The following is a 72,089-nucleotide window of genomic DNA, read 5'->3' on the forward strand; positions in this document are numbered from 1 at the left end:
ATATCTCCTTGGTGAAACCTAGGGCTGAAGTTGGTCTTTTCGATTAGTGTGTGGAATTTAGAGCAGAGCAATTGTCGCCGGAGCAAATGACATGGAACCTTTCGTTAATATCAGTGAGTTTTTTTAAGGACTGGGTCGAACTTGACAATTTGACATGTCCTTTGTAATGAGTGCAGTATTCATGGTATTGGAATAAGTACAAATTAGCCTACATCTGAATTCTGTTGATCTTTACCAAGTCTGTTGTGTTTTGACGTTCTTCCCCTCTTTCCCACATTCTTTCATATCTGAGGTTATTTTTCATTAAATTGTTAAAATACTAGGAACACTTTTTCAATAACTCGCACGTCAGCACAATAACATCCACCCACATCATCACAAGAACGAACATATAAGCACACCCACGCGCGCGCGCGCACACACACTCACGTGCACCCACACATACACATATGTGTATGTCTACCTGCAGCACCAAAGAAATACAATTTATGTTACCGTTCTGTGGTCAGCACATACGCACACCTGCACCCACACTTCCTACAGACGTCAGCAGCTGGTGTTGGGCCTGTCATGAATTTCATTTTCCAAACAATTTCTCGATGACCAGTACAAAACAATAAACTACTCATATCATTACTTCATGTACAAATACAGAAATATTTTAATCACTTTTTCAACTTTTTTTTAAACGTCGACAACGTCGTGTCTTGGACACAAGACATTTCAAGAAGACAAGACTACGCACTAGATTAACACTCAGGCTACAATTTAAATGGCAGATAACTAGCTGATACTAGCACAGCCAAAAAGCGTGATCACGGACTATGGTGTCTGTGAAGAAGCTAGGTGAATGGGGAAGAATCAGATTGGAATCTAATAATTCAGGTTGGACCAAAAAAAAAGACAAGTTGGCAAATAGTACAGAAAATGATATCATATCGACAGTTTCATGTAAAACAATATATTTATCTCAACAGTACGCTATCAATATTATTTGGAACCACAGGAAACAATAACCATCTGTGACACCGAGCATCGAACATGACTGTCTTAGGACGTAATTAATATCAAAACTGTGTTGAATGACTAAAACTAAGTGCGAATCATTCCAGCTCCCTAAATGTAGTTGGCACATTAATTGGTCGCAACGTCGTATTTCCAGAATATCTTGAAGCTTTTGACGGATGTCCTGAAAGTCAGTTCTAAAGGATGTTTTGGACACCAATGAAAAGTGTATTAATAATATAAAACATGGGGAAAAGTAATTAAGTACAAATACCATAAATTTGTGAATTTATGAATAGAACGCAATACAATAGCTTTCTGCTTGTAAAAACAGATTTGCAAGAAATGGCATGAATGCTATGAGATTACCAGCTGCAGGCTAAGAAAAAAAAAGTAGATGAAAAAAGAAGAAATAGAATTAAAATATACATGTATGGCCATATGTGATCAAATCTTTAAAAACCGGGCACTCTTCCGAAATAACAAATTTTGGGAAAAGTTGTGTTTTACTATTCCCAGCTTTTTAAGTGATAAAACCCTAAATATGATTATGTAGTCTAAAACAATGCGAAACGACAATAACAGCCATTTTACGCAAATTATATGAAGTACCATTCGGATTCTGCTAGATTGTTTAGAAATATCTTTCAACGACAATTTACTTCATTCTAAAAAAAAACAAGTATAAAAAAATGCCATATCCTGCCACGATTAAAATGAAAAAAAAAATCAAATATGAAACTTATTTGCTTAAAATGAAAAAGGAGCGACCTCAAAACTAACTAATTTTCGATTTGACTTTGAAGATAAATCACGCTAGGATTTTTTAATGTCTCCACAGTGCCTGTATGATGAATTCTGAAAAAAAAAAATTGCGATAACATTTCTCAGGAATTAATGAATACCATGAATTTATTCAATACATTGCAGTTCTTATGCAGGTGGATAGATGAACAGAGATTCGTAAGTAAGGAATTTTTATTTCAAGAATTGTAGTACAAAATGAAGCTACACATTTAAGTTTATAACAAAGAGGTGGCACTTCAATTTTATTAGGCATTTGCGATTTTGGCAAGTACTGAGCGAAATTAGCCGCAGGTGGAATAGGAAATGTGATTTCTAATTTCTAATTACACATGTCGATAACCACAAACGTGCACAACTGATACAACAAATTCAAAGACTTTATCTCTATATCTGTAATCATAAAATTATAATTGATTTTTGTACTTGTATTATTGTTCGTGAAAGTCCCTCATACTGCACATTTTATATTCTAAACATTGTAATTCGATTGTTATGGAGATGAAATTTTGTTTTCATTATTTTCCCGTTTATTACCTTTGATTACTAAGTCACATGAGGATCTGACATGATTACGTAACAGAGCTATTTAAGAAACTTAAACATAAAATCGTCCATCAAAACCTGAGCTATATTTCAAATTTATAAGGTAATCCAGTTTAAATGACCCGGTTCAAAGCTGATTTTTTTTTGTTCTATTTTATTTTATTCCAAAATTCTAGCAACCTTTATCCAGTTAGAATTGGGTTTGTGCTATCATTTAAATTCTGGACAAGGAATGTAGAGTGAAAAAAAATCAGAATTTAACTGAGAGAAAAGACTTTTATACTTTTTCAAAGAACCCGGCACTGCTCTTGGTTTTAGATAATTTTTTAGGGCAATGAAAAAACTTTTTACGGAATTTAAATTCTAAAACCATAGCAACAGACACAATCATATAGAACATAATGTTTGCATGAAAACACAAAAACATTGCCTCACCATGCTCAGAGCACAAGGCAAAGTGTGAAAAAAGAAGCAGCCACAGGTTTTCACTTTATATCGACATTTCAATGTGACACTTTGACTCTTTGGCAGTCACAAATATTTAGAAACGGGATCCTAATGGTTTCTTTTGGCAAATTCACACTGAAAAAAATCGTTTCAGATTTATTTATTAGGCGGAATAATTGGCAGCGAAATTTTGCGGATGTTTTAACAATTCTGTAATAATTGCATGATGTACATTTTATATATAGATAGATAGTACTTCAAACAAACTTTGAGTATCTTAAGTATTTCATTTGTCTAATATATTTCAGTACACACAAAAATGACAATAACTGTCTATTTACAAGTAACAAATATGTAACTCAAATTCGAGTTACATTTTTAATGTGAATAATTATATAGCAAATGTATACGATTATCTATTTATATAAAATGACACTAGATATACTGAAAAGCAACTTCTTTTGCATCACGCATACTGGAGTTTCAAGCTTAAGATACAAAAAACACACTGCAGCATTGTGGTTTACACGCTCTCTTACAAAAACGTAGCGCCCTCTTCCATACAAACTACGATTCGATCATATTGGGACCCAAGACAACATTGGTTACTTGTCTTCATACGAAGTTGGTGCTAAATAGTACACTCACTTCTTGTTTTCATGTGTCGATTTACTCTCTTCTATTATCGGAAGTTTAAAAATGAACAAAAAGCTGAAAAAGACAAGGAAAACGTAATAAAACCCAAACTATATTGAAGACAAACATTATTTTGTATATACCTCATTTTTTTTTTAAGAAATAAGTGCATTACCGACTATTTAAGCAGAATGTTAATCATTTTCATTCAGTCAAGAAGTGTAGTATAGGGAGAATGATTTAGAGGTGATGGCTAACAAACCGTCAACTTAATTAATTTGTTGACACTGGGAAAGTCTAGAAATACTTATCATAAATGAAAAAAGGTGGAGCTGTACACAAAATTGGAAATGAAATGTATGGGGGGTTAAAATAAGAACAAAACATGCATATACAAAATAAACAAACAATATATTCAAGGGATTAAAAAATATTGGAAACAGAACGGTGAAATGAAACTTGAAAGAACAAGAATCAATGTAGATTTGTTATTATTCATGTGATTGCTATCACATGGGCTCCACCAATAAAGAGAATCAACTGGGCTAAAATCGATACCTTACTCCAATGTTCTTAAAATCAAAGCAGGTTGGTGAATGTTCAAAATTATACCACACAAATCTAAAATTACAGTTTATGACTTACATCATTGATTCCCTTTTCAAACGCGAGCATCAAATGAACACGTGTAAGTTTTAATTCAATATCAGGATTAGGCAAACATTAAGAACATAGCAATAATAGCTCTAGAAACTATCGACTCTTACGAATACTTGCGGTGAGATGTTTCGTCTACTTTAGACTCTAAAACAACACCAGTTTGGAACCAGTAAACATAAAAATGATAGAATATAATCAAACGTATCACTAGTTATACAAACAATTCAAACACGAAGTACGTACTTAAATACACAATGTAAATTGCCCTAAAACCAAGAATACTGGTTGCACATTCTATGGGAACCACAGCATAGTTCAGTAATACATGATGTGTGTCCTATTTAATGGAATGCTGTCAACTTTGAAGTTCATTCAGAAAACGATTCGTCATTCCGAGCATCTTATCACCACAACCATCCCCTTGAAATAATAACCATTGCCATATTGCTTTACCAACATTCGAGGCATGGGATAGCCCCCACTTTTGTTGCTAAATTAAGAATATTGCAGTGGAGTGGGTCTTTATTTCTCCAATATAAAAATGATATTGAATTTACTCGAAACACGTTTAAAAATAAGACATCTAACGAGTAAAGAGCAATGGTCTTTGACTATTTGGATAGAGAAAATCATGTATGACCCCTCTATTCAAGTTTATAATGACTTCTAAAGCTAATCAAATACACTGAGGTTTAAACAGACTAGGTCAGAAATATTCCATAAAGTGGACTATCAAAGAGTAGAGGCTCTTATGAAACGTGTGCAGAAGAAACAAAAGGTTGATGAGACAGGTCACAAGTAAAAAGATAAATATTGAGCATACTAGAAATGGTGAAGATAATTGTCCTTAAAATGGGAGTTCTCTACCATATGGAATGCACCTTTATCAGAGTGTAGTTTCACCCCTCCCCCAAAATATACGTTGTTCTTTTATTCAAACAAATATTGTTCACACAGGACGTTCATGTTGGTGACATTGATAGCTGATTAGCTGAAGATATTCCCATCCGGTTCTTGAAAATGGGACTGTCCTCTAGATCCTGGGCCCTGGGTCATCTGTTCCGGAACCCAAGAATTGCAGTTCTCTAGGACATCCGTATCTGGACGGACTTGCAAGGTGAGACAGTAAGTGTAGTCATCCCCCCAAAATTCACAATTGCTCCTGATTAGAAGCTTCCAAAGTTGAGGGTAATTATGTAGCACCACAACTGCAACATCTCTCAATTCTAAATTCATTTCTAGACAATCCTTTCCATCTCTCTGTAATCTTTGTTCAGTACTGTCTTCTTATCAAGAGAAGAATGAAATTTGTACTGGAAAGTATATCGCCCTGGACAGCGATTACAATACCGGTTTATGCACATTGCATATCTTACTCCAGTTCTGTCCACTGATTCTCGTCTCTCTGTAAGTCAGTTATATTTGTAGTTTACCTATTTTTGGCATTGATAGACATATTTATCTCTATAACATAAAACTTCATTTTTTTGCCGGCCCCCGGCCCTCGACATCACTGTCATTGCATTGTCATGTAGGGCCAACTAAAAGAACTTCCAGAGAGCAGCATATCGCGAATGAGAGTCTCAATGGGAGTCTTGCCCACTAGCCGAACGAAGAATAATTGTTCGATAACATGAGACGAGACCGTTCGGAGTGACGGAAGCCGGAGGAGGAGTTTACCGAATCGGTTGGGTTGGTTAGGATACTGACTGCGGACATACTCCTCGAGGGCGCACTGGGATTTCTCTTGGAGAGCCTCGATGTGCGCGGCATCGGACAAACCACAAGCATCTATAAGAGAAAAAAACAAGAAAATTTGTTACAGATTAAAATACAACTAAAATCACCTCTCTAAATATCGAATTTTTTGCGTCAAATGAAAAGCAAAAAAAAAAAAATGGCTAGGGTGAAACCCCCTCCCCCGATGAACTTGTATAGCGAAAGTCCAATGTTTTGATTTTGCAAATTGTGTGTTTTTATGAGCATAATGCATAGGAATGTGCATAAAATAACGAGTTAAAAATTCTCGAGTTACAGGCACTCGATGAGCAGGGTAAATCAATCAGCAAATAATTTCAATTGAAATAAAGTTCATAACTTATTACAGTGACAATACAAATGACGTGGGTATGTGCGCTTAACCATTTCCCCAAATGCATGGAACATTGTTTACAGGAGTATCCGTTAAACGTGGGATTAAGGAAGTCATCAAACAAAACGCTCGACCCGCACGGCATCAATAGTGGCACGGATAATGGAATTATTTATCATTCCGCACTTGACATTCAATAGTGTTATTCTATTGAATAAGGACTATGTATCAGATTGATGTAAAGACGCCAGTAGGAAAGTTGGAAATATAAGGAAATAGACCTGCAGTGCAAAGATAATACGGGATAATACGTGGGTAAATCGATGTATAGAAGCCAGTAGTATAGGAAATATAAGGAAATAGACCTGCGCTGCGAAGATAATACATGGGTAAATATGGAATGAGGAGGAAAGGGTGGAGAAAGGGAGGGGGATGGTGGAGAAGGGGAGGAGAATGGAATGAGGTAATGGGAAATGGAACGTCGATCTGAGAGGAATATATGAACGGAGAGTAATTATTGACGTAGAGTCACATACGTCATACTATGAACTACACATGAAATCAATTGAGAGATAAATAGTTCCGTAGTTCCAAAGTTCACCAGATCTGCCCTACCCTTTCATATATTACATTTAATCAAGCTTGAAAATGTGTCTCAGCCGGGAATCGAACCTGGAACTTTGGCTTTGAACGCCAACGTGTTACCCACAAAACCGTGTAGGCCTACATGTACAGCATGAGATATGAAAAATACTAATGCCAGGACAGAAGATACGTGTAACAGAGCCTGGAAAAAAAAGGTGACAGAAAAAAAATGATTGAGTTGGGTAGGGTATCAGTATATGAGAGGTTGTGGGTGTGCGTTTACCAGACAGGGAATTTTGTGTGTATTTCAAAGTGTAAAAGAAAAATGAAACTTGAATTGGTTATAGAAAATATAAATCAATTATATACAGTCGAAATGAATTGCAGACAAATGTACGAGTTAACCACAGGGAGATGGGGGGGGGGGGGCATGAGGCGGAGGATGAAAATTGACGCATTACATACAACCATACAAATTTATATCCACCTCTAATATACCATCGCTGAGTACACAATAGGAGTCGAGTGATATCACGGGTGATCCTACCTATCTGATGGAATTAAAAGGTTACGAGGGGCGTGCTGGCGGGTGGAAAAGTGCAGCAAAGGGTACTGATCTGGTCTTTGACCCTCCTCATATAATACACGCTCAAGTGTTTGCATTTCAGAAAATTACGATTCATATATTTTTTTTCTCTTCTCTCTAATATTAGAATGTCGATGCAGAACAAACAGGACTTGGTTAAATACGTCTCGTCGTTGTTGTGTATATAAGAGCAATTTGTTTGCACACATTAAAGAGAGAAGAGAAGGGGGAATGGAGACTAATATGTTGTACAAAACGAGTGTCAATAATGTCTTGCATACAACATAGGGTACGTGTGTTATAAATATTATTCTCAATAGGCCCATTTTCAAGAAACATCTTTTTTATCTGATTATCAGAGCATCGTCCTCTTGTTTGTTAAGAAGAGAATGGATAGTAATGCAGGAAGGGAAAAAAACACAAAAACTGCGAGATAAAATGCTTAATAATCTAACATCGCTTTTTATTTATGACAAACATCTATGTCTTTCATTGTCATTTTGTGTCAATAATCTAGTATCGGAAAGCTAATAAATAATAGAACTATACAAATTTTGATTTCAAAATTAATATGGATACTGTAGTAAGTTTGAAAGACTTCCCTTTTCTTTCCACATGATGCGTTCACGTTCCTATTTGCTTGCTTAAGTGCTTTGAATTTTATACAAAAGAGCAGGTAGAAACTCATTCGTTTTGATATATTCTCCTGTCCTTACTTTGAACAAATGTATTCGTCAATGTTTGTAACATTAAGCTCTCGAGTCGTGCCCAAACCTTGAACACGTCTGACCTTGGGGTTCTCTCAAGAACTTCGTCAACACGTTGTTATCATGGGACCTCTTTTGTTTAAAGATAAAATTGAATTTAAAGGAATTGTAGACTGAAGCCAAAGTGGAAAGGTATTGTGGTAATTTGTAGATGACTTTATAAAGTGATATATCGTTAGTATTGATAACGAGATAAGACTTCTCGCCTCGCGCAAAATAACGTCACGCTGACGCATGCACATCATATGGTAGCACATGCATATGCATGTAATGTGACCTTTATATGTACACATTAGGACATGATACTGATAGTTCAATACCTATTATCTATCTATTTCCGAGATATTTCTTTCACAATGGTCTTTGAAATTAAACTTCAGAAGGAAAACCACAGCGCATGATAAACTGTCTTCATTTGCCATTATCCGGACCTTCAATCTAAAGGCAAAGGAGAGTAGTTATAGCAATCATTTCATGAGAAAGTCCATTAAATCACCATATAATGATAGACCGAGATCTGGTACATTGAAATAAACTCATCTTTGTGAAATCATGAAATCTTGGCCGAAAAACGCTAATTCTGGTGATCACTAGCTAACACAACAATTCATATGTGGGACAGGGTATTAATATTGTTTGAAAAATACCCGACATTTTGTGGAATCCCATGCTTATTTTGCTCATTTCTCAGCTATTACACTTTTTTTTTCTAGAGTCATTTGGCATATATATATATATATATATATATATACACACACACATATATATATATTTTATTTATATAAATATACAAACACTTTGGTGGTCATTTCATTAGATTCTGTTCGAACCCATTTTGAGATCGTTACCAGAACTGGTATTTATCTTTAACCCTTGAAAAATCCCTGTTCGCCTGTCCCCAATTCATCCTCGTCATTCGTGAGGCGTTGTTATATATTCATGTCGTCACAAGAGTGGGATGGTCATTCGTCAAGGGAGAGAAAAAATGGTATACTTCACGATGTAATGAGAATTCCGTTAAGCACGTATTCATTTTGCTATCCTTCAATTTGAAGAAACATTAGTTGCAAGTTAATGTTGATGTTCTACAAATACCAGAAATGAATTGTTGGTGTTGCATGATTTTACAAATAAAGCTCATGTAGACAAAAAGTCAAATAAAAAATATACATTTGAATTCAGGTTGGGTGAAAGCCTTAAACAGCCAAGTGCATTTCCCTTCTTCCTTTTGGTAACTTAAAATGGAAAATAATGAGGTTTAAGGGATTATTCCAATATCGAGTTTCTAAGTGATGTTTTGACTAAAATCGCAATAAAAGGTTACCAGGAATTAAACTCTAAATAAACTCTTTGGGTGGAATGCAATTGCTCCTGATTTTGGCTTGATCAAATACGATAAAGAAAATCATAAAAAGCTTTCTCCTCATGTATGCTATCTTTGTAAAAATATGTCAGCGGTAATGTATATGAAAATGTAGGAATGTTCCTGTGTTTTTGTTATTTTTGTTCATTCCTTACAGGGAAATGAAACCTTTGGAACAAGTAGGCTTGCGTCGAAACAGACATATCAAAGAATAAGAACAAAGAAAGTTAGAGAAAAATTGGACAAATAATGAGAAAGTTATGAGCAGTTGAATATTGCAATCACTTATATTATGGAGATCCTCCCATTGGCAATGCGACAAGGATGTGTGATGTCACATGTGAACAACTTTTCCTTTGATGTACTATAAAATACCCTCAAAATGTCTCTTTTTGCTTTTTCTAATAGTGATTCAAACTTTATCCATGATGTATTCTTTAAAAATCTGTATTACATGCCCTCCTATACAAAGAACATATGATCTACTGATAGATGTGATAGAAGAGGCAATTTAAGTAAAAATTATTACCAATGTGGCATCACACATCTTTGTCGCATTGCCAATTTGAGGATCTCTATATCATTAGTGATCGCAATACTCAAACTCATAACTCAAAACTTTCTCATTATTTGTCCGATTTTTCTCAAACTTTCGTTGATCCGTTCCTTTGATTTTTCTGTTTTGACACAAGCTATCTTGTTCCAAATGTTTCATTCTCCTTTAACTTTCAAGGATGAGGCTATGAAGTGTTTTTGTTGTACATCTTTGACTCTTAACATAAATACTCTTGATGTTTCGTAAAGGTCTTAAAGAATGCACCCCTCTCTACAAGTATCTGGGACATGGCGTAATATTGTATATATTTTTCATTTTACAACATTTCCTGAGAGTTTCAGCTTGGGCTCAAATTGTACACTGTACAAGATATTACAACAGTACTGATTGAAGGAGTGGCTTGGTCAGATGATGGCAATATTTCCAGCAACTGTTTGAACACGGTGAAATATGTAGGTTGATGTGGAATTATAATTTCATCCTTCTTGTCGGCGAGCTCTAAAACTGAAAGAGCCGCCCCTGTCCGTTCCCCCTTCTCTCTCGAGTTTCTGTTTACCGATTCTCAGTCAGCGCTCCGTAGCGGGCAAGAAGTGCAGTCACATCCTACCCTTGCACGATAAGAAAGCCGATCCTGGTCGCCCGTGTTTACCGACCGTGGCCCTGGCTGAGGTCTTGAGAAGCGCAGAGTCACGTCGAACACCACAAATTCGACTTCTAAATCTCGCGCTCATTTAGCCCCCTTAAACCTTTCTGCTTGCAAGCATGGGGCAATGATCAAAACAAGGTTGATCGGGCATTTTCCTCTACAAAAAACAGGCAGACTCTTTAGTAAGACTAGGTAAATGAGTTTTGGCTGCACTTTTCTTTCTCCCGGTCGAGTTCGTGTCCGTTGAATTGGCAGTCTCGCATTGAACGAACGGACGGCAAGGTGGACGTAAAATAGGAATGAGTACAGAGCAAATTTCAAGGTTTGGATTTCTGTTAGGTATCTAGGTTCTACACACTTCAATCTAAGAGCCCGCTTCCGTGGTCTGATTGATCGTAATTAAGCACGGAATGGGACCTGCAGGGACATCGTCTGTACTTCGGTTTGTGTCCACCTCTTTGGTGGGAACCAAAGGCTGAATTCGTGTCTCTTTCTTTCCTGAGCACATTACACTCATTTCTTGTCATCTTTAGGTAATGATGGTTCATGTCCTATATTGCAAACTCAAACTCGGTGAAGAAGTAAATCAACGGCCATGCAATAATGTCAGGTTCACTTGGTTGCAGTAAAGCGTTCCTCTTGGGGATCAACCGACTGACATATAGACTACTTACTTGAAATAACTTCGAATGAATGTTAAGCTAGCATAGGTGTGAATGCATGAAGAGAATATTTCCTAAGACAGCATTTGTTTTCGTTACAATATATTGCAATATACACAGAGAGCATATTAATAAACTTCATTATAAGTATGTGTACACTGAGGTACTTCATCAAATGTAATCTAGGGTGTATCTGAATAAATTTTTAGAATGCTGGTAATTCAAGAAGACATCATTATAATTTACCATATTATTCATCCTTTGCAAGAACGCTAGGTATATCAACATGTCATTAATGATGGTTTAACAAATCTCATTTACCCAGGTATTATAGCTACTAACTGATCTTCCAATGGGGCAGTATCTTGCTGCGTTCTCAAATGCAGCAAGACAAAAAAGGACCATTTCAAATCTTTGGTGAGACACTGTAGGGCATCTATGCCAGGTGGTAATGCCAACTGATGGGGCAGGTATCAATGCATGCATATAGGCAATGATAATTTTAAGAAAGCAAGTTATATATTCTTGGCGTGACGCCCAACAACTGCAACCGGTACCTGCTTCCCATTGAGACGCTGTGCGTCCGGCGTAAGACGCCACTTTCGGGCATATTAATAATAAGGGGGTAGACCTACATATCTTCGGTCTAACGCAAAGGGTCATCATCTCATTCCAATGCTACCCCGCATTTTTACCACTATTTGATAACCAATTACAACAGTGATCTTCAAGTCTCGGCCTCTCGAAAAGTTTAAAAGATGTTGTTTCATATCAGTCTTCATTCGTCCTGATTCCGAATACCACCAACTTGGCTCTAATATAACACAATAGTAATAATTGACATTGTGCAGGAGAGTTGGTGTTTCCCACATCATTTAATATTCGATTTCATAACTTGAAAGCCATCCCTTATACAGAAACTGTAACGGGGTTTATCATTGGGTTGCAGCCTTGGTTTAGATGTTTTTATCACCATGGGGTCTGCAGTAGATATTGAGATTGCACAGTTGAGATTAAATTTTTTTCTTAGAATATGCCAACCACAAAAAGCGCACTGGAGGAGCGCGGGAGTAAACATTGTAATTATCTTTAACAAATGTTTTCGTAGCGTTTATGAATTAGTACCAAACAATATATAAATTTATGGTTCGTGAAGATGCTTATAAGTTATCATCCATATTTCGCACATGGTTTCTCGTGACCTGCACAAATCGTCAACTATAATATCTACGGCTTAATGTACTACACTTTGCGGTTCAATGTACTCGGTCGCATGCATAATTGCTCATGCTTAAACTAGCAACCGACCGTCGTCACCGAAGCCATTATCTCTATCATTTTTCTTAGCCTAAGTGACCTCGCTCATTCATTTAAATTGATTAGAAAGGTCTTGTTTGTCTCCTGTTATTAATCGGGGCGTAATAACATCGCTACATCGTCAAACTCTCTCATTACAAACAACCCTAGATATGCGTATATCGGGTTTGATCAATGTCATGGCAGGATTGACACCAAAAAGCCTCTACCCCTTAAGAACAATTAACACAGCTATAGGATATGGGACATTTGATGGCGTTAAGATACAACTATGGACCAACTAGACCCAATCTACAACGCAGAAAGTGGTAGGCATAGCTAGCTATACAAATTTTAAATTCAAATACGAGATGGTTCTAATACAAGATTCAATGTTTCAGGGAAACCCAAATACCATTAAAGCAAATTTCGCCAATCGTTTCTGCTATAAAAAAGAAATAATAATGGTTTAAAATCGTTTTCACTTTCGAAAAATAAGGCCCACTGATTAAAAAAGGAACAATACATAATGAAAAATTACAAGTTGAGAAGAGCTTTTAATTCACAATATAATTTTTTAAAATGGTAAAAGAAAAACGTAGTATCTGAGTCCGAAAAATAATGATGTTTTATTACCTCATGATATTGTAAGGATGGGGATATCAAAATTTACATTTCATTTCCATTCATATTCCAAATTCAAATATGACTTTAATACATTATAAGCCTTTGACATAAGACTTGTATGCTAATCACCACGACAAAACGAAAAGGAGATATTAATAAAAAGCACTATTCCAAATACCGGCTTATTGTTAAGGAAGCAAGCGTTAGCTGAACATTCTTTGTCATTCACAAACGCTAAACGCGGAGACATATCGACCCTTTAGGAGAAAATGCAAATCGAATCCATGCATTAATACTAGATTACACTCAACCAGGGTTCATTAACGGTCATCAGCCAAGGCCAAGGTTCCTTGAACGATGAACCAATAAAATGAAGAAAGGGGAGGGGCAAGGGGAAGATGTGAGGGACCGGTAAGGAGGCAATAAGGGGAGAGGATGGGAGAACGTTCGTTGGGTTTTCTTTCAGATAATTATTTGCAGGGAGGTACGAATGCACGAAAAAAACAAACCTGCTTGGAGATGTGAGAAAAGGGTGTTGCTAAAGAGAAAAAAATGGGAGAAAGGAAAGGCCATCGAAAAGGGGGAAAATATGAGAGCAGAGAGGGGGAAGGAGGGAAGAATGAGTGAATGTAATCAGTGAGTATCCAAAAACTAATTCTCATCTCCACCACATCTCCCGACATCCGATGCCCCGAGCGACCGGCGCGGCCCTTTCTCTTCTTTCATTACCGCTTTCCCCCATCTCTCTCCCTCTTCTGATTGAAGAAAAAAGAGGGATAAGTCGCCGGGCCATTTTATCCTCATATTTGAAACAAACAGAAAAACCCTTCCTAAATCATTCACCTTCCGCCTTTGCAAATTTGAGGTTCCATGAACTTGTTCATGAAAAGTGTCCTTTTTTAAAAACGATACATAAGCACACATTATTATGGCACTCTTTTTATTAATAAAAGTCTATCACAAAAGGGGCTTATGGAAATGAAATGTTGGTAATGTTGATGTGTATGATATAAAGGCTGTATTGTATAATGGAATCAGTAAAGAAATTCGCTGTTGCAGAGTACTCAATAATAGATCTCTTTTCACAAAGTGGCTGCGATTGGTTAATAAAACCTTTGAATTGTATCACTATCCAGACATGCTCAACATTTCTAACAGCAGAATTCGGTCTAGAAAATGATTGTGCCCTCTTTTTCAGGTCTGATTATTTATAGCCATTATTTCGTTGACATATTCTGCAAAGGATTGTTTCGGAATCCAAAGGTTATCAGAAATGGTACAGTGTAAAGCCTGATATGAACTAAAACCTACAATAGTCAATATAATTGGATCAGCATACCTAGACATATCTGGATTATACTCAAAATGAAAAAAAAGCATATTTTTACGATATTACCCAGGAAACTTTAATCACTCTGAGGGCTTCATCTTCAACACTGATTCAATTATAAAGATGCTGGCTTTTAAGTTGGCCTAAGTAAATTTAAATTCCATGCAAACATAAAAAAGTCTCGGAATTCACATTTTTATAGTATGGTGGCAACGGGTTACTCAAATTATATTCTTCAGTACTAGCTGCTAACCTTAAAGTAAGATCAAAGTATGGATCTACTCTAATCCTAACATGTCCTGGGGTCCGTTGCAGAAAGAGTTGCGTTTAAACGCAAGTAAAAAAAACAATCGCAAGTCCGAAATGCACGATGTTGATTGGTCGAAAATCAATTTACGCATGATTTTTAGAGTTGCGATTGATCGCAACTCTTTCTGCAATGGGCCCCAGGTCAACCAACGCTTGCTGTTTCGAATTTAAATTCATTCTTGCACCTATAGAGAAGACTGTCAAGAGAAAAACAAAAACTGCGTAACAAGGTGGGGAAACTCAAATGTCTCCTACCCTTCAAATATGTAAAATAAAATTGGGAAAGGAAGACCAATCACTTCAAGAAATTAGGTCTGAAGTCAAAGGAGGACCCATTTCACCAAAACCCGGTTTTTCTCTTTCAATATTGACTTCAAACCCATAAATTGCACGCCTCACCCCCCCTTTCCCACAAGCAATTCACTTTTCTTTCTTTAAATACTATTCAGACGGCCTTTATTTGCTCTCAAACAAGCGGCCAGAAATTCCCACTGGAATTCTTAGAGAAGACATGAGGTGAAAACACAAGAAGACGGACTAAAGTTGACAGTCGAAATTGTTTCTTTCCTTTTCCTTCTCAAACGAGACTAACATTTGTGATTACCCCGCCCAACTCCTTTCAAAGGAAGATAAATAGTTCTAACCCACATTTTGAGAGGTATGGTTTCGAAGATGACAATTGCAAGCGATGGAATTTCAGTTATTACGACCTCCTTTTCCCTAAGATCTTGATTTACACAAGCCAATTTGGAAGATTGGATCCACAGTTTATTCCATGGCGATTACACACGCACGCGTATGAGAAAGAAATAAAGAAGGTAACGGTTACATCCATGATCCATGGTTACATGAAATCAAGTGTGACAATCACACACTGTTCAATTGTCTCCCTGCAAAGCAGGAAATAAGAACGGAAATACTAAAATCATGATACCAAAATTTCGAATTTTAATTGCAGATTCTGATTGCAACAAGAAAGGATGGATGAGCAGGTAGACTTGACGAGAAAAAAAATGATATTGAATGTTGACTATGCCTTACGATAATTTCATTTTTCTCTTGTAATGTGCATGATATCATATCAGACCCCAGTGGTTTCCACGTTCGATCAGTCTTTTCGAAACAGCGCCACCTGGCGCGGAATCACGGTATAATTTTGGATTTCTCTTTTCCACTCTTTCCACCCTTGAGGAATGCTCGACCAAAACCCATGAGTAAGAACTTTTCTAGAGTGGGTAGCTATTATACAAAAGTTCACTTTATTTAATTCCTTGAGGGCAGGAATATCTTATTTAAAGTGATCGAAAACATAAGAAAGCTACGGAGTGAAGCGGCCGAGCATATCAAAAAGGACTTTGAGGGCATTTTTGTTGAAAAAAATACTACACACATATTTGTGCAAAAGCTTCACATGAAAATGTTAAAAAAATATTGGTTGGATTGTATATTACATACCTTTTGCTGTGTATCACCCAGTACACATTCATTATGTCAAGTACATTATTTGCGAAGAGAGAATGGGGAAGGAAATCATGCTTTCATGATCTCTTCCTGCAGACGGCTTTTTATAAAGAACAATTCAATTTGTTATGATTCATGCCATATAACATAACCTACAATAGTACATTTACATACATAGAGCTTATTACGTCTGCCTTTGCTAATACAATTTTACAGTTGTTTTTTATCAAATATCTTATAGTTTCTAACAAAGTACCATCCATTTGGTGTAACAGTACTTTAATAAGTTATAACAGAAATAACATCTCCCTATTAATAGGCTGTTTGACAATTGCTGCACTATGGTGAAAATATCAATCCCACCTGCCCTAAATGACATTGTGATGAATCGTATGAATTTATCCCATTTGCTCTCGAAATGACATTACTGCTACTCCTTTTAAATGTAATTAATCATCAGCCATTTTATATCATTGTCTCTAAGTTTTTTTTTGTAAATTTGGTTTAGTTTCTTCTTTACCAAATTTCACGCTTCTTTACCAAATTTCACGTGTTTTATGCATTCTTGTCTCCGTTCTGTTTCATCTGCTCGCTCTTTCAACATTTATGCAAATGTTTTTTTTTCAAAAGCTGCAGGAATCATCATTTTTTTCAATGGACTGGCGAAATATTAATTTTCCTATGAGTAGGAATGTTGTGGTTACAATACGGGTTAGATTCATGAAATCAGCATGAAGGAGGAAATAAATGCAAACCGTGTTTTGTTAAACCATCCCGTAGGAAGAGAACATTATACCAGATAAACACGAAGCGGGATTGCGAGAAATGGATAATTCAAGGGTAATTTTCTTATGCATGCTTTCTTTTTAACCTTCCCCTTTTTCGCCGTTACTTTTCGCACATGATATAATCTATGTTGGGAGTCATCACGTCTACTCAACAAGCAACCAATTCACTGACTCATGGCGAACCCGAACAGTACTTTCTGTCCATAGCAGCCAGTGCGTCGCGGTGCAGTCGCTAAGAAAAATGTTGTTCACTCATCAACCATCCGTCCGCCCGCATCAGGTCATTAACTTCATTCATGACATCTTTTCGAGGCGACTTCATCTCCAATGTGATGAACTTTCACAGGCGGGAAAGGCCCATGCACTCCTCCGACACGGCGCGACTCGGTGATGCTGATGATGCTGCTGCGTTGCGGAGGAGCAGGATGAGAGTACTTGCCGGGCTCGGGAATGAGTCTCGGTCATAATTATTCCAGCCCAATGCTTGTTTCGGGCAATCACCGCATATCCTGCGATTACATTCGCTTCGTAGGACCTATATGAATGACTGAGCGCTTTACATTCAGCACGTTTCCTTGAAAAGAAAAAAAATCATCATCAAAATGTTCTCTTAAAAAAATACCCAGCATGATAAGTTTTATTCATATACACTAGGGAGTGCGTTGATTGTACATTGGCAACAATACATACTGTTCTCCCATGGACCTACAGTTGTCGCCTCTTTTCCATTGAATCAATTTGATCGCATGCTCCACCGATTAGTAGTAGTAGCTCGGCATTAATGGTCTATGTATATGGATTCTCCTAAAAGAAGGAACACTTTAAAAACCACCGATTTTTTTCTCCCTTAAAGTTCACTCTTCACGCTGATCTAACCTTGTATCTGCGAACCAGTCGTAAAAATCACTTGGTGTGAAGCACTGGACTTAATAATAACAATAAAAGAACACCAAATCGATGAATGTTTTTTGCATTCTCTACGGATATCTGCAATATTCCAATGTGCGGGAGATGGAAAGGTAAAGAGTGCAAGTGCACTATTCGTCCCTTTCATGCTGGCTTGCTGAGCAGGCATGACACTCAATCGTAAAACATCTGAGAGAAGTGTTCGAAACCAATGACACTATACATATTAGAGACATTCATACAAAACACTGAGACAGAACAACCCTTCGAATGAATATTACGATTAAGTTCAGTTAGAAGAAATAGTGCAAAAGTACAAAGTCTAATGACCCTTGAAGACATTCAGTCTGTCAAAAACTATGTTCATGAGGTGTCCGACTATATTTTCACGTAAATTTACATTAAAGGAAAAGTCCAACCGAACAAAAACTTAATTTGAATAAAAAGAGAAAAATCCAACAAGCATATATATTCACTGAAAAATTTCATCAAAATCGGATGTAAAGTAAGAAAGTTATGACATTTTATATTTTCGCTTACTTTCACAAAACATAAGCACACCCTGATCAGTATGCAAATGAGAAGACTGATGACGTCATCCACTCACTATTCTTTTTTCTTTTGTATTTTATTATATGAAATATTCATGTTTTCTCCTCATTGTCAAGTGAATCAACGATTAATTCCTCCCTGAGCCTGTGGAATTAGCGTTGTTTAATACTATATGGTTCGGTCAAGTTGGTCCTTATTGTCAAATCTGTAAAAACTGAAACATTGTATAATGCAAACAATAAAAAAAAAGAGTGCGAGATGGACATCATCGACCGACTTATCTGCATGTTACTGAGTTGTGCATACCACTGTTTTGAGAAAAATAAGGGAAACTTTAAAATGCCATAACTTTCCTATTCTACATCCGATTTTGATGAAATTTTCAGCGTTCTGCTCATTTTTTCTCTATTGATTTAAATCAACATTTGTCTGGACCTTTAATAACCGGATTGCCTTTATATTGTATCAGACCTGTAAGATAAATCAGTAATGACCGTGACAAAAAAAAATATTGTGTATAGGGGGGAATACAAAATTATATAATTCGAAAGTTTCGATAATATCCATCCTATACGGAATCAATATGAATAAAACGGTATTTGTTAACTTGGTTTTTCAAGAATGATAAGAAAACTGGGTGACATTTTCTTGTAAATAGACGAAAATTATCTATACAGAGATTTTTAATGTATCCAATTTCATTACCCGACATATTTTTAAGAATTTGAGACTGAATATTTTTTTCTTCTGAAGAATGCCGTTTAACTACAATGTGAAAAATAAATTTTATATACAGGTCCAGGATATATTATGTATAGGGCCAACGGCATACGTTTAAGTCCTAATTGCCATAAAGTAGACTTCTTCAGCGACTCTTAACTTTCTAAAAACTAAATTGTCTGGGTTTATTATTAGGTAAGCAGTACCATACAGTCAGTCTGTCACTCTCAAGGTGCGTATTTGAAGCATTGTAATATTCTAAATGTATTTCTAAACAAAAATGTAGGCCGGGAATGTAGGCCTACATCTTTGTACAGTGACACATAATTCTTTTATACTTCATCGTGCAATATGATGGTAAACGAATTGCCTTGCGAAGAAGATCAGAACAAGTTCACAACCAAATTATCCCACTAATATTTCCCGCAAATCTGTGCTCTATTATTTGCCCTTCCACTTCGATCTCGGAGCTGTTTGTTCAATGCGAGTGACCTTTGACCCGATACATCCAATTTGGAATCGTAGCGACAGGGCTTGTTGTTCGTTTCGCTATTTTGCCTCAATAGCTGAGGTCACATAATCTGACCTCTGCATTTCAAGAGCCTTCTCAGACAAGCCCCAAGTAGTTTAGTCGCGGAAGCCCCTTCCAACCTCGCCATAAAATGTGAAAAGTTCAAAATAAAACTAGGTTGACAATCTGGGTCAACCTGACACAATAGTATTATATGTAAAATCGATCATAAGAAGGCATCACGATGGAATGTGCCGGTAGGAGAAAGATTCGGTACTCCAGCTACACCTTGGTGTCATAAAGTTTACATTCTGCGACTACGAGATACACTCTCGGGTCTTGAAAACCATGATATATTTAGCATGGAATAGTGATATGGGGGGTCTGAAAGTCGGTTTAGTTCAAAATCACTCCCTTTTCCCACCGCCTCATTGAAGTTCAACAGCAGCCTATACATACGATAATAATATTTCAGCGAGTACATGCTATAGTAATCTTTATTCACCACCCGGGTATGACTTTTGTACCCACCCTTTCATCCAGTGTCGATAAAATGAAGAATTACCCTTTCTTTTCCAAATAGCTCTACAAATCAAAACGAGACAAAACACCAGTCAATACAGGTGACAAAGGCATCAACCCCAGAGATCTGTAACAACCAGTCGCAAATTTTCAATGGAGATTAAACGGGAGATTTTTTTTTTTGTTAGAATTTTTTTCATCCCAATATGCAATGACGTGGAAGTCAGTGCACTGCCTGGTTGGCATAGCCATAGGTATTTCATGTAGTGATCTGGTAATACCTGGAAATCGTCAGTACATGTTGAATCATGGAAAATGAAGGAAAATTGTCAAAATCAGGTCAAAGAGATACGAACTGACATTCTTGGTAAGATGAAGTTTACAATATCATGATGAAATACCTGGAATGTTTTGTTTGAATAGCAACCTTTAAAGTAATAGAAAACAGTAAAAAAAATGACCTTTAATTTCCAGGGTACCCGGAAGAGAGCAACACTCCATGGGAAAACACAAATCCATTCTGGGTAATTCCCTCTTCGTTTTCATGAAGCTTTGGCACAACCAATACATCACCCGAAATTACAATAATTTCATACTTTTCCGTGAGAAAAAATATTTCAGTTTCTATTTTGTTTTCTATTCGGATATGAAAACCACCATGTGCGAACAGAGTAAACTCTAATTATGTACTGCCAATCAATGCACCTATCTAACACCAGATTCCTTGGTCTGATGGGTTTTGTGGTCTGGGTGTGTATCTCCACAGTTTTAGTATTAGGCCTACACACTATATCATGATTTATAGTACACAAGACAAAAAAGAAGTCCACCATGCTTTGCTTTTCAAACTGAATAAAATATCTTCAGTATCTTAACTCTAACACTAGGGTAACACTAATCATGGGTTCCTTGGCAAACAGTAGTGTCATGATTGTCATAGTGGAAAATCAAACAGATTAAATAACTTCTTACCTTTTACCCTTTTAAAGTCATATGTAAATTGCAGGGTATAAGCTTTTGTGTATCTTTCTGTTTTGCCTTGGATCTAGAGTAGATGTAAAGTCATTGGTCTTCATTGTTATTATCTAGGCATATAACAAAACTGACTTTCTATGGCAAATCTAACTTAATTTCTTTTTTGTGGGTGGGACAATTTTTGCTTGACGCTGCTGGCTCCAATTTCGTTCCACTCTAGCCCTCGCCTAGTTGTGTGAAGTTCATTGCTGATTGATTGAAGAAGAACGTATTCTTTGTTCTGCTACCACCACCGTCTGAAGCAAAGTTCTACTTCTCTCTCATCCCACCATATACAGTACCACCACCAGTGTTTAGACCCGTCGGCCATCGCTATAGATCACTGCCCCTTCTTCTTTTTCTTACAATACTGCTTACAGGTGACCTAATTCCTAGGGTAGGCCCGGTAGGGACACCACTGGAACACAATCGGTGGTGTGGTGGAACATGAACATAGGCATAGCCTGAAACAATTTCATCCTGTCTTGTTTCCACTTTCGAGCACTCTTTTTTTTTAAGTGTACGGATTAAGCGGGTAACAGTCCAGGTATTCTGTTTACACCATTGCTGTAAACAGTTGTGTCTTCTTGATAGACAGGCACAAGAAGAAGGGTGGAAAGTCAAGTGCAAGAATATACAGGAATAACGGGGCTTCTCTATTCCGTCTCTCAACCATTATTTGGCTCATTGTCAACATCATATTTTTGGTAATGACATCGACCCGGATGTGGTGAAGTCGCATGTTCTGACGTTTGAATCACCGTGTTAACAATACTGCGCTTGTAATTCTGAATCACGGTAGCAAACGTGCAGCCTGTCACACTTGACCATGCTCTGCGCCTTAACTTCAGAACATTGTTTGTTGAAGGAATAGCTTGACATTATTTTTTACCCCAATTATAGGCTTGATCAGAGACAAAATGTCAGCTTGTGGCTGTAACACACGTCCAAACTATGGGCCTTTATACGTAGGCCTAATTATAATAAGCTAAAAAATGAGCTACAATGCACGTTGTGTTACCGACAGTCATGCATTCTGTATGCCTTTCGTGTATATCGCCCCATTTTTCTCTCGATTTTTGTGTTTTCATCCCCTAACTTCCTTTTTGTCTTGCTATTCTGTTTCACAGCTTTGGTGTCATGCCATCACGTCTACTTTCAGCAGGTGGTTTCCATGCAAGTGTTGAGGGGTGGGGGCCCTCGACCCCAACCTGCCCGGGCCGCGACCAGGGGTTAATTCCTCAGATTTAACAAGTTGCACGATGGGATTACAAGAGCGAGGTAAGCTGATGGCTTTCAGAGTTCTAACCCAATCTCTTCAGTTCTCTCTTCCCCTCTATCGTACCAAAACTCTCTTGTTGCGCCAGGGAAAATGTGTCAAGGACTGAAATATGAAATTTGATCGAAGAAATCTATTTCGGGGCGCATTTCACACCCGAATAAATATTCTGAGCCCAAATATACGAGGAAAATAACTACCAATATCATCGTTTTAAACCATAAGGGGGCCTGAACATTATCCTCAAAGCAGTAAAAAAATAATATATGAACTATCACAACTATTAAGACAATTAAGGACACTTCTTAATCAAGAATTAAGAATTGACGTGCGGAAAAAAAAAGTTTGCATCAAAATCTAGTTCAGATCGACGATTGTTACCAAAACATAAACAATGTCTCCTTGTAAAGTAGGAAGGTCAACGAATGTAAAATGATTCATGAAGTAATGGAATATTTTGTTATGAAAACTAATACTACCCATCATTGCAACCATTTGACTGTGAAGTGTACGAAATGGTCGGGACCTTCTCTCTTTAGAGAATAACGTAAACCATAAGTGAACGCCAAGCAGTTAGTTATCACAAGGGTCATGACTCATATAAACAAAAGCCACACCAGCGAGATAGTTAGAGTAATTTTATTTAAACAAGTGCTCAATTATATTCGCTTCTCATCATACTTCGCTTTTGAAGTGAACCTTCGATTCCAAAGGTGTATCCAGTCTTACACGATGTCAACACCAAACAGAATTGCCATTAACTATGAACACTATCAAACATAACCAGATTTTCATTTCATTCAATCATTAAAAAACCTAGTTACGTTTGGCTCTTATCATTGCCAATTATTAAGGCAAACGGTCCATCTCCATATCATAAAAGGTGAAATGGCTAAATACTGATATTATATAATCTTAAATTTCAGTAGGCCTATTCATTAAAAGGGGATCAATGAAATGTCACAATTTTTTAGCATATGACTGCACGAAAGAGGTGAAATGAAAATAAGACATGTGACGACATAACGACACGAATTCAGCATCAAAACTTAACCATGAATTAAAACAGCATCTCTTATTTCCCAAAAGCCCAAAAGAAATCAGGCGTGAGCACTACAGAGACGACAAAGTTCCAGTTCTGATGCAAAAACATTAATATTTATACTCGTAATTGGGTATAATTAGTTATTTCATTTATCTCATTAGGCACGTCTGCGATCTAATCGAATCTTGCGCACCACACGAGGATGCATGCTTGGGGCTAAAGTGGGCTAAAATGTGACAGGCGGTATCAGGAGACGTATTAAAGGTCAATGCTAGGATGGGAAAGGAAAGCAATATGGTTCCGACGTGGAGTGTTTTCTACTGTTTCATTGCATTTGGGATTCAACCCCCCTTCTCCCTGTTCTCTTTCACTTTCAACGATTAAGGTGATTACTCAACCCGACCTTTCAGCTTGCAGGAATCTGCATCAGGTGCAGAGAAAAAAATCCTTGATTGTATACCCTCTCGTTATCCCGTCTCGCCTTGATCTTTCTTTTTCTTTACCGTCCTATTCAGCTCACGGACTCGTTCATGTTACTTTATTATGTTTCAGTCGGCCTGCACTTGAAGAGCACGGGAGAAGTGGCTGCATGCCCCGGGGTGCATCCTAGTTCGTCGGGGTTCAGGGAAGGCCATTGCCCCCGCGACATCATCAAATGCATCTCACTTCTCTCATCGACAGCGAGATGGGAGAATAGCAATGAGAGGAGGGAGAAAGAGAGAGAGAGAAAGGCTTCGAGAGAGATGACAAGATGGAAGATGAGCAGACAGCAATGATCAAAATATAAAAATCGGTCTGCTCAGAATATCCTGATTACACAATCCTTAATTTCTGATGGTCGGGTCAGAATCGGCGAAGAGAACCATGACAGTATAGACATCTCTATCACTCAGAAGCGGGCAATCACCACAGAGCTCTTGAATTGCGCAGTCGCTTACCGAGATCAATTTCTATTGAACGAAAGCGGAGAAGGTGGATTTTCATATATATTCAGTCCGCGCAATCAGCGGTTCCTATCAAAATGATTTATGGTATGGCTAACAAAATTGTTCCTCCCTCCCTTTAACCGCCGTCCACCTCTGACATTATTTGCTACCTGTGCGAATTATCTGGCTGACATTTCGCGCATCGGGGTCATTTATCAGTTTTAATTCAACTTCGATTGCCAACCATTCCCGACCGGAGATGAGGAGATGAACAAAATGCAGGTAAAGATTTAGCCACAACATTGAAGGAAGCTTAGGATTGAAATGGGGATGGATCGGAGGAAGGGAGGGGTGAAAGAGAGTAGAGTAACCTTTCATTTAATAAAATATTTTGGTAATGGGAGAGGCATATTTCAGACCATGACGTCCTGGTATCTTAAAGACAATTAACTTGGCTGAGGGGCCTATGGTACATTCAACAGAAGTGCTATATAAACATACTGACATAGGCAGTCATGTGTAGTGTAATGCATTATCAAAATCAGGGAAAGAGCAGATAGCGCGGGGGGGGGGGGGTTGCCAAATTTTAATTAGGCCTACATTTTTAGAGGGCTTGTTATATTAATATTTTCATGCTTTAATGAATGACAATTCCCTGTAAATAGCATTTTAATATAAATATCTCCCAAGATGATAATTCATGTAGGTTGATGGGCTTCATGTACATCAGCTAAAGCTTCAAGTTCAGAGAATGCGATGTATCGTGCTTGAATAACGTTTAGCCACCCTGTATTAATGTTTTTTTTTTTTTTTTTGAGAGACCTCACATTGTTAGATCAGTGTCAAGGTTGCTCATTATTTCACTTAAATTGCTTTTTTAAATCATTTCTATCAGTAGATCATGTATTCTTTCTATAGGAGGGCATGTAATACAGATTTTCAAGGAATACATTATGGAAAAGAATTTTATCACGATGAGAAAGAGCAAAAAGAGACAGTTTGTGGGTATTTTATAGTCCATGTCCATCACAGGGAAAGTTGTTCACATGTGACATCACACATCTTTGTCACATTGCCAATGTCAGGATCTCCATAGGCATTAGTGATCGCAATGTTCAAATTCTCGTAAGTCATAACTTTCTCATTATTTGTCTGATTTTTCTCAAACTTTCTTTGATCTTATTCTTTGATTTTTCTCTTTCCACACAAGCCCAATTGTTCCAAAGGTTTCATTCCCCTTTAAATGTTTGGTGAAACACAGAGGAGAGTATTAAAATCAGGGGGAAGCCTGCAGACGAAACATTGCTAGATGTTATTTCTTTAGACATGATAATGGTAATGAAAGATGTACATGTTCTACAATAAAGAATATTTTGAACGAGAAGGTAGTTATTGTAGAGTTGTGATTACAAGATAGAGCAAGGAAAGGGTTGAAGCAGACCATGCAGCATAAGGACACCAAGAGACGAAGGAGGGCCACTCTGTAAACTCACCTGACGTAAAGAGTACAATTGCCTTGATACAGCTATACTCTGCCGAGTCCACGTGTAACGCTTTCAGTTTTTCAACTTGTTCCTGGAAAATACGGATATGGTCCATGAAAGCGACCACGCGGTCAGCCGACATCGGGCTGGCGTGGAGTCCCGATGCAGCAAGGAGTGGGGCGACGTGGAGTGGCATTGAACACTGCGACGCGTTGAGAACGAAGAGCTCACTCCAGCACATTCTGAGCAGGGCCACCTGGTCGGTGACTTGGAGGTCGGGGAAGAAAGGGATGTTGCGAGCCCACTCGACGGCGCTGAAAAGAAGACGGGCTGCGAGCTCGCAGATGTTGTCGATCCCCATTACCGAGTTGGTCTGCATACACTGGGCGTAACGCGACGTCGGGTAGGGTTCAGCTCGAAGTAACAGCGAGATGTAACCCGAGAGGAATGTATGTCCTTCGAAGCGCCCATCCAGGTACTGACCAGGGCCCGGTTGGGTCGGTGGCATACGACCCCTCTGTACAGCTAGGTTAAACAAAATGAAACAAAAACATGAAAAATCAAAAGCGCTGACGTCAATAAATCAGTTAAAAAAATAAATCCGTAAGTACACAAAGTAACTGAAATAGACGTGTAGGCCTATTCTTATCGTGGATTCAGAGAAGTTGAATTTCAATTTCTTCCAATTTTGTCTAATGTCAGCCTTTGTATACATGATATTGACTGTTAAGATGGAAACACAATTTTGTAATTTTCGTTGAAATTTATTCCCCGTTTGCATAGAAGCAGATGTAGGCCTAAAGTACACACAAACTACGCTCTCTCATAGTTATGATTCAATGTCCCGTAACATGGATATACAGTTGTGTGTTTATTTTTCACCATAAAGATAAATGAGCATGCATAAAGAGAAATAAATTGACAAAATATAATGTTACACAGTAGGAACTAAGCATAAACTAAAATTGTTTGAAGTGCAGAGTCCCCTAATAAACATCGTACATGTAAGTAACTCGTTTAACTACAAAATGGCGCGAATTAAGCATTCATAAACACAGGGGGGATAATTAAACAAATATTAAGATAATGTCCATGGACATCGTTCATGCACCTCAGATATGAAAGTAATTTTGAGAAATATCATTATCATTTACATTACTTTGGAGAGATACAAATCCTTCATATTCTTCTTGAATAATAATATATGAAAATATTGTTACAAATTCGTATATTTAAAGGTACTGAATTCCAAATGTTATCGGTATTGGTTTCCATCATTATGTTAAAAGATGTTGTCATGATCGGAAGGGGGCAAGGTACGGTGCAGAGATTCGAGATTCCTGAGGTTTATATCATTCCTCTCCTTGATTTCTCCATCGTGAAATTGTACCTTGACACCAAAACCAAAAGAGACATGCTGTAATCAATACTGACTGAAGCAATTAATCTTTTGAGTTCCCAGCCTTTTCCTTGAAAATTCGGGTCACTTTCTTTCACGTGCTATATATTTTTTTAGATCTCTGAATTATAATACAAGTCGGCCTACATCCAAACTTATAATCATTGCAAGTATCTTTGCGACGTGTTTCGAGTGCTGTACATCTGGGTTTCCTATCTGCTCAAACAGACTGATTTCTCGTTTAGGTGGGACCTGCCATTATCACGAATACATGTTAGGCAAAATCGCTAGGTCAGCACACGTCAGCCGGTGAGAAAAAGAGAAGTTGGCTAGACTTTTTTTTTCATTTTCCACCAACTGTAGGGAAGTTGTATAAACCAGAGCCGTGTCCGTGCTTCCATACGGGCAAGCAATCATGGATATACAGTGGGATTTTATGCTCAGTGTTCGCGCCATTATCCAGTAGAGAAATTTAAAGGTCAAGTCCACCTCAGAAAAATGTTGATTTGAATTAATAGAGAAAAATCAGACAAGCACAATGATGAAAATTTCATCAAAATCGGATGTAAAATAAGAAAGTAAGGACATTTCAAAGTTTCGCTTATCTTTAACAAAAGAGTTATATGAACAAGCCAGATACATCCAAATGAGAGAGTCGATGATGTCACTTCATTCACTATTTCTTTTGTTTTTTATTGTTTGAATTATACAATATTTCATTTTTTACGAATTTGAAGATTAGGACCTCCTTGCCTGAAGCACAAAATGTTCAAATAATGGAATTCCACGTGTTCAGGGAGGAATGAAACTTCATTTCACATGACAATGATGAGAAAATCAAAATATTTCATATTTCAAACAATAAAAAAAAGAAATAGTGAGTGAATGACATCATCGACTCTCTCATTTGGATGTAGCTGGCTCGTTCATTTAACTCTTTTTGTGAAATGAAGCGAAACTTTGAAGTGTCATAACTTTCTTATTTTACATCCGATTTTGATGAAATTTTCAATGTTATACTTGTTGAATTTTTATTCAAATCAAATTTTTGTTGGGGTGGACTTGTCCTTTAACGAAAAATTGAGCTGAACTTGCAACGAAGGTTGTTTCAAGTTGAAACATGGAGCTACTATGATGGTACCAAAAATTTACCACAGACATGACAGGGCAAAGCGTTTACACTCCATATCAGTATTAATATTCATAAATAAATTTTGGATAATGATATTATACTGATCGTGGTTTCATGGACTTACTAGATTATAATAGGCCTATTAATCATGAATGCTAAAGTGCAATTATTTCGGAATGCTAAAGTGCAGTCTTTCGTACGAGGGGGGGGGGGGGAGGGGGTGAATATGATGGAAGTAAATGATGGCAAACAAAAATACAAAAATACATATTTACATGTGCATACTTGTACGTGTAAATATGTTCGTGAAATGAATTATGGGATAGGTAATTGTGTATACTGGGTTCGTGAAGGGATTGGGGTGCCTGGTATTGTTTACCCGGCCAAATGAATGTTGTTATAACCTGTCAAACTCAGTTCATTCTGTAAGCATCATTCTTCTTTCGATAAAAATAAAATGATTAAAGCGCTATCAACTCCCATTTCCTTAATGCGATACTCAGTGATAGAAAAACATGAAAATACAAAAAGGGGATAGCCCAGATCAGTGAGATAGAAAAACTTCATGCCAATATGAAGGAAAAATTGTGAGAAACCTACATCACAGCTGGTAAAAAAATAGCGAAGTTCCGATATTAGGACTTTTTCTCCCAACGAATTCGTTACTGTACATGTACATAGTTCTATTGATAATCTCATCTCGACTCATTTCAATATTAGATGCCAATATAACATAAAGGCAGTATCATCTCGGAATTGTAGTAGAAGTACTATTCGTATTGCTTAGGGTGGCAATATCAGGAATTGTATAGAGCCTAGGGACTGGCAATGTACCAGGATGGGTGAAAGCATATATTGCACAGCTAATACAAGACGTGCTTGCTTGATACATGCTTGATGCTACAGACTAGGCAAGTTGCATTTGATGTTCCGAACATTTTGCGACCAAGGTTTGCAATCATCTTTCTGTCATTCTTGTGATGAATCAGTTCAATTAACCTTTCAATCCATCCATAGATCCATGATTTTCAAAGGGATATAGTTCAGATCAGTTATCATTATAAATATGCTTATATCATACACAGCAACCATTTAAAAGCAAATTCACATTGATACCTTTAAGGAAAGATCACCACAACGCGGGACCTATCATACGTTTGTAAACCTCATAATATTAGCCAAAGTCAATGCCAAAGGATGTTGGAAATATCGTAGGTTTATTATACCTAAGTGCATATCGATGTTAATAAAATCTGGTCGGAATATCTACTACAGCATAAACCTACATCATATACTAAGCATGAATTATGTTCTATTGGTTGCCTTATGTTTGGTTAGTCGGTTATCTGTGAGGTTAGAGATTTTGAAAATTGTGGTTTTGTAAGTTCGAGCGATTGTTGGCTTTGCTCGAACTTTTCACGCAGCCTACAAATAGCAGTGCAATTGCAAACTCAATCTCGAGATAAATGATATGTAGCTTAAACACCGCTCCCATAATTTCACTGTGCCTTTCCGACACGGACTATTTAAAACATATGCATCTGCGGACCATTGGACTGACACCCTGTCCCTAACATAATGTAGGCCAACACCATCTTGGAAACCCCTCCCGCTGATGACAGTCATAACACTCGATGTTACCGTAAACTGACCTAAGGTCACCAGACTGCAATTGACCTCAAAGTGACCTTACAGTTCTCCTTTTTCGTTCCCTCCCGATGTCACCTTGTCAAAATGATTCATGTAGTAACGATAAATAATTACGGTTGGCTCACCCTGGCCAAGCAGGTTAAAGGAGCCCGTTTTTTTTATTCTGCGACGTTTCAAATATGATAAACATGATCAGCGTTTTAGTTTTACTAACCCTCGTCAGCAACGGCGCCACTCAATACGGCTACCATTTCCAGCTGTAGTATCGGCCTTATAAAGACGGCTCGTCATCACTTGCTACAAACTAATAAATGTAACCTGATACTCCAAGATACGTGTTTGTTCACTGGCTAAAGAAATAAATTGTTTCATATTATTGGCTGAACTATCGGATAGTTAATTGGCTGACCTATCGTCAGGTTAACAGACTCTGACTAAAAGAATCCCAACATGTAACGGATCAATTCAACGATAAATAAGACCCCCCCCCTTCCCGCGCCAATTCAGTATCCAACCATGGAGCTATTAATGGTAAATGCCAGTTGTGGTAACGATATCAAAATGAGTAGGTACAGAATCCAATGAAATGACCACCAAAGTGTCTGTTTGTATAAATAAAACATATGTGCCAAAGGATTCTGGAAGAAATTGTGTAATTGCTGAGAAACCAGCAAATAACCAAATGATTCGGGTAAAAGCGTCGGGCCCGACATTCAAAGCAATAACTATACACTGTCCCACGTGCGCTTATCTGTGTCGGTGATCTTCAGTGTGAACTTTTTCAGCGTAGATTTCAAGATTTCACACAAAGTTAAGTTTATGTAACTGTACCAGATCTAGCTCCTCGATGATCTACTGACAATAAAGCCTTGTTTACAGACTTTCTCATGAAATCAGTGTTTACTGCAACTACTGGCATTTCTCTTTAAACACAGATAGCTCCATGATCCAACCATGATCCAACCATGGACCAAAACATGATACGTACAAGCATCTGAAAGGGTAACGCGAAGTGTTTCGCAATGATGAAAGCATAAATCTTTTCTGAATTTTTGAAATAATATATTTTCTAGGTAGGCCTATAGAACTGATCAGTCATTATCAGAATGGAAGCCAGCTACTCCACAATTAAAAAATAAATAAATAAACATAAAAGAGAAAGCAGTATTCTGACGTCTATGATGTACGACTACGAGAAGACAACTCAAGCTTCTCGTGCTGAAGAGATTTATTCTATCACTTGGGTATATAGATTAATCGAAGACAGTATACAAGATATGAACAACTATGTCCTTGGTTTACTTTATTGGTAATATAGCATTTCTTTCCGACATTTATCATGGCAATGCCCAAATATCACATACACACACACAGGCACCTAAACCTAAGATATGGCCTAGCTACATGTACATAACCCCTGTTGACACATTTAACCATTCAATTCCGAACTAAACTATCAGTCAACAGTCTCCCTTTTCCTATTTTCCATTTTGCCATGTCTGCCGAGTATGAAGTGCAATTCATAATAATTGTGCCACACTTGGCGAGCCTATTATCGCCTTTTCTTTCTCCCAGCTCTATGACTATATGAGAGTCAACAAATGATGGGGGACAAAGATCAAGATCTTCTGCACTTTGAATTATACCCACATAAATAGAAAATGGGTCATCGCCTCAATGCTGCGATGTTGCAACAGCCCTGTACATAATTCATAATGTTCTCGACCGATCTCCAACAAGTCATCTACTTTCCCATGCCTGGATGCAAATGAGGCTAGATAAAGAACGATTTCAATTGTCTGGGCCAGCCTAGAAATGCAGCTGAATTGATACGTGTCCCAGATAACACACCTGACCTATATAATTGGTATTTACATGCTTGTTGTTTGTGCATTTCCACATGATTTATTTAATGCGGACAATTACTGGGACGAGTCTGCCTAAATATCCCCTGTTCATTGGAGACAGTGCACTACCCCCACCAGACAACCCTTGTTAACCGGGACTTATGAAAATAGGTCATCGTAATGTCATAGATGGTCCCACGTATAAGCTTTTATGTTCACAAATCAATAAGTCGTATTTCGAGAAATACTCAAATATCATTCATCACTTTGGAATAATGTCCATTCATTCCAAACATATGTTTTAAGGCATTCTGAATGTATAAGAATCATACTAGTAATAGAGGTAAATTCGTGATCACAAAGTGACGAAGCCATTTCCGAGACAGGAAGTAAATGCCAAGCATACAAAGCAAAAATATCCGAAGATTATAGATTTTCATGTCCTTCATGTTTTTAGTGCCCGGAATAAATCCATTGTACAGTTCAACAAGTGAGTCCTGGAAACTCTTTAACGGGGAATTTCTTTTAATTTCTTCATCCGACCAAAGGTTTTTGGATTACTTGGCGACGAATGGCTCTGCAAGATGCAGCCCGCTCGTAAGAGTTATAATTGCTGACCTTGGTTATTTTTTTTTCCAACTGTGGAGTAGAACAGGTGGACTTGTCACAGAATGATGGAAACCACGTTAATATAACTGAAATTCTCTTTCATAAGAGTACTTTCTATCCCAGCTTATCACTACAAAGTGGGTCGGATTTGGCCGAGTGGTATTGAACAGTCGTTAGAAAAACGAATTTTCCGATGATCGGAGATGGCTCCAGAAAGGGAGAAATTCGAGCGCCTGTCTTGCTAGTTTTTGTTAATCATAACAAAAATGATAACGATATTAATAATAGTATTAATAATCATGAATCATGAATTTAATTTTCACACAGTGTCAATCAATAGCGCTTCGAGATATATAGTTCTATGCTTGATGTAACCCTTCTCCAATCTCCACACAACACTCTGATTCGTCAAATAATTTCCACGAATATCGTTATTTTCGTCAGAATTATCTCAATCATTAAAACAAAATGAAACTAGAATTTCAATTCGTCATGAGGACGAATTAGGTAGGTGATCTGTCTCTGATTCTCCTCATCATGAATACAATCACCATGTTTATCCTGATAAAGTGATCATCATGATGAAAAATGAACTGTTATTCAGAAAAGAACGTGTTGATACTCTTGAAAAATGTGAAGTGAGAATGGGAAAGTTTTTTATATATGAAGAAAGGGATTTTAATCTCTTTATTGTGCAATATTTTCATTTTTAAACCTTATAATTCTCATAAAAGGACCGACCATGTGCCAAATGGTGAAAAGGAAAAAAAGGGGGAAAATACTTTACCCTTGGGCTCGAACTCGTGCACCCATGACGACTTGAGAAGTAAGTCTGATGCCTTACCGATTGAGCTACACTATTTCCCGTAGACTTTACATGTAAGCAAAATACGAGAATCTGAAACTCGATTTTGCAAGTGTAATACGGCCATAATTCCGGCATCTGATCGGAAAATGAAGGCACACTTGCAAAAGCTTAGAATCTCAGCAAAAACATATCTAAAGCTCAGCGAAAGTCAACCAAAAACAATGAAGATATAGCTCACAAAAGAGAAAAAAGGTAAATCCAGTTTTGAAAAAAAAGACATCTCCCATAGAGATAACACGCAAAATAAGCAAAGATGACATGCTTCTATAAATTGTAATTTTTCAGGATGATCCGTTTCTTGAAATGAAAAATTAAGCAATAGATCAGAAAAAGGATGATCTCAGCTATAACATATCGAATATTGGGCCAAAATCGACTACTAACAGAATAAGACTAAAGATTCAAATTTTGATAATTACACGCAAAATGAAAATTTCGAGTTCAGACGCCATTTTGATGACGTCATGACATTATCGAGTATTTATTCGAATAAAGAAAAAAATGGGGGTCAACGGACATTCTGAGGGGCTATAGTGCATTTTGGATGAGCATGTTTTTGCACATATAGATGTAGGGCCTATGGTGAGAGCGCGCGCGTGCTGTAGACTTTGATGGAGGCTAATTCCTTTATTACTGATAAAATATTACTTATAAATAAATATTTGAATTTTCCTTTATTCATTTACTTTTTTTTCAAAGAAAACAAACGTTAATAATATAATATTTATGATGGCGAAAATAGTAAAATTTGACTGGTTGCCAAATAAAAATAAGACTCCCCCCCTCCGATCGTAGACAGTTGATCAAGGTATCAAATTGCTCAGAATTATATCATAAATGCATTAACATTAAAAATTACGGTGATTCCATATTTCGTAATGCCGTTACGCGCGAGAACGCGCGCAAATATTTGAAATATACCTAAATCGTACTCTACTTTGGTCAAAAAGTGATTTTGAGCATGTAACAATTTTATGCGAGCATACGTGCGTGTTGTGACCTCTATATGACCTTTGATGACATGGACAGTTGATCCTAGACCTGAAGTTTATATGATGTAAGTATGATTAATTTTTGATAATTGATAATGGAGATAATTATGATTTATAATGTGAATTTACAAAATGGCGCCTTGATGACGTCACGATGGCCTTTGACCGTGAATTCGTTTCATACATGGCATGGCATAATAGATCTGCATATCTGATGAAATTTTGAAGAAAATTGATGGAGTTTTGGAGATTTTGTGCTAACAAGAAAAGAGTGGAAAATGAATATAAAGAAATAAATAAAAAAGGAAAATTCGTACGAAATTGATAGTTCTGTCGATTGACAGATCACCTAAATATGACAAAATATTACATGTTCATTGGCATCAATCAATTAGAGATTTATCCAGATTCATCAAGATTTATTAGAAAAGTAGAAGCGGTGCCAGTGAGATTCGCTGTATAAGCGTTTCTTCTTTTGCTTTCTTGTTATAAGGTGCCCTTTAGGCTGCTAAAGTTTAGCAGATGTGTCCATATGTGATCTTCTTTGATGCATTCTTTGTAATCAGTTAATAACTGATAACGCTGCATTTACTTTTATTTAGGATCTTTTCGTGTATGCACTGTTTCCCTAAAATACCTGCCTAAACCATGGACCTACTTTAGAAGTGTCAAGTGGGAAGGTCCCTTGGTTTATCACAGGAGATCAAGAGAGTGAAACCCTTCATAAATGAAAGAAATGGGCGCCCCAAACACCTAAAGTGCAATGTGACGAAACTTCAAATAAACATTTCAGACCTGTAGACATACAAAATATACAGGGCTGCTAATACATGGTCCTATACTGTTAATACGAGAGGGGCTTTTGCCGGGATTGTCTTTCCAGGGAGAGGGGTAGGGATAGGGTATTCCGCCAGTGCCTGTTGACCATCAAAATGTGTCTGGTATCAACTTGTCAAGTTTGTTTGTGCGATGTGATGTGCACTTTGAGAAGGACGAAGAACAGGGCTGTGAGGTTCAGGAAAGAGAGTCTCACAGGCTTGTGTAACACGGTTCTTTGCCATTATGAAAGTGTTTGGTACCGAACTGTATAATGTAGAAGAGAAGCAACAGCTCCAATCATACTTTTAAAAATGCAACAATTCTCCATGCTACTCACTAAAATAACCACGGTAACAGTCAGATTTACCCTATATTGAACACGCTCTAGCATTTATAAATAATTATGATGACAAAATAATGACCAATATACCAATATTGTATATCACTTCTATCACTTCCATTGGAAATTACTTTCAGGTGGGTAGCTTTAATTAACGTTTACCAGAGACACTGCTCCTGAAATATTTTTAAAGAATGTATTGCCAAAATGTCACCCCCTACACGCAGGACTATAAAAGATGCGTTATGGAAAGTGATGGGGATAAAAGAAGCATGCACCACCACCCCCCCACAAAAAAAAAACAACAGCATATATATATGATGATGATATGATGATATCCATGACAACATTACATTCTGAAATTACCCTCACCAAATAACTAGTCCTACAGTATTACGCTATCACTAATTGTTATTGACTAGTACGAAATGGCGCAAGGTATTTTCACATACCTTGTCCCTCGGATGGGAGGTTAAGTTGAAGGTCCAAAGGGTGATGGGATACAGTGTTTCTGCCTTCTCAGCATTCCCGGTAAAAGAATCACCATATGAAAATAAGAAATACAGGAGAGACTTGAAAATAAACTTGGCAATTTCCATTTGACATGGGTTTTTTTCTTCTTCATGGATTAGTGACCGAATAGCAAAATGAATGATCGTCTGAGAACTCACTCTCATTAATTATCTTTAATTAATTATCGATTTCTAATTCTGTTACTTGTGAAATTTTTGGATTATTTGTATATGATAGGACCACCAAAATATAGATCAGAGACCTATTCTGAACACTTAGCGTTTAAACGTTATATAAAAATATATATTACATAAACAAACAATGCCATTTCGCATTCTCTTTCACTCTATTTTTAATTGCCATACTCTGCCTCAAGTTTTTCTTTCCGAAACACAGTCGCAAGTTTACTAACAAAAGAATAATTACGATTTTGATTTCTTTAAGCATGTCAAATTGACTTTTAGTTAAGTTAAGTAGTATCAGAGGGAAGATTGTTACATTTCATTCTTTCACTTAAAAAACAATGCAATTCAAAGTCAATCAGAATAACCCCAGGAATATTTGGTATTCAGTTAAACTTAAAGATAACTCCTTTTGAAATGAGGGAGCAGGAGGAAGCATTGCCCAAATTTCTTGACCGATTCCGATGAAGAAACAAGTTACTACATTCGGGGTAATGTCTGGATATATGAGTAAACCGACAAGTCCTTCTCCGCTCCAAAAAAGAAACTGATGTCATCTCCAAATTCCAGTTTAGTAATGGTAAAAGTATTCGGGATTTTAAAGAAAAACAACAAAACATTTCCGATTAATGCTAGTGCTAGAATATGGATCTTGTGAATGAGCATGGCTATAGAATAAACTGATGTCTTGGATAAATCGCAAATTCATGTGACAAAATATTTTTTTGTTTTTCCGAGTATTCGACAAAATGGAAAAAAAATTTGAGTTTACCTCGTGGTAATTGTTTCAAAAGGAAAGCGATGGGACAGGTGTAGTGAAAACCAAATTGGCCATTAACAATATTTATTTTCCTGAATGTATAACTTCTAATCTACCGTTGGGTCACTTGGGTGCCTCCCCCCTCAATTCTACCAAATGAAGTAGTCTCCCAATCATAAATCGTTGGGTAGATAGTAGAGACCAACAAATAACAAATAAAACAAAATAATCAACTTTGGCTAGTCACCATTACCACAAACTACAAGAGCCTAATGAACCCTAAAATTAAAGACACTTTATGGCACGTCTTAACAGCAGTATACATATATTCTATTTCACTAGTATTTTATCATTAAATAAATGTTACTTGACATCTGTGATTTTGTGATATCTCTAACAACTAATCATTTTGTTGAAATAGCCATACATGCATTCTATTCGCCCTCTTTAATGAAAAAAATAAATAAAAAGAGGGGAAAGAGCAATGATTCATATCACATATTAGTTCTCACGAGAGCTAACAAAGAGAGAATCAAAACTTGATATATCAGTATCACGTCAAAAGTTGTTTCCTAACTTATTTGGCACATATAACCTTAGGAATTAAAATGGAAAGTGAAACACATTCTAATTATCTTTAAAATAACATTTTTCATTGCAATGTGTATTCACAAATAGTCAGAATAGAGGAGAGGTTTCTTATATTTTCATAATAAAGTTTAGACCAAGATAAGTTGTCGCTTTCTGAACAAAATAATCTCCTTTTTAAAACAATGACGTGTTTTAATAAAATCAACATCATGATTACAGAACACAGTGATCTTATGGACTTGTTTCGTTAGAAGGCATGAACAACAGTTATTAAAAATGCGTAATATGAATTTTCTTAATTGGCTATATCCAAGTTAGTGTACAACTGGAAGAGTTGACAATTTCATTTACATGGAACATGCATTGGTATTTGATATTGAATTATTGCTTCTGATATTATACAACTAGATTTAAAATGAAAGAGGCATGGAATGTAACCGAATTGAATGCAAATAGCAGCTTCCTGATTACGAAAGCACTGTTTATGATTTAAATAAAAATCAAAATATTAATTAATCAACATGATCTAGCTTAGGTATTGGAGGGCTGACGACAACTCATTTTTACTGCTGAGTTAGCATGTCTAATTCGATTCGGGTTCATTCTTATAGTTGTGAAAGAAAAATGTTCCAGCTTTATTTGCAGAGAATTTATCTTCTGAAGTGCTTCAAAAGAATGATTTCTAGATCAATAGATATCAAATTCATTGAATCAAGCCAGGAATAAGCGTAAGACTGTGCTATCTCATATGCAATGAACAAGTAAACCAAAATGAATGTCTAGTTATTGACGAAATAATTTTATGTCACTTGCATCAGATTCACATAAAAGTAAATGTATGTATGGATGGAATTTGTGAAAACCAAAAATCATCGAGAAATAGCTACTGCTATTAAATATATTTCAATATAATTCAATAGCATTCGATTAATTCTAAAAAAAAGTAACTTTATCTTAAAAATAAAATAACATTTTCAAATATATATGTGTAATAAAATAAATCAAATCAAAATCAAATGAAATGTGTGAACATAAATCAAATTGTGTCTTAGAATGTTGTTAAAGATACTGCATTATAATCACAATTATAATTTAAAACAGATTGCAGTTGGGTAACATGTGGGATTTGAACCTCTGGAAGACTATATCCATACTTTTGAATTTTGTTGTATGTTGGTATGATAAAAGTTACAAATATATTTTTCTTTCGAAATAAAAAAAATATTACATGTTATCAATAGTCATCTGTAACTGACATCGGTCCTATTAATACCTTGTACTTTATGTCACTTTTATCATGAATTTTGATTTTTTTCATTTTTACACAAGTTATGAAAATAAAGATTTTGGAAGGATGTAGGGCAATGGCATTTACATTTTTAATAAAATACAAATACATGTCGTTACCTATACCTAATACTTTTAAAAATTGTTTAAAAACTGCGCTAGATCACTTTATACAAACGCGAGTGAAGGTTGTATTTGGAAAGGGAATGTCAATGCACTGTTGAGTATACAAAATGTGTGCCCTTGAACCTCACATTACAATTCCAAAAGAAAATTGAGGTGAAAAAAGGGACTGTCAATATAAGAGAGCAAATCAGAACAGAAATGCCGCATTTAGAAATATACAAACCAGGGCAGGGGAAATGGGAGAGAGGTATAGAGAACATGGTACTTTCGGGGGGGGGCGTTTCCTTGGAGGGTAAAGAAGTTGAAAGGAAGAGACAGAAACCAAAAATGAACCACAAAATTTGACAGAAATACAGATATCCGGTTGCGCATGTTGCGAAGGAGTATGGATAGTTGTGTAGGTGTGTGTGTGAGAGAGTTGTGACGTGTGTGTGTGGGGGGGTAGTGATTGAACGAAACAAAATACCCCCTACAGTTTAACTGTGTAGCTCTACCGCCCCGGCTGCACATATTGACAGACGATGATGATATTTGACATGTACCAATTTGTGCCCTTGTGAATTTCTGAATCGAAAGTCTAGCATAAAGATGCTCAGGTTTTGAGCCCAGACCAGGAAAGGGGTTCAATAGACACCGCTCCTGCACGTTCGTGTATGTCAACTCTATATTTAAGCTCTTCAGCATAAATGCAGGTGTGTTCGACTTCGAGCCCCGGGGTGGAAAACATGGCCATGGAATAGGTCTAGCCATACGATGCTTAGTTAGGGAAATTATTTTCCCACCATACACTTCACTACAATTACATGAATTTAATGATAACTGTAAATAAATTTAAATATATATATATATATATAATATTATTTATATGCAATTATAAAATAACCAACATTTGAGACGAGCATTCAGCAACTCGACTACGTTTTGAAATATTATGATCTAGAATCATAATATCTATGGCCGGCATTTTGCGTTGGAAAAGACACTTGCCCTTATCATAATTTTAATTGGTGATCGATCGATCTTTTTGTACCTACATGTATACATATGTAGGCCTATATATATATATTTTTTATTCTACTTCACCAGCGGACATGGCACTGCACTGTATACATGGGTTTTGATGCATGATGCCGTTTTTCTTACCTAAGTAGCTTCAAATAATGGGGAAAAGGAGATCATGCAGGAATGTGAAATACATGGGGCATTTCAAACCAATACAGCAATGATTTTTGTATAAAAAAAAAGTCAGTTGCTTACCTTCTCTTCTCATGCCCATCTTGAGGCACTTTTTAAGTCTGCAGTACTGGCATTGATTCCGATGGTGTTGATCAATTGGACAATTCCGATTAGCACGACAAGAGTAGGTGAGGTTTCGTCGGACGCTCCTTTTGAAGAAACTTTTACAACCTTCGCAGGTAAACTGACCATAATGCTTTCCACTACTTTTATCGTGACAAACTACGCACTCGATATGCTGTGAGTTGTTATTGTTATTGGAAGTGACATTACTACCCGAGTCCGAGCCCGATTGCGGGCCATTCTGCGCTGCTCCCCCGCCACCCTGGCTCCCTGGTCCTGTCTGTGTTGGTGTGGCTGGTGTTTGCTGCGGCGTGGCAGCTTGCAATGCCCCTGAAGGTGGTGGGGGTCCAATAGGGGCTTGTGGGGGTTGTTGTGCCTGTGGTGGTGGAGGTCCGGCCGCTGAATGCGGGGGCTGTGGCTGTGGTGGAGGTGGCGGCAACCGCAGTGGTCCTGTGTCCGCATAATGATCCGTGTCTGGTGGGCAGGGATCAAGAGGTGAAGGTTCGAGCCCTGTCTGCTGCGGTGGTCCATGGTGCTTGTCAGCGGTGAGGTGGTCCTCATTCCTCCATGAATTGACTGCCATCGACATACTGCGATGGCGTTGAGGGAATCGATCACCGGCTGGTAGAAAGAGTCAACAAGACAGAGGAAAAAGGAAAAGAAAACCGGGTTAACTCGCTGACCTACGCATGACAACATTTAACCACATAACTTTACAACTCCTGAGGTGGTAGACAGTAATATTGATACACGTTGACATTGACGACAATCTCCCGCGCGCGATGGACTACGATAACGCACTGTTTCTGAACTAAGTTTTCGTGTTCGCGGGTCAAATTGAAGGGCAGGGTCGGCTAACCTAGCGGGGTGCGGTGGCACGACCTGATGCTCTAACTTCTAACCTCAGAGTGGCAACCTGAAGCGCTAGAGAGGTGAGCCAATGCGCCCCTGTGTGACTCGCCTGCTCAGCAGAGCGGAGTAATCGCAGCTAAACGGGGGCGTGAGCTCTTGTCTGTGTATGTGAACTTTGACACCAGCCGCTCAAACTGCATCGTTTCCATGACACCCACTGCCTTATATGGCAGGTGGTGTCACCGAAGTTCACGGGGTATCTTAGTGACTGGTGTTTAGATGGAAAGCTTACTACGGTATTTCTTACACAGGCGCTGAAATGGGCAAAAAGACACACTCTCTTCGATTTAGAGCTTCCTGATTGGCGATTCAGTAAGTATTTACTCTTATGTGACGTAGAACTTCGCTAGTATTTCAACCAATCATGCAATGGCACTCAGTATTGTGGATATATGTGACTCAAACAGATAGCCCTTTCCCTTATAAATCAAAATTCATTTTATCTGGATATTTCTGTTGGACTATACATTTGAGCTTCCTTACTTTGCGTAAAAAGTCACGTCTGTTAGATAGGTATATACTTGGAATATCGCATAGCTTGATAAGCTGATGAATTTCATTAAAAGTAAACGACTCACATAGAGGCAGTATTTTTTTTTCAATATGCTAATTTGTTCAATTCGCTTTTGAATTAACTCCATAGGATTACAAGATACAATACATATTGACAATGTCTAACAATCCCGGGGTAAAATAGGCTATACATCGCTTTTCACACTTTCAAGAGATATTTTTTTTTAAACTGCTTAAAAGAGACTTCTAAAATGTGCCAATGTTTAAAGATATTGTTTACTTATGATTAACGTTTTATTACAGACCTACTACAATACAATGGAATACACATTTGAGTGCTTTATTAAAGCATGGACGTAAAGATAGCCATGTGACTGAATTTAGGTTACTTCGTGATATTTATCTTCATTTAAAGCAAACAGTGTGCATAATGTGATACTATGTGATATTGAATGTGATTTTGTAAAAGACATTCATAAAGTCAAATATTTCGACCATGCTATGTACATAACGATGTGTACATATTCGAAGTGGATGAATAGTACATCAACGATAATTCAAGCTTGAATTGTAATACTAATTAATCGGGGAATTTTTATGATTTATATAATAAAAGGGCGGGAGACTGTAAGCGTTTCGATGAATATTCATGTGAATTATGCATCACCTCTGTTGTCGTGATTACTTTGCCAAAAGACATTTGATGTGGCTGTGCATGGTGTAGGACCCTGGATCCCAGGTTGATCTTTGGCTCTTCAGTAAATACACCCCGTGATCTATTATGGCATTCGGTTCAGACCCTGTTATACTCTCTAGATCCAAGTTCAAGTGCATCTTTATCTTCTTCAAATAATGGCCTCGACTAGTATGGCCTTTTGCCCCCTGTCTGCCTTGTATTACAGTAGTTATTACTTAAAGATACGAAGCAATGCCTTTGCATCGAGTAAAATTGTAGAACTATCCAACACTAAAAACTTCGAAAATAAAATATATTTGTTTTAAAGATTTAGGCATAGCCGTTCGCATGGCATTGACATTATTTTTTTGGGGAAACCTTGCAAATGAAAAAATTTAATCACCTTTTAATGTCATACTTCACGAAACTGATTCGTGATGAGAACCCCAATGGAGTTATATTGTCGAATTTCCAAATCATATTTGTGGATACTGTTTATTAGTCACCGTGACTATTTAATGCATCATAGTAAAAGGCAAATACGCATGAACATGCAATAAGCCACTCACCCCAACTCCATAAAATAAGATACTTGGATGTCACATGTTAATCTTCTTAGATCATAGTGTATTACCAGTAATGCTACACTCTTAAAATGTTGGGTAACATACTATCCACACAACAATTGGTTAAAAACTTTATCTGACTCTGGGTAGTTTTCAACCAATACTGTGTACTTTTCACCCAAAGCACATATTATTGGTTTAAAACTACCCAGAATTTGATTAAGTTTTAAACCAATTATTGTTGTGAGGACAGTAGGTTTCCAAACATTTTCAAGAGTGTATATATCCAATTAAAATAAATGAAGACAGTGCTCTATAGAAAGATAGTACAATACATGATTATACAAAGTTCAATTTCGAGTCATCGATGGTGAAAAGGAAAAAGGGTACCATTAAATCGAAAGTTCACAAGTGAGGCAAAATCTGGTATTCGCCCTCGCCCTCGCCCCCACCCCAACCCACCCCCTCCATCCTAAAGTGGGCAAAAATAGGACATCTTCCTGTTTTCCTTTTCTAAATCAAATCGTAATTGCCAGGGATAATAAACTGATCAATATTTGTGATCAGCTTAAGTTGTGAGTGGGAATAGAAATATATGCTTTGGCCCCCTTTTTAAAATTCATAGCCAGCTTACTTTCCAAGCCCCTCTAACCATGCCGTGATAATGGCTTCCCAATAATCGTATTTCAAATTGAATTGTTTAGTATCCGGTATTCTTATAGGGCGCAGCACGGCTCATGAAATAGAAATATAATTCGTAAATCCATATTTTAAAACTTATTACTAGTGTCTTTACGATGATTTTCTTTAATGATCTTTGCATTCATTAACATGCATGAGTATTTGTTTCCGTTTCGCCGGCAAAGCAGAGCGAGACTGTAGGCGCTGCTTGTCCGACGGCGTCGGCGGCGGCGTCATCAACATAAAATCTTAACATAAGGTTAAGTTTATGAAATTACATCGCAATTTAGAAAGTATGTGTCTAGTTTATGAAACTAGGACATAAGGGTAATAAACTATTACTGAACATCCTGCTTTTGTTTCAGGTCACATGACCAAGGTCAAAGGTCATTTAGGGTCAATGAGCTTTGAGCTTGTTGGGGGTATTTGTTGAATTTCCATCATAACTTTCAATGTTTATGGAGCTAGTTCATAAAACTTTGACATAAGAGTAATTAAGTATCGCTGAATATCCTGTGCGAGTTTCAGGTCACTTCACCAAAGTCAAAGGTCATTTAGGGTCAATGAACTTGAGTCATATTGGGGGTATTTGTTGAATTACCATCGTAACTTTGAAAGTTAATGGGTCTAGTTCATAAACCTTGGACATAAGAGTAATCAAGTATCACTGAACATCCTGTGCGAGTTTCAGGTCACATGATCAAGGTCGAAGGTCATTTAAGGTCCATGGACTTTGGCCATGTTGTAGGTAGTTGTTGAATTGCCTTCATAACTTTAAAAGTTTATGGATATAATTAATGAAATGTGGACGTAGGGGTAATCCAGTATCATTGCTCATCTTGCACAAGTCGTAGGTCACTTGATCAAGGGTCAATGAACGTAGTAGCATATTATTATATGAACAGTGTTTTTGTGAATAATTATTTAATAGTCATTTTCAAAGTAAGCACTGCTGCTATATTGAAGCGCGTATTGTAGGCTAGACTGCCAGAAGCGCTACTTGTTAATTAATCGAAGCCTTATCTTTTCACATCAGTCTTTTGCTCCTAATTTTTTATTATAAAAAAAAATCGTTGATGCTGACCAGATAACACTGTGCATTCATTTGTCAAATATCTAATTTGTATCTTCAATGAAATTATTTTAACACATATAAATCGGACATCAAGTGTATGTTTGAATAGCAATCACATATCCATGGAATTCGTATTTCTGATCAATTTCGATATTCATCGAACCGCATCAATTTATTAAGTTTCCACGAGGCTGATAATGGCAGAATGATACCGAGAGTTACATTCCCTCGAAAATTGCCCCCAAATCGGGCAGAATAGTCAAAATTTGGGGAAACGCCCCTCATTTCCGGATAATATTAAACACATTTGTAAACGCTTAGAAGTAGAGCAAGTGCTGTACGTTTATCATCTTTATCATCGTTCCCTTCACGTCCTGGTTATTACATCAAATTTCATGAAAAACATATATATGTCAGGAACGCCCCTCTCGTCATCGCCCCGCCCCTCTAGCTGGAGTTGGTCATACCATGGATGTGGACCTACCAAACATGAAGCACATACCAGACGCAGTGGAGGATTACAGAGTGCCTGCCTACCAGAAGGTCATGAAGGATTATTTTATAAAACCCCAACCCTTTCCAGGGCCGAAGCTTGTTTGGATTCGACCAATTCCCCTCCACCCCATCGCCTGCATCAGTCTGCCATTTATTAAGAGAAGCAAAGGGATACTAGCGACCTACATTCCTACTTTCGTCTCCCTATCCTTTGTGTTTTCATTCAATAACGCATAGGCCTAGGCTTACATGCAATTATTGTTTTCAGTGTGGTCTCCTTCAAACAACTAGCAATTTACGATTTTTCCGAAACATTTTATGATTAGCTAATTTTGAGCAAATTATAGTATCTAAGTGCAGCAAAATGAAAATGCCTGAAGTAAAGTTCCCCTGGCTTCATGCACTCACATGCCTTAACACATGACACCCACACAGATAAGCACGCACATACACGCATCATGACAAACTCACAAACACAGTGATAATTATCGATGGTAAGTTCAATAGAAGAGGGGGTGGTAAGAACACTTGATATTATCGGAGCCTTTCTTGTACTAAATGAGATAGATACCGCAAATCTTCCCTGAATTAGGATGAACTTTATACAATTCTAATCAAATCATAACGAATAAATGATTTTTGCATTCAAATTAATGAACGTAAACGACGGCGGTAACAAGTCTAAGAGATCGAATTTCAACTTCGGCTGATGTGAAAATAACTTATTGAGAAAATAATTTAACACAATGCAAACAAAAGAAACGAGATGACTGAAGATATTTTAATGTTGAAAGCGACTGATATAACGTAGAATTTGTCTTTTTGTTCTTCAATCTTTTCGGATAAGAAAAACTATAGGCCTACTGTTTTCCACGCGAGAATAATTTTATTCTAAAGTAAATTTCTAGGAACGCGAGGGACACCCCACCTATTCTAAACTATTAAGATTCCTCATCTTTTAGGTGGTACTAAAGGAACGAGTAACGTTTCCCTAGAGTTACTATTTTATTTTTGGATACCTTAAGGCGCACTATTGTAAGACTTATGAAAAAAAAACCCACCTGTCTGACAAGTTTAAGTTGTTTTTTTTATTACAAAATATATCGTTGATATTGTAATGCCGTTTTTTTCTCGTAAAGATTAAACTTGTAGTATAGGGCTATAGTGTAATGGTAAATACACAAAGGACTGATAGGTGGCAACCCTCGTTTTTATTACGACATATGGAAACCTCCGTATATACATATATATATATAAAGCAAAATACAATGTGAATAAAACAACCGTAGATAGAATATATATATATATATTATCTACGGTATATATATATATATATATATATATATACATTTTCTCGTTTTCCAGGACGGGAAGTTTATTCCAAATCGGGATAAAACAATATGGAAGCCTTTTTCGGAATATCCTGCGAAATACAAACTAGCTAGCTAGGATCACACACTCGCCCACGAGCTTCAATGAACATGAACTTCCTTAGATGATACAGCTAAATATAAATGTAAAACAATCTTAGGGACATTATTATTTTCCCTAAATCGGTGAACAAAAATGTGTGGCTTTTTTATTCGTCGTGCCCACAAGATAATCCTGCTCGTTTTCCCCTGCGCACACGGCTTACCAGCTGAACGTGTATCGGAAAGGAAAGTGGCCTTCGATATTTTATTTTCCTCCATGTAAATTCGGTAATACCGACTCGGCGGTCCCATAGCGTTGGAGAGGGTAAACTTTTTTTTCGACATGCCTCTCTTTCCACGAGTTTAGATGATAGAGCCCTGGTTTTGGAATGGGACACCGACCAACAAGAGGAGTCGGAGTTTTGTTTCCCATCCCCTATTCTCATCTTATGATCTCACTTAAATCTCCACATCGAAACGGCTCAACGTCTCCATCGTAAGCAAGATGCAAACATTAGATTTCTATTATTAATATGATTATCCACTTAATATGTTCGAAGAAGGAAAGAATACATAGTAGGATTCATTACGCTCGTGTAAACCACCTTCCGCCTTTTACATCTTAATAAGATTTTCCTGAAGTTAAAGTATTTAATCTACCATTCATTCGATGGGCATCGATCTGTTATAAAATTGTATGCTTCTATCCACCAACAATAATTATCTTCAAAAGGAGTATACCATGTGAAATTAATTACAATGAAGCAGATTAAAATGGAGAATTTAATTCACATTTATGACTTACTATTTTACATACCCCTGAACTTGGAAGCTAAGGCTGATGCTTAGAAAGTTGAAATGCACTTTACCTTCCTCTCTTTTGTGAAGGTTGGTTTATTCAGAGAATCCCTTGCTTTTTTCATGGTATTTAAATCTAAAACAATGAATTATTATTAACAATTCATATTATACCAACGTATTATATGAATCATTAGGCCTTCGGCTCATTAGATTGATTATTAAAGCTTTTAGAAATGATAGCCAAGTTTAATTTTATAATCTTATTGGCAGAATCATTTTACTATATAAAAGGTAAAGAATATTCTAAACGAGGTGCAAAATTCTTATTATGTATCTATATGTCAACACAGGCAAGTATCATGCCGGTGACGTCATTAAACGACAAATTAAGTTCTCGAAGTGATAGTATTAATGGTATGGATAAACTTCCTATATTTATTAAGAAATTTTAAAATGAACATTATTTTTTACCATACTCCCTTACGGAAATGAAAGAGAGAAACAAGAACACCTTTCATAACTAGTAATTGTCATTTGCCTTGCCGTACGTTTTGTGTACTGTGTGTTATTTGATTTATGCCGCAAATAAAAAATTAGCAATAGTGACACATTTTTTTTTCTTTTAGGCGACAGTTTAAGGGTATGAGGGGTGAAAAAAATGAGTCAAATCGATATAAACATTTTTTATTGTATTATTATGGAATTCATTAAAATACACATCTTCATATATTAAAAAAAAATATGTATGAGGAACAAGTGTAGGCATTTCGTATCGTCCCAGAGGCTCTCGGTGGCAACATATAGGCCTAAACACTAGGATTTGAAGAGATGAATTCTATTCAGAGTACAAATACGAACAAATACGAATTTCTGCACAATGTTATCCATTGCCAACGATGAATATATCACAATTTGATATCTCCTTGGTATAAACGCTTTTGGGGGCAATCGGAACACGGAGATGCTAAAGATTATGTCTGCCTCGAATTGCAAAGCCCTCTTCCCCACGGGTCACCAGTGGTATTCGAAGGGTGCTGTGCTGTTTTACTTTCATCTCCCCTTTGGAAAATCAGAAATCCAAATCTTAAAATCCCACTTCGAATATATCCTCATATTGAGAGGAAAGGGTAACTCCCATAGCCCGTCCATCTTAAACATGGACCCTTCTTCGTAGGGTCCATGGTTGGAACTTGGTAATGTTGGCTCCATATCATGTCATAGGTTTTGTGTTTTATCTAAAACTATCTTCCAAATGCGTTTTATATGGTAGAACTCTGATGGAGATACCAACATTCTCTAAATTCGTGCTCCGTTGATTCACCATTTCATACGGATTATGAAATATCATTTCAAAGATTAATGCACTCTCATACAATATTCGAAAGATAACTTTGCTCAGTTTTAAAAGAGTTACAGGACGTTCGTAATTCTCTTACAGAGAAAGAATTCTGAATCATACGACTCTATAGGCCTACAGGTTTGAATTGAAATGTAACATATTTTACTGTTTTTTTTTAAATGAATGAAATAAAATATGGTAGGCCTATACATGGCACATAACGATAGACGTACACATCCAAACACTCATTCCAAATGGACATCGGGCCGACATCAAGATCATGATAATGTTGCATGATTTTTATTATCTTATTATCATTAATTTGAGCCCTCCACATGCTACACTGTCAAAAAAAACTGACTTTACAGAAAAAAGGAAAGAAGATTTTGCAAAAAGCAATAACATAATCATTCTGTAAATTCATAAAACATGATTTTTTTTCTGCAATTTAACAGAACAGTTCTGTTTAAAAAGGTGAAAAGGGTGTATTATTAAAGAAAACTTGTAAGGTTCCATACACCAAATACCAATTTCCTGTAAGAGTACAGGTGTTTTCGAGACTCTGCTGCAGGATCTTATTTTATTTCAAGGATGAATTTTCTAACAGTGTATTTATTAATCATTAATGATAATTAATATAAAAACGAACATTCCCCTTTGACAACATAATATACATGATGCATATACAAGTTACACTCTTTTCTCACTTACGTAAACAAATAGCGATTGCAGTAACAGCCATTTTCATCAGAAATCATTACACACGCCTATTTTCTTATCCAAATGTCCAAATATTACTAGATTATCTTCTGCTCTACCATTTCATACCTAAAAAGATTATCATTCAACTTCTACAGATATAACTATTGCTTAATTACATAACATCAGAGATAAGTGTTTTATTCATATTCTCTTCAATTCCGAACCAAAAATATTCTCCTCCAAAAAATAAATTCATACCTGGGTATGACTGAGAATCCATCTGATATCTTGACTTATTTTACACTGATAGAAAAAATGTACAACATCCTCCATTTCTTTTCTACTGAAGAAGAAATGGGTGATAAATGATGATGAATGGTGAGTACAAATTTCTCACACAGATGTATACTAAAATGTAATTTGTATTTGTCAGAGCCGCCTATCCAAACCATGGTGTAATGACAGAGAATGCACAAAACGTTGGCACATTAATTTTTGTTTCGCGCAATCAGAAACGCTGACTTCCCCCGCATAAAATCGATCATAAGCAATTTTTGACCTTGAGCTAGATTTGAATGAAATTATAATTTCAATGGTAAGACTGATGCAGAGCGAGCGGGGTCAATCGCCGGAGAGTATTAGTCTATCTTCGAAGCTTTACATACATTTTCAAGTTCATGATATAGATCACTTAGATGAAGTCACGAGGTCTATCAATTCCCCTTATTTTATAGTTAATGAGTATTCGCTCTGTGATATTTACGGAGAAAGAAATTCACAACTCACGATTTTTTAAAACGGGAAGTAAACTAATTGCGACTGGAATAAGGTAATGTTTCACACGACCCACATATTCCGTAAGCAGTCGGTACTTTCCCGTTTACTGGTTTGTTTTGTACTTATTTGGAAGTGGTTAATCAAGCAAAGAAAATTGCCATTAATTGTAGATTCATCGTTTGTCACTTTCATCTGACATTTGATGCTTCCCATAATGCAGGATAAAAATATTTTCTTCTAATCAGATCAGCTACTTGCATCTCCGAGATCTATTTAGGGATGTTAATTCGGCTTGCATTATCCGTGCATAAATGTAATGAACCGAACATTGTTCTTTACATTCATAATCATCATAAAATTACTACACATCGTGTTTGTACTTTTCATATTGCTAATGCATGCGAAACATTACAATTTGAACAGAGAGAACTTATTGGATTGTTCTTTATTAGAAGTATGCTTTGTTTCTACTTAATAGCATTCGTTTTTGTTCATATCTTATTTCTTTAAAGGACAAGTCCACCCCAACAAAAACTTGATTTGAATAAAAAGAGAAAAATTCAACAAGCACAACACTGAAAATTTCATCAAAATCGGATGTAAAATAAGAAAGTTATGGCATTTTAAAGTTTCGCTTATTTTCAACAAAATAGTTATATGAACGAGCCAGTTACATCCAAATGAGAGAGTTGATGACATCACTCATTCACTATTTCTTTTGTATTTTATTATATGAAATATTTTTATTTTCTCGTCATTGTCATGTAAAATGAAGTTTCATTCCTCCCTAAACACGTGGAATTCCATTATTTTAACATTTTGTGCTTCAGGCAAGGAGGTCCTAATTGTCAAATTCGTAAAAATTGAAATATTGTATAATTCAAACAATAAAAAAACAAAAGAAATAGTGAGTGAGTGACATCATCGACTCTCTCATTTAGATGTAACTGGCTCGTTTATATAACTACTTTGTTAAAAATAAGCGAAACTTTGAAATGTCATAACTTTATTTTACATCCGATTTTGATGAAATTTTCAGCATTGTGCTAGTCTGATTTTTCTCTATTAATTCAAATCAACATTTTTCTGAGGTGGACTTGACCTTTAAATAACGGCTCAACGTTCACCATCATTATGTATTTGCAACTACTTACATGAATGTATGGGGGCAGTTCTACGGTTACGGAGTGACATTCAGAAGCAACATTTTTGCATTCAGACAAAGATATCACCCATATTTGAATAGTTATTTGCAAGGAAATGGTACCTGACAGCAGATGAAACCCACTTTTCAAAATAATAAAATGCATTATTTTGATCCACTGAATTAATGAGATATGAATATTCATAATCATGGTTACGGAGTGGCGCAAAATGGACATGCATATTTGAGGAGAAAACATATTGCTCAATCTCTGTGAATCTTGAATTGCTATCATAATTTTGATTTATTGATTGGATTCTATGTTGTTCTGGCTTTAATATGCTGCATTACATTACAAAATTGGTGAATTATTTCATTAATTACAACTTAAAACGTAAACCCATTCCTGGTTACGGAGTGACATGAGAAATATCCACTCATAAAACAACATAAAATGAACTTATATTTTAAAATTTTTGTTTGATATGATGTAAAATGATGACCTTCAAATTATCCAAAACAAAATTTCACAAAACAAGCAATAGTTTTCTGTTAAATTGAAATTAAGTAAAAAAACAATTTATGTAGTCCCATGTATAGAATTTCTTGTCTGGTTCCGATTCTCCTATAAGGAGATGCGTAAGAAAAAAAATTGTGGCTAATTATGCTCCCCTTTTGTATTTAGGAAATTCCATATGAGTTTTGATAGAAAAAATTGATCCAGATTTGAAATAGAGCCAATACAAATTTTTGGAAAATGTCCGCTTTTGCTTGGAATTGCCCGTTGTCATTTATTTTGCTTATATTCATTTTCAATTATCATCCTCATTAAAATCATATGTTCGTATCTATCAGTATAACCTTTATATTGTCTTTTAATACTTTTATTATTTCTAGTATTGTTACTATTATAAAAAAAAAAGAAATCAGTATATGTACACCCTCCCCCCACCTGAGAGCCATAATCAAAATTTGTAATGTAAAAGTGTCGTTCTTACACAGTTTTTGCTTGGCAAATTTTACATGGACGAAATATGACCTTCAACTTTGACTGATTTTTTTTTAATATTCATATATATTTATAGTTGAGGCCAGAAATTTACATAAGCCCAGGAAATTCATAGAGAATTTGACACTTGCCAAACATCATAAAATTTAGTATATCTTATAAAATGTGCTATCATGAAGAATTTGAAATCAAAGAAATGAGTATGTCATGCCCCTCCATCACATTGCATTGTCATCAGGAGCTGAAAAATATTGAAGTGTCATTTTATTCCCCAAAAATCTTCATATTTTAGACAAATTAAAAATAAAGACAAAAACATTTCATATTTATGCTTGTTACTTCTCAACACAACTATTTCAGACTACACTTTTTTGTTCAGTGGTGACATATCATGATAGAAAATATAATATAAATCATAGATTTGACATTTTTATATATTTCTATAAAACAATGTTTGAAAATATAATAACATATTGATAGAAAACACGAATGGCACGAATATTACCTTTTTTCTCTAAAGAAAATTCCATCTGAAATATACTTTAACCCCAACGGCAGCTTAATATGCTCTTTCATTTGATACCAAATTTGTCATGGTAGTATTCATAAGAAATGGTAAATTTTACGATGTTTGGCAAGCGAACAAATTTAACTGAATTCCATGGGTGTGTGTAAGCTTTTTGCCTCAACTGTGTGTATATATATATATATATATATATATATATATATATATAGCCTATATATTAACTTGATTACAAAAATGAAAATATAAACCTATGGATGCTCTAATGAAATTCTTTCATCAGATCAAAGTGCAAAAACATTTCTCTTCTGGGTATGACCATGGTCGAAGTCCCGGGTCAGTTTACCGTTCAGTTATGTCAAAACAGGCGGATTGATATACTTTTATAATGAAATAATTTTGTTTTTAGGATTTAAAACATTTTCAGGCATTTTCAGTTGAGGGGATGGGTATTGACAACATTAATAATCAGATGCTTGTATTGGGTAATTTTGTATAACGTGTTTGTTTACCACTGTTTCTGAGAGATTGGCATGATTAATTCATCTCTCTTCATAAACTCATTTAAATAACAAGTATTCACATTTCTGACATAGATGCTTGTTCCACGACATGTCATTTCAATTATTTATCTTCATAAGAGAAGAATGTGAACATACAGAATAGGCTGAATATATTTCATAGCAAAATATTATGTGGATATAAAATGAAATGATTTTTATATATTTACTACTTAATATACATGTACACACACACCTACAAGCGCCCCCACACACGCACCCTCACACACACCCACATATATATATATATGTATATATAAATATATATATATATATATATATATATATATGTTGTGTTGTGTGTGTGGTGTATGTGTGAATGTGTATATGTATACATATATGCTTTGTTTGTTTCTAAGAATATAGGCCTGATGAAAGCCAGATGAACGGCCGAAAGCTTTTCGAATTAAATATGTTCCTAAATACATCGAGATCATGTCAATACATTATTCGAATCGGCATTATTGCTCTGTTCAAAGTATTATTGTATATATAGACTTTTTATACACTCTTTTGTAACTAATCAATCGATTCAACTAGGCCTACTACTATTATAAAAAAAACGATAACTATAATTTCCTATAAAACAATCATTTGCACTCAAGGTGTGTTTTCAATTTTCCATCTCTATGGTTTTAAGGCTTATTTAGAAAAATATAAGAATGATTCAATGGTTTTACGTTAGAAACATTGGATAAAAATATTATTGACTTTTTTTTCTAACGAACGATCATCAGGATGAACAAATATTTATTTCACCCCCACCCCATCATAAACGGTAGAATGAAAATAAATTGGTTTGTTGAAATCATTTTTTTTTCAACTAAATTGAAACACACACAAAAAAAATCTTTAGAAAACATACCATGTAGAACCATGAAGATGAAGAATCTCGACGATTTTTTTTCCTCAATAAAACGATTGCACTCTCTCCCCTCTTCGTTATCGGTGATTGGTTTAGCGTTCTGTATTTTCTTATCAAAATCCGAGAAATTTCATCATAAATGCTCGACAGAACTACAGCTCATTCAATCATCTACAACTGCTTGCTCTAAAATTCCTTCTTATTTTTGTGTCTTCCCTGTCCAATTTTCCGCTTGTTGATTATGTTACCACGTTGGTTTACCGGCATACTAGCATGTACAATCTAAATACCAATCTTGTCCACTAAACGATACTAGCAGATTGCCCTTAGATGACCGATAGCTGAAGGTTAAGCTTCCCCCGTGAACGTACTGGAACCAAACACAAGGAAGGCGACTGACTGAAGCAGGTTGGTCGTGGGGAAAGCTAATGCAGGGTTTGGAGATGTTTTTGTTACTGACAGTGCGCCACGCGACATGTCATGAGGAGCAGACGACACAATGTTTATAACGGTGGCGGTAATGACTGAAATTTGTGTACGCCACAGTACGGCGCGCTAATCAGTTAACGAATGGATGCACGTAATCAGATAGCAGACGAGCAGCTTGCAGCTTTGATTGGTTCGCAGGGGGTATAGACCCCTGAGCGTAGTCTTTTTTGTGGACGGTCAGTCTTTGTTGGCCCAATACACGATCGTGATGCACGGGGATGTCCAATTTTGATTGGGCAATGGAATGTGATAGATTTCAACGGCACCGTGGAAGGGCTCGGGTTGCGGAGGGAGAGCGATATTTGATATGAGTCATTTCACATTCCTGCTTGGATTCTCCGTGGTCAAGCGCTAGCTGGTATGACCATGACCTGGTTTCACCCCTCCAGACCAGCTGCGATTACGCGTTGGGGTTGACCGCAAACGAGAATGGGCACGTGCTGTCTAGCCAGCCGGCGGAACTATTACGTAACATTAGGCTTCACGGGTCAGTTCGGGACACACCACTAAGTGGGTTTGTTTACAATCGATTGACTCGATTGAGAAGAGAAAACAAAAGCGTATAAAAAGAGAGGAAGGGATATTTTTTCAGTCACCGAGGAAAGATTGCAGTGGGAACATGATGTGTGCGCGTGAGGGTGTGCCTAATTTTAAATGAGTTTCAAAAAGGTCTTTCACTCAATGTGTGTGTAATTCACAAAAAAATCATATATTAAAGACAGTCACTGAGTTACGTAAATGGTATATATTCAAATGAGATTTGGGGTTGTACCATTATGATCAAGAGTGTATGACGTGTATGGAATGCCGGCACAAATTAGTCCCGCATTTTAGATCTTCAAAAGTTACTAGATGTGTATTTACAAAGACGTTTCCAAGTATATAATCAGCATTATTTCAAGTTTAGCTATTTTAGATTGGGAATCTCCTCCTTAATCGGTAGTTAAGACAAGGGTAACGCATAGCTTCATAAAACATCGCATGGCTGACTAAAGCACACAATATTCTCGTGACTTTCATTCTAATACTTAAATGCGATACGCACTAATTCATCCTACTTGCTGGAAAGACATATGAAACATATGTATCCGTGGATGAAATTCATGTCAGGGAATTCATATAATTAGCACCATCATTGATGGCATTAATCTTGTCTGTCTAAACCACAGATCACTAGGTGTTTCATGGCAATGCAAAAGTCATTATTCAGTACGTGGGTAAGTTAAACAGGTCCCTCGGTACCCCTTATCGGGCGTTAGTTCATAATTATTCGGATGCCAAGTCCTCTATCAACGGAAAAAAATGAGGATTCGGGAAATTTTTGGTAACATTTATTTCGATTATCGGACTTGGACATGTGAGGTTTTGGTAACCTCTCATTTTCTCTTCATTTCGTTTTATGAGGGACAATACTGGTCCTTCATTGAGATTTTCCTCACTATAAATAGAATACTGAATTTAGCAAACATAATTTATGCTAGACGGTTTCAATTTCTCTCCAAGTGACAGATAGATGAGAATCGATGGTTTACTAAAGACCATTAGTGCATCCAATTGGTTTTGAACCTTAGGATAATGAGACAATCGATCCGCATTACATTCTCAGTATGTATCAAAATGAAAAAAAAAATTGTTGATTACTGAATTTAAAAAAAATCGTATTTACCAGAAATTAGAAAAAAAGCAACCCATCATTGCATTATTGATAGTTTTTTCTTGTACCACTAGCGCAACAGATGGTTGAATGGATGTATCTGGAAGACAAAAGGTGTAGATTCATGTTTTTTGTTGTTTATGTGCAAGTTAGGTATCAACAAACTCGAACATTCCGCTTTTATTAATCCGAGATGATTTAATAATAATATTACAATATTTGCTTATAAATTAATACTTCTTTCTTCGCTATAGGCAGTTTATAATCTGTTGCTTGCTACTTCTGCACGCGCGTATGAGTGGGTGAGTGAGTGGATGTGTCTGTGTAAAAAAGTTAGATATATACACATATCTCAATAAACGGCAGGGTGAAAACCCAACAGTAATTATTTATCACTCTACCGTGAGTGGTTCAACGATGGCTGCAATTTTTTTTGTACGAACCGATGACAAGTTTGGTATAGCGCCATCAACTTAAAACTGCCAGCAAGTTCAGTTGGGTATTTGAAATAGCAATGCTCGGAATAGATGACAGCCATACGCGAAATATGAAGAAAAAATGATGTTATACTATAGTTCATTGAAAAGCTCTAACCTGCTTTCCATATATAATTTGCAATAAAGGTATAGATAATATTATGCGGGTTCATCTCTATATGGATAACCTTCATCATTCTATGGAAGCACTGCATGTTATAAAATAGAAAAGAATATCCATCGCAATTTAGTCTGTTTCTATATTTTTGCCACCAATAACACTCGTCATGTTCGTCCAGATGCGTAGCATTATGATAGGATAAGGAACCTTTTTTCATTGACGATCGTAAGCACAGAATAATTATCTCGGGCCAAAATAAAGAATAAGGAGTCTTCAAAATATTGATCAGAAATCTACACTCAATTTTTTGTTTGAAATAGGCAGTCTGATTAGCGAATAAATTATGATTTCTTCGAAAGACAGTCGGAAAATTAGATGTAAAGAGTAACTTTGTAACTGGAATATTTTGGATAACTCAGTAAGTGTGCACCAGGTTCTGTGAACATAGGAATGTCAATATTCACCTTGCTGACCTGACACACAGCTCGTCATCATTCCGAATAAAATCACAGGCAGACAGCTTGTCACATAGAGCGACGAAATAAACATGGATTATGAATAATACATGCATAGCTACAAGCTAGCTCCTCTGAAACGCGCGCGCTTAAATTTTAGCGATCAGAGCAAGGGCTTCGAAGCAGTTGTGTCATCTGCTAGGCTATGGTGCTTCGGGGATGCAGTGTCAACAAGATCTGTGAGTGTGGGTGTGTGTGGTATTATTCCTTTAATAATCCACCCTGACTCATATAGATGACATCGGTGAAGGAACTCACGACGTCATCATCTGGATGTTGGAAAGGGTCAATGATCGCCTATATTAATTAACGTCTCGAAGAAGACCGAAGAGTAAGGAGGTGGAAAAAACGCCAAGATTAGTCGCTGAAATCAGACACTGATTGTGTAATGTACACTGAATGTAGAATATATCATCTTACACAGACAAATTACTTCGTCGTGTACAGCAAAGGAGTGTTAACACGGAGTATAAGATGCCAAGTGGGTGGTGCAAAACCGTTCCTGGTGTTTTATTTGCAATACGAGCTTACCCATTCGAACTCGGGTTGCAAACTGTTCGATTGGGTTCGTGCACATACACCTAACCTGTAAGCACATTACAACGTTTTTTGTTTTGTTTTTTTTAAACTATTTTGAGTCGACGAGAGAGTGTATTTATACAATGACCATGACGACCTGGGTAGCGTTTCATTAACATTTTCATCCGACAAGTTGTCAGATCTGACATCTTTCCCTGATTTTCATTGGCTGAGAGGCATTGTTCCTATGGTAACTGTCGGATAAAATAGGACCTTTCATGAAACGCTCCCCGGGTCATAAACCTTCATCTAGTCAAAATATTTTAGTGTCATTTTTAATGCACTTATGAGGTAAACTGTTCACAGGTGGTTTTCAGTTTTTAGAATCCATTATTCACATTAATTTAGGGAAAATAATGCTAATAACAAAACCCACCAAGGACGTAATGTATTGATCAGCGCCATTTTAAACATAAGATGAGCACAACTTGGGCAGACAAAGCATCTGAAGGCAATGGGAACAGCTTGCGATCGTGTTAATACACACGAAGTACATTCCATGTTATCCCACAATGTGGAGTCGGTGGCATCTTTTCGTCTCTACAGGAAAATGAAGCGAGACAACAGAAGAAAGACGCAAATGAAGAAGAACCCGTATCCTCAAGAGGACTCTGGCTGAATGTCGCATTACCAAGTAATCATTGCCTTGATCAAGGGGGTTTCATCAGGTAACACCTAGATAATGTTATTGAGATAGAGAGACACATACTCGAGATCATGTTTGGAGTAACCAGACTGATCGGAGGGAGAAAGAACATGCCCCCGAGGTGGATAAAGTGGGATGTGAACACGGCGTGGCGCGTTGAGACTACCGATTTGTGCTTGGGCGAGGAAGCTGGAAGACAATAACAAGCAAGACGGTTGTACTTGACAGTGCAGCAAGAGAGAAAGAGAGGATGTGGAAACAAGGAAACGGCGAAGGTGTGTGAGTGAGTGGGTGTGTGTGTGTGTGTAAGCATGGTAGGTCCATGGTTCTAGGGAAGGATGGCAAAAATATAATAAAACTCAGAGCTGGAACGAATGAGTATCTAGTAGACAGACTTGATGGAGAATATAGGAAGGAGGAAAAACATTTATTTGTGGATAACAATATGCTGTTGAGTGAAGGTTTTATATATATATTACTTTCCATTAACTAAGTTAACAATAATTATGATAATCGTGTGAAACGAATTACAGGAGCAATCAGAATGACGAATGAGTTTATCAACACAAATCAACTTATAGGCCCGTATTCTGAAGTTGGGTTTAACTTAAACTCAGGTTTAAAGTTGTGGTTTAAGTATGGACAGCCAATTGTTACATAAATCACTAACGGTAGTGATATCATATTTCAGCTCATTTGGCTCTCAAATCATTCATAATTGTCTATGAAGTATAAACAATAATTAGATTCACCATCGATGAACCAGGAAAGAGAACAGTAATCATAAGAAACATACAACTGAATAAAATTTTTGACCCTTTTGGCTTCCCATAATTTTTGCACAGAGTTAGACCATGGTCTAAGTTAAACCTGACTTCAGAATACGGGCCATAGACTTAATAAATAATAAAACATGGGCATTAATCAAGACGACTTTCAAACAAAGGCATAGGGCTATAACCTAATAGGCAGGGCAATCATTACTAAATACATTTAATAGATGCTCGCAAACGTTTACCTCAGACAATTATTATTTTTTAATTATTAATGAGGCTTCATTGGCAGATGATTAATCGATTATGGTTGTCAATTACTTCGTAAAAAATATTTAGTGTTTAGAAAATCATTATAAAAGTACAAAATGCATTTTCATTGTCAGCGTTATCTTCAACTCTACTTCCTTTCGTTCTTCACCATTCTTTTATCGCAACGAACACTTCTTACTTGTGCATGCACCAACAAGCGGCCTTTAACACGTTTCACCTCAAATAACCTCTCGTGCTGCCACTCATTCAGCGCAATCTTAGAAAAATACAGGAGGACAGAAAAGAAAAGTGAGAAAAGGGAGAAAAGGAGAAGAAGTTAAACATTTAAGGAGGAAGCACATTGTGTAATTTCATCTGGTCGCGTTGGTGTTCGCTAACATACTGGTTGGGGCCTCAGGTTGCGTTCGTCACACGTAGTTTACACGGATCACCTGCCCGCGAGTTGCGGGTGAGAACGTCTGCTCGTGGGTGCATCGACTGAACGGGCAGACGACAAGGCGCCAACAAACGAGGTTTTTCCCCGCGCGCTCTTACTCATACTTTAAAGGTAACTGTCTCCTACACACTTTATCTTACCCTTTCCGTCACCCCTTTCTCGACTCCCTCACTCTCCTCAATCTTGCACAACCTTCCTCACCATCCGCTCCATTCTAAGGCTTTCTCTCTGTTTTGCATCCTGTCAAAATGTAACTCTAATTACCCCTCTCCACAAATTCACTTTCGCTTACTTTTTCTCCCTCATTTTCACCATTATCACCGTCATCCTCATTCATCTCCATTTTCATCATTATAGAATATGAACAAAATGACATTTCCGTTCTGCTTTATAAATGTTTGTAATAATTTAATGAGTTTTATTCCGGGATTGTCATTTTTTTCAAGCAATCTGCTTATAATGACAATCCTCCAGAAGACGGTAAATGTTAAATTTTCTTTGTTGGTAGTAGATCATATTTGTTTAGAGAATGACTTTAATTTGCATTTTTTCTTTATTGTTCTTACCAAAATCAATTACCCATATATGTTTGTTACGTAATAAAAATTGTATTGTATACGAATGTTATGAATACAGGGGGCCGTTTCATAAAGCTGTTTGTAAGTCAAGAGCGACTTTAAGAACGACTGGTGATCCTTTCTTACGTACTAAACATTCGCTAATGAATATACCATGTAATAATAATAATAATATACTCATTTATATAGCGCAGAAACTATGTGCATATATTCTACTGCGCTGCAATTTAGAGCTGGTGAAATGCTTGAAAAAAAATTAGAAAAAGGGGTTTACAAAAGAAATGTATGGTAGTTATTTGAACAGATAACTTTTCAGTTTAAGTTTGAACGTTTCTATTGATGGACATGATCTCACAACATATGGCAAACCATTCCATAACCTTGGGGCTGCACAGGCAAAAGCGCGATCTCCCAAAGTTATCTTGTATTACGAGCGGGATGTGAAGGAGCAGATTATCATTAGAACTATAAGAAAGGATCACCAGTCGTTCTTAAAGTCGCTCTTAACTTACGAACAGCTTTATAAAACACCCACCAGAAGAATAAAAATTAAAAAAATCAAATCAAATTATTCACACACACACACACCGCACAATAAATTGTAATACACCCTCGTATATTCTTTCACACACACACACACCTACACACCCTCTAAGATCAATCCAAATTTCTCGCTCTTTCCATATAGCCAGTTCATATCGATGAAAAAGAACAAAAACAAGGTGGCCGTAAAGCACTGTCCCTTAGGATCGATATAACGTAATGTGATCAAGGAAACAAAGAGAGCGAGCTTACCATGGAGGCGAGATGTTTTTATTATTATTTTTTTTGTATTTTAAAGCTGAAAAGGAAGGATCTAGTGTAACAGTCACGTTGATTTCTTTTTCAGAAAATAGAATGCTGAAACAATACCAATGCACCGGCTTCCTTGTATTTAATTTACATTAGTCCTAAGTTATAATATAATTTTTGTTGTCATTGTTATCCAAATCTTTTCAGCAACACAAAATGTTGATATGATAAAATGACGTCAAATGATAATATACGTATATATAGCAAATTGATTCTGGGTTTCGTATTATATGTCCACAGGCATGATAGGATTTGGCTATTCAGAGCTCTTATTGCATGCCACAGTTATTATCATCATTTCAGCATGATGATAACCATTTACCAAACCTGGATTTAAGTGTGGCAAAAGTAAATTAATGTTGTGGCTAATCATCAATACCAGAAGACATTTTATATCGTGAAATAAAAGTACTGACAAATCAGCAGTACAAATTTTTAAGTGCCTCAAGTGAACTTTCAAATAGATTCTTACACAATTCGTGAGGGACTATTTAGGTTCCATTCAAATTGGATATATAGGGTTGTCACAATCGTTAACGGACAAACAAATAATAAAGGATGGGGAAATGCCATCGCATTTAGTATCATGTTCTAAGGGTTTTGTTTTATACCAAACTATCTTCCAACTTCCACGCCAAATTAGTCATAAACGCGTATTATTCCCACCTCTTCACACAAATGTTTCTCCCACAGGTACTTTTTGTAAAATTTTCATCTGTCTAAATGAGTGAAGTCATGAATAAATAGGCAACCTGGAGAACTGAAAGGCAAAGAGAGCAAGCGTTCAGTTGTGTAGATGGCGGTAAGGAGAGGAGTAAAAGGGGGGCAAGAGAAGATAAACGATTAAGCACAAATGGCGTACATCAACAAGTCATTGACTCAAAGATAGCCAGCCCTTGGAGATACTATGTCCTTAGGTCAAAAATATAAACGGCGACGAATATTGGACTCTACTGACCCAATAATTATCATTACTGCAAATAAAACCATTTCAACTGGAAATGTAATAGGCAAAACTGCTCGAGGAAAGAAATTTACGGCGAAAGGAAATAAAAGAAAAGTTAAAGCCATGAAAAATCCAGCGTATTTAATGACGGCCAACGTCGAAGTTTTAAAAGTAACGGATATGAAATAAAATCCTTTAACAATAATAAAAACAATCCTCGCGAATCGAGGGATTAAATCCCATTCAATCGTTCAATGGTTTTAAATGGTAATACGATATTTTCTGAGAAAAAAATAGTTTTGGAACATATTTCTGGAGTCATAAGCTGCCAAAACAGGGTTTTTTTTTTCAGTTCAATATATTGCAGTGAACTTGTCGGTGATAGATCTCGAACTTTACTATATATGTCAACTGGATTTAAATCCAGTGTACCGATAATAAATTCACGTTTATTATTTGACAAATAATTCATATAGATTTAGTCAGAAATATAAATTAAGTAGGTTATTAATGTATTTGGTAAAATTTGCTATACTCCTGATAATGGAAATGCTATGCACAAGTCGTGTTTTTACTGTCTCTGTTTTTGGACTATTAAATTACTGAGTTAGATGATTTGGCCATTCCAATGAGAACTTCCTGATAACACGATTTATATAAAGAAATAAAGCATTTTTCATCCCAATGAAAATTCAATTCAATGATAAACACTCTTGAGATATTGATATATCATTGTATTGTATAAGAGCAGCTGGGTTTGCTAATCAAAATTTCAATAATAAGTCAGTGTCTATGAAACCAGAAATTGATCAATTTGTTATCCTCAGGTCAGAGGCCAATACAAATGAAGCGACGAATGTCTCCTGTTGTACTCGCCGTGCTCACCTATACACATAAATACAAAGTACCCTGCATGGAATATTAGAATGTATGCTGTTGGTTTTGGAATGATTTTAGCCTGGGGGTACAGACAGACCAAATGCCTGCATGAACACTGCTTTGGTGTGTGTGCACAACACTTCAGCTTTGATAATGACCTGTACTTGGATTAAAGAACGACGGGTTGTTTTGAAAAGGATTTTTGGGTTTTACCTAAAGTAACTAAATTTAATTTAAGAACTATTTTCCGTGAAAAAAATGGATCTATCAACAGTCATTCTATGTAAACCTTCGAATTGCAACCCGGTACTGAACGATACGTGCAGGGTGAGTAGTATTCCATGTACTATTTTAGCATCGCGATTAATGGTATTTAATAATGCAACAGGGAATGTCCAGCCGCTTTTATAATGAAAAGTAAAAAAAAAAGTGATAAGTGAAATTCTGACAGATATCGTTCATACTCGACCTTGCCCATGTAAGCCACAGTTACAAGTGGGAGGATATATTAGCCAAGCAAGCACATCGCCCAAGAGCACTGCGGCAAAAGAAGTGGGGGGAAGGCGTAATGCCTTTAAATGAGATGAGAGTCATCCCACGGTCACCAATGTCAGAGACCTCGGTGACCTTCTATCGCATGCTATCAAGGCATTATGGAGAGGTAATACACCGTCAACCACAAAACGAAATACGGTTCAGAACTCGGCTAGAATACCATCATTAAAACCGTCTACCGTGACTCATCTCAATTCATGACATTCTCTCATTGCAGTCCAATAGATTAACCCTTTCTCTATACCATCATGTACCGCGGCGCCACCAGTCACGCAGAGAGGTGTCTTTTTAAGCCCCATGTGTGCAAAGGTGTGCCCCTGTAAGGACTGGGGCAGTCTTTGATGATGGCCATTCATTAAGGTGATTAATAGCTGTTACAAATCACACAACAATCCAGTTCCTTGAGTTCCGAACATATTCTCTCGAAAAAAAAACCTTAACATTTTCTAAAATCAAAACCCCTTTCTCATTAGTATGTATAATTATCAACCTCATAATTATCCATCTTTCTCTCTCTCGCTTTCCACCCCCTCTATCCCCCCCCTCCCTCTCTTACCATTCTCCAGGGTTGTCTTACTAGACAAGTGGGGAGAGGACAAGAAAGTACAACTTTTAATTCCTCAGGTATGATAACAGGTTGTTGATCCTTGATCGGATATTTAACTTGTCGTTCAACTAGAATATAACACGTGATTTTCCTCCTCGTGGAACATCTGAAATAGTTATATTTGTCAGTTTATCTATTGTGATTTAAGAAAGAATCATTCTATTAAATATTTATAATAAATTCACATTTTAATTCAAAACATAAGTACAATTCATTTATTTTCTTCTCTCATCCATTTCCCCTACTCTTCTTCCATTTATAATGTCATATTATTCTCAAAATACAGATTCCATTTCTAGAATAAATACTGAAATGTTGAGTTGCATGTCGATGTAAATACACACACATACGTATTAACAGCTTTGTTGTAGAAAACATATACTGTATACAGCATAACAATCCATTATTTAAAAATCAGCGCAAAATTGCAACGCTGGGTGAGTTGATATCTGCATAAGATAAAACTCACGTGTGTCTCTTGTAAAATGATAAAATAAAAATGACTTGGTAAGACCTTGATATTATAGTTAACATCTAAGTCACCATGGCTTTTGTTTTCAAAGTTTCTGAGTATAGTTGCCGATTTTTTTCTTAAGTCCTACTCTCTTCGGTCCTTACGCAGTGGTTGGTGACTACTCGTGACTTGTTGCCTTAAGATATATGGATATTCTGTCAGGGAGCAAATACGTGACAAAATCTTACATCTGTAATTGACCAGAAATATTTAGAAAGTGGAGCACATCTTTGACAAGAGTTCGTACATCATGTCCAGTTAAAATTTAATATCGATAATGATAACAATTCAATATTTTTGATTGAATTCATATTGAAGGAGATAAGGATCAATTTCTGGTCTAGAATTAGGTTGTTTAAATCCCAACTAAAACAACATCATGAAAGAAGCTACAATGCCTGCAAAATTTATGAAAAGCTTTATCGTTTTCAGTATTTTGACAATGATCATTAGAATGTCTAGACACACATACCATCCGGTAAAAACTATGAATATTAATGAGTACGAAACAGATTTTCATATTACGGCAAAACAAAAATCAGAATTGTGCAAGTTATTGTATCTAGCATTACCTACACCTATATAATTTGAATCTTCAAAAAGATAGTGTACTGAAATACATTATTGCTACGCAGCGATACCTCACAATATATTATTAAAAAACATGAAAGAAGTCAGAATATCCGGTTTTAAAACCAAACAAACGTCGTCAAAGTAAGTAACAATATTGAAAGAAAGTCTTGGACATCAAGGCAAACTGTTACAGATTTAGATTATAATACAGTTATGGAAAACGGCATGGGCACGGGTAGAGAAGAAAACGTGTTCATACATTTATTACAAACAGTGGTGCTCAGAAAAGACAGTATATCGTGCTTTTTTCTGCTATTTACTGATCAGTGAGCAATTATTATTTTTCTATCAGAATCCCTTTGCATACTGTACAGCCAATTTGGTGGTCATTATTTGTAAGTCAGTCGGAACTCAATTCATGATAGTTGGAATGTTTGTAAAGTTATCGCTTTGATATCTTATTTAGGAAAGATAACGCATAGCCATTTCATATTGGCAAAATAATGCTGACTGAGATCACTACAGAATTGTTTTCCGTGTTTCTGTTAAAGCATGGATGTTCTACCTCCAAGGTTAAAGGTATAAACAGACATTACAAAGGTCTTTTATATTGAACTTTTATTCATGTTATATTTATTATTTTAATTATTGTTCAGGCGGATGAAAACACACAAGAAGAAAAACAAATCAAATTAGTGCATAAGGCGCATCGAGAAATTAAGAAGTAGAAAGAAATGTTTTAAGAACATTTTTGAAGACTCAAAGGAGATACAATTTTGCTCAACAGAAATACAGTTTGCTCATATCTTTGTAATTTTTTTAAAATAATGCATATCTCATAGAATTATTTTTTAAAAATAAGCAATCATTTTTTCATTGAAATTATATACACGTATGAGTATAGTCAAATACAAATTAATCAAAGTGAGCATTTTGGAGAATAGGACTAATTAAAGACACAGTAAAAAACAATAATCCCCAAAAATAAATGTATAAAAATAAAATTGATTAGAAAAATAAAATAAACGAGGCACAGTTACGATGACGTCGAGTATTATGGTCATCATGTATCTGCACCTTAACACTGGTTTGCCGAGTTCACTCGAGTGCTCCGAGATTCTGATATGATAATAAAAGCTTTATTTTCCATTGGGGTTCAGCGTCCTATCTGCTTGTCATTTAAATGCTAAACGAGAGATCACCCTTTCCCCTTTCTTTTGTTGTTCATATCTTAGTGAAATGAGGCGTGCCACTGAATTACTTCCTAGAAATTAACGATGGAAAAATCTTTCAGGTATACGACGACGATAATTCCAAAGGCTCCTCTATCAGAGTTTTGCAACTCATTTTGCTCTTGCAGAAACATCTTTTGGCTAAATCGACTCTGAATAAGGATATTTCAGGTTTGGATGGGATCAACGACCCTCCGACAGCAAAGAATAATTGCGAGGCAGTTACAAAAAACGCAAAAATGGTGGTGTCTTTAAAATGAATCACAAATATACTCATGAACCGATTGGTCAAGATAACCAGTCTGTAGGTGAATGTATGGCCCCATCAAGAATATCGGTCAAAATCAACTAATATTTTGGTATGTTCTAACCAGTGAACCGATTTAAGTTGCCTATTTTTGTCGTTTATGGTTGAGACATAATGACCAATATATTGGCCATTAAAGGCCAATACTTTTTTAAGGCTGTTTAACAAAGCCTTAGAGACAAGTAAGAGGGCAAGGGATACACTCTATATTATTGGGATTTAAAATAAATCCAGGTAGATTGTAGTTAGGGACCAACCGAATTCTGGGTTTAGTTTAAATTAGGGACTTAATTTCAAAACCCTTGAGATTTAAAACTATTTTTTAGTATTTAAATCTAAACCCAGAATTTGATTGATGGTACCTAAGTACATTCCACCTGCATTTATATCAAATCCCTACAATTCAGAGTGTGTGTTCAAAATCATGAGTATATTTTGTTATACCGACCACCTTTCACATAATTATGAGTGTGTTTTTTGTGTGTGTTTTAAATAACATTTCACATACAATTTTATTGCAAAGTTCATGGGTTCTCCAAGGTTAGATCTGCCTTTCTTCGCACTTGCCCTATCATGTGTTAAGACGACAGAGAGGGGAGAAAGTCAGTATCAATTGAGTTCTTTGTCATTTTCATCAGAGCAGCTCGTCTCTTGTCTTCCCTCAAAGGAAGACGGTCGCCAAGTTCAAAATCCAAGCGGAAACCTTGGCAAAGCCACATCAACAATCCGGACATGACAAAGGGTTTCGAGGAGCATTCACGATCAACAAACATTTCAAGCCCCTAAAACAAGCTCTCATGATTACTTCTCGATCATTACTTTCCAGATTCAACACTATCAACATGGCTAACACTGTCTTCGGAATTCTTCTTTCTCACATTTCGTCTTTGTCATTGTTAGCTGAAGTATCGAATAATAGATCCGACTCGAGGATCCATAATCTTTCCCGCTCAAAACGCTCAGTGTGGAAGTAGGGTGGGATATCCGTTCATGTGTCACGGGGAACCATTCAAGAACAATCTAGGCTTGTGCTAATATATATTGTGTCGCAATAGGTGACATCATAATTCGTTCTTGAAAACTTTTCACAGCCATGACAGCAAACGTTGATCTGGTCCACAACATGAATATGAAGTGGTAGATTTGATTTAATTCTGCTTAAAATCAAAGTATTTCGGTTCATGAAGAAGCGGTTCCACCAAAAAAGATATTCTTAAATTCAGAAGAGAGTGAGAACAATACAAATCTAATTACATAGTGCATGCCAACAAAGAGTGCTGAAGATAAAGAACGACAAAAGATAATTTAAGAATTAAGATGTGACCCACTGAATATTACCTACTATAATAGGTTACAGGTTAACGTGGTAGAGAGTAGCAGCTAGCAAGGATTATATATCACATTTCAACTTTCTTTCAGTCTGGTAGAGTATCGGTCAGTAACATTTTAGTTGTCGTGGGCAGCATTCAAACCTACATTTACCTCAATCGGAATGAACAGAAAAAATATCAGCTCAAATACAAAATAATTGATAACTGAATTATTTTAAACACCTAATCATTTTTATCTAATATTTTATAATTTTGTGTTTATTGTAATTTTTCATGTTCATTTCTTCATATTTTCTTTTTCAGGTGTATGTTAGGAGTGGATGTGCCATGTTTTATTTGATATATAACATCTCTCTCTTTCACCCCCCCCCCCCCCAAGATTTTGTTGATATCACGGGGAAATGGTTGAACCGCATAACAACACTGTTCATCTGCCTTTTCCCCTAACATTTGCAAAATAGGGAATTATAATGGCATAGAGGAGGAGACCGTACATAATCTTACTTTTGTAGTGTATTATCATCATGAATTATACACTAACATCCCCTATATCCGCCGCAAATTGATCCGATTATAAACGTAATAGTAGAATGAATAAAGGGGTGTTTAACTAGAAACGGCTATATATACATGTATGTAAATTAATTCATGAAAAAATAAGCTGGAGATATTCTCCATAATTTGGCGACAAGTCATCAACCCCGACCTTTCAGAGGTATAACTTTAATCTAGTGAATCTTATATCAAGTTAAGGATACAATTTGTTGAAATACTGGGAATCATGAAGATCGGCAGTTATGTTCCAAATCTTTAATGATAAAACAAGAACTTAGATCCGAGACTTTAAAGCTAAAAAAATACGAAATGGCACTCGCACATCGACCAGGGTTTGAAGCACATCGAATTAGATAAACAACTCAGATATTCGAGTCGCAAGACTAGAATACCTTCCCTGACTTAAAAAATGTAAAATGGCAATAAAATCAGACTGTCTTGGAAATTGAGGCTGATCACGGAATGACGACTCAAAAGGAATTCCATTAACATGTTCAACTTAAAGGGAAAAAAGTTATTTGAATGTTTTCACTAAATTGCCATGGCAATTAGACAAGTGGGAGATACAATTAAAAGTAGCTTCAGTTTGGCTGCACTTTTAAAATGTTGGGCAACATATACTGTCCACACAATAATCGGTCAAAAGAATTATCCAACTCTGGGTAGTTTTCAACCAATACTGTGTAGCCTTCACCCAAAGCACGCATTATTGGTTTAAATCTACACAGAATAGGATAAAGTTTTATCAATGTAGACAATAATAGTCTTTCTTCCAGGTTTGCACAATTCCATCGAACTTAGTAAACGATGCTACAGCGAATAAATCGGTACGTTGCGACAAAGTTTACAAATTGAGGATCTCAGTGGCGTACTGTGGCTCACTTAGTGAGCTCAGTTGCCAGGTATACTGACCTAATAGAGACATTTTAAGGACAGTGCCATTAAACAGATATATACATCACTGATCAAATAATGGGAGCGCGAAGCGCGAGCTGAAAATTCTTGATATTCAGACCTAAAAAGGGACGTTATAAGCCAATTTTTGTAATCATGATACAAACCTGTCTCGCTAAACAAACAATACGAGCGATAAGCGCGAGTTGAAATTCATATTGACCCCAAACAGGGACATTTCAAGGACTATATTTTAGGAATCTATTAAGAGTATAGGCTACATATCTCACCATATTCATCTAATGCGAGTACCAAGCGCTTGCTGATTTTGTTTAAATTACCTTTAAACGCATAAAGCACTTGTAGTCATTTTGATTATGATTAACATACGCATATCACTAATCATATATTGCGAGCGCGAAGCGCGAGCTGAAAATTTTGAAACTCAGATCTGAAGAGGGGCATTCTATGGCTTGTTTGTAGGAATTCAATAAGACCATACGTATTTCAATAACCAAATGATGCGAGTGCTACATTATGCAGTAACATTTATTTGACGTTTTTTTAAAAGACAGGAAAGAACAAGAGAATATGGTCTCACAAGTATTAATACTTGTGGATGCAAAATAGAACGATTGCAGGTGCTATATTTGAATGAAAACATATAGCTTAAATGGAGAAAGAAAGTGAATGCGCACAGAACAGAACGACAGATCATAAGAAAGAGATTGGAGAGAGAATAAAAAGAACGAAGAGACGAGAATATTACAAAGGAGACTGTGAAACAAATGAATACGCTCAATTTGGAAAGTTGACGATGCAGGTTGACAAGCTCCCGACATCGCCCTCACCAGGTTCCTGATATCATGTATATACAATCAAGTGAATACGTGTGTTTGATGAGCAAATCTCTTTTAGCCCGACCCAGCTATATAGCCAGGTTCGTGTGAGCGGGCGAGTCTACAGCGATCGACAGGTAATTGTGATTTTACGCATGCTAAATTTACCCCGGAATTAATCATGCAATGATGCGTCTCTCTACGACATCACTGGGCTCATCAGACGAAGAAAAAGTTCATTTGAACCCCAACAAAAAGACGCCCCTTTCTTAACAAAATCGCGATGGAAAGAAAAAACGCGAAACACGTTTCTCTTTTACTTTCGTCATTCTTTTCTCTCTCATCTATCTGTGCACACGTTTGAATTTTTTTGCACTTTCTTTTCGCGCTTTTATTGCCATTTCCCCCACCTCCCGGGTATTCATTTAACAAATACAAAGATGCGTTTACCCATAGTCTATTGTAGGTGTAGTTTGGTGAAATACACAAATCTCCGTACGAGTTTGTAATTGAGCAATTGCAACACGTACAGCGACCAATTAACGACTGTAAAAGTGACTGCACTTCCGACTCACCTGCAAGTTCGTGTTTGAAAGTCGATGATACCTTAGGAATGTGATGGTTCGTGTCTTCATCGTCGTCTGTAATATTCTGTCTTTTCCCCTTCATAATGCCGGCAATTACAAGAAAATACTTCGAAAGTATCAAGTGCAGTCACCTTTAATACCCGCAACATTCTTAAAAGGGAATGAAACCTTTGGAACAATTAGGCTTGTGTCGAAACATAAAAATCAAAGAAAAACAACAAAGAAAGTTTGAGAAAAATCGGAACAATAACGAGAAAGTTATGAGCATTTGAATATTGCAATCACTAAT

General features: G+C 36.5%; 1 protein-coding gene across 2 annotated transcripts; it reads right to left on the reverse strand.

The window, feature by feature from the left end:
- Positions 1-643: 643 nt before the first annotated feature.
- Positions 644-55,292, reverse strand: LOC121415384 (nuclear receptor subfamily 2 group F member 1-A-like). Of its 2 annotated transcripts, XM_041608581.1 has the most exons (5): positions 54,590-55,292; positions 40,498-41,160; positions 36,234-36,296; positions 26,135-26,650; positions 644-5,889 (listed from the first exon to the last, which is right to left on the reverse strand). In XM_041608581.1, exons 1-5 carry the CDS (start codon positions 54,600-54,602, stop codon positions 5,615-5,617), a joined length of 1,530 nt encoding a protein of 509 aa, XP_041464515.1. In that variant the 5' UTR covers positions 54,603-55,292; the 3' UTR covers positions 644-5,614. The 2 variants fall into 2 exon arrangements, with proteins under 2 accessions (XP_041464515.1, XP_041464516.1); XM_041608582.1 differs by lacking the exon at positions 36,234-36,296 and having other exon boundaries at positions 54,590-55,282.
- Positions 55,293-72,089: the final 16,797 nt, after the last annotated feature.

Source organism: Lytechinus variegatus, chromosome 5, assembly GCF_018143015.1.
Source record: "Lytechinus variegatus isolate NC3 chromosome 5, Lvar_3.0, whole genome shotgun sequence".
In the NCBI taxonomy this organism is placed as follows: domain Eukaryota; kingdom Metazoa; phylum Echinodermata; class Echinoidea; order Temnopleuroida; family Toxopneustidae; genus Lytechinus; species Lytechinus variegatus.

Excerpts from the sequence above, each read along its gene's own strand:
- LOC121415384 (XM_041608581.1), bottom strand. Across the intron at positions 26,651-36,233 it reads CCTCCCATCCGAGGGACAAG|CTGTACAGAGGGGTCGTATG; the intron begins GTATGTGAAAAT and ends TGTTTAACCTAG. Across the intron at positions 5,890-26,134 it reads AATTGTACTCTTTACGTCAG|ATGCTTGTGGTTTGTCCGAT; the intron begins GTGAGTTTACAG and ends TTTCTCTTATAG.